Source organism: Rhea pennata, chromosome 2 (genome assembly GCF_028389875.1).
Source record: "Rhea pennata isolate bPtePen1 chromosome 2, bPtePen1.pri, whole genome shotgun sequence".
In the NCBI taxonomy this organism is placed as follows: domain Eukaryota; kingdom Metazoa; phylum Chordata; class Aves; order Rheiformes; family Rheidae; genus Rhea; species Rhea pennata.
In genome coordinates, this window is record NC_084664.1 from 156,197,609 (window position 1) to 156,269,697 (window position 72,089).

Below are 72,089 nucleotides of genomic sequence, written 5' to 3' on the forward strand. Positions count from 1 at the left end.
AGATCTATGTACACCCCAGCTATAGCCAAGGTAGGGTCCAGGGGCTAAGCATGCTGGGTGCACATGCCATCAGCCAGCTCAATCTCCTTTCCACCATCAGGAAGATGCAGAGCAGGGGTGGCCTGACCAGCTGGCTGAGCAATGAGCAGTCCTAGTGAATTAGCTAGACCTTCCTCCTGCCTCAAGGTTGCTGCAGATTGGATTTCAGCCAACCTGGAGCACTTTTCCATGGCTTCCTAGTCCAGGAGGGGCATTGGCCACTGCACTAGTTGTGCCAGAACATTTCAGTCCTCCCTCAACTCACACAGACAGCCAAGAGCTACAAAACCCCTCAGGCCAGTGGAAGCTCTTGCCATGTTTCCAAGACCCTTGGGCAGCCCCATGGCATGGCACACTGAGCTGCCCTCCCTCCTCCTATGCAAAGCCCTTCCCCGCCCCCAGCCTCTCCATGTGCTGACCTTGACCTGAATACCATAATCCACTCCAGCCGTAAGCAATCACAGAGCATGGTGGGTCACCTGGGGATATACATATATATATATATATATATATATATGTGTGTGTGCGTGTGTGTGTGGGTGTGTGTGTGTATCCATTATGCTGAAATCACTGTAATGAGGCCGATTGCTCTAGGGGTTGTTTGAGAAGGAAGAGCTGCCTGCTAGTTCCTCTTCCAGCCCTGGAGATATGCAGTCACATCCCCATCCAGTGTCTGATGGGGCTCTTACATCCATGAGCTTCAGTGCTAGAGAGATGCAGGGCTTTTTGCATCAAGCGATGCTCCTCTGGCCACCAGGAGGTGCTGGCTGAGCGAGCTGATCCAACGCTGGCTTGCGAGGAACAGACATCGAGCTGTTTGGCTGTTGCAGTCAAAAGCCTTTTTTTTTTTTTTTTTTTTTTTTTTTTTCCTTTTCTTTTCTTTTTTGCCTACACTGTTCAGCATCTGTGTTGTTTATAAAATGAATGCAGCCCTTAACGAAGCAAGAGCTAGAAACAGTGAGAGGCTGTGTTTGTCTGCTTCAAGGGGGCAAGGGGGAAGGGTTGGTCTCTTAAAATACCCTGACATCCTTTCTCTCTTGGTTATTTAAACGTTAGATATCACAGTTATCAGCTCGCAACATAAAGCCTATACGCGGTTCAGTGGGAGAACTAAATCCACACACTGGAACAGCTGTTCATGTATACAGGCCTGCAGAGAGAGACTTTCTGTTCCACTAAATACAGAAGAGTGGGGATAAAAAGGGAAAAAGCAGCTTGCATATAAGAAGGGGGAGAGTGGACCAAGTTATAAGCAGGGCTTGCGAGACACTGCTGAAAGAGTTGCTGTGCTGAGAACAACCAAATGAGTTAGCAGCACACCAAGGATTGTGGTACGCTCTGCCTAAGAAGTAAAAACAAGTAGGAAGAGGATTTTCAGCACTGGAGAGAAGAATAAGCAGCTTTGCTATAAACTGTTTTCGCTCCAGCTTAGGCCATTGCTTGCAACACGTGACATTAATCACAAATGCCCAAAACATCTGGGTTAAAGTTTCCAGCTGTTAAGTCTCCAGAGACTTTTAAAGAGGAAATCAGCATCCTTCAGCACAAAAGTCCTGTTACATCAGCATGGTGTTGTCACATCCTCTTCCAGTCCAACTCTGCAAGGACAAGGAGGGGGAAAAGCTATACTGAAATCTAGCCATTTTTTGGCATAGTACATGTTGAGGCCCAGGCAGAGGTGTAAATAATTCAGATTTCACTAGTTACATTCTTTATACTAGTGGGTTTGAAGAGTATCACTGCAGCAAAGATGAGCTGCATCAGTGCAGTGAGGAAGCCTGTTGGTCCTTGAAACGCCATTCACCTGCCCACCCTTCGAAAGCCTGGTTGGGGAGAGCCGTTGCTTTTCTGGTAACTTCCTGTTGTCGTCTCAGACTTGCCTCTATGCAACAGGGGCATCTTGCTCTGTGGTGGATATTCATGCTTTGAGAAAAAGGTGAAATGTCACCTCATCTTTTCTGATTTGGTTACCTTGCAGTATCCAGGCTAACTCTATCTTCAAGAATAATGCAGAACTCAACGGCTGAAAACTCTAGAATGATCTTCTGTAAAAATTTCTGAGATCTGCAAGCCTCCCACTCTGAAGCTCTATCTTCAGATAAAGTGCAAGCAAAGGATGCAAGCTGTATCCTGCAGCTAAGGAGGAGCCATGCCTCCTTTTAAAAGTAGACCATCACTCCTCTGCACTGTCTGCCAGGCTTTCTGTACAGGTACACACTGTTCCTCACCAAATGAATGTTTTTTGTTTCAAAGCTGACATTTACACTGGTCCTAGCAACTGAGAGCTGCCCAGAAGTGCTAGCAGATCTCTTTGTGCTGTAAGAAGGATTGGATGCATTCCTCCTTGTTAAACAAAAATTAACTGCTTAAGTCTGACAGGCGCACCATGGTGTCTTGCGGAAGGAACGATTAGCCATTCCCAGAACAGCTCAGGCAAGAACATAACCTTGCCTTTCTTTTGTGAGATGAGTTGGCATCCATTCCTCCAGTTTTCACTGGCAATGGCACTGGCTATGGTTAACAAGAAAAAAAAAAGAAAAAGAAAAAAAAAAGAAAAAAAAAAGAAAAAGAAAAAAAAGAAAAAGAAGAAAAGCTTTTTGCATCCAATTGTCCATTCACTGCTGCTGAATAAGCACATTCAGCAGAACCTGGTTCAGTCATGCCAAATATTTACTTTTGCCTCTTCAAATCAGTTTTGAATACAGGAAGAAGCAGCCCAAAATAGTCACAGCAAAGCCACAAACCCACTTATCCCTGAAATCTCCAGCACAATAAAGTAGCCACAAGGGAAGAGCACCACATCCTTACCAAGGTCTCCATCCAGAAAGCAGAGCTGAGACACTTTGGTGGCTAGACTGTTTCCTATCCCGGCCCCCATGCTGAGCTGCTGCTTCCCTGGAGAAGGTAGCCTTCCCCAGCTTCCCTGCAACCCATAGAAAGGACCTTCCCAAACCTCACAGCGGGGATGCTCCTCAATCAAGGGAAGCTTATATCCAAGGAAACAAGAGACAATCTTTTAACAGGAAGTCATCGATGTAAATAACCCTCGAGGTGAGCAGAATGGTCTACCAGCACTCAGATTGACATTAGAAGGGAGAACTGCACTTTCGTGTACAATAAAACAAAACAGTGGCTTGATTCTTTCCTGCATCTGTAGATTCCATGTCCCCTCATATTTTGGGAGTCCTTTCAAGGTTTATTTGAGAAAAATCATTGTTATCCCTTCACATCTCTGAAGGCAGCAGTTTGATTCTCAGAAGAGGTCATCATAGACCAGCCTTTAGAAATGCAGAGCAGTAACTGCAATGTGGTCAAGAGGCCCAAAGCCTCCATCTTACGGCATGGACACATCACACCAAGATGTTTATAGATCATATTGGGAACGGAAAGGGTTCAGCAAGCATGACACTGACACCTGCGAGAAAGTCAGAGTACAGACTAGGTCTATGTGCCATACAGTAGCATATGTAGGGAGACAAAAAAAGCCCTTCAGTATAGAGTACTACTTATTTGCAGTTTGAAGCTCAAATTTTTAATAAAGTTGCTAGAGTAAAATTATCCTTTCGTAGTTCAATAGTAAGTGTTACTGGCTACCTGCTGCTGTCAGTGTACGACAGGAGCGGAAAACAAGCTCACAGCATAAAAATAGGAGAGATCAGATATAGGAAAAAGGAGGGGAAAAAAAAATCACTGCTACAAAGGGTGACAAATACATTCCTGTTGAGAGAGAACACTGTACTCCTAGCAAGATTAACACACAAGGCATTGCAAAGTTACAAATTTATTTGTTTTGAAATAAATACAAATACTTCATTAAGAAACTTTTCTTGATAGACTTTACACAATAGCTTTATTCTTTCTCAAAATTGTCTGTTCTTCCCACAAGCCATTATGGATATTCTACACGAGAGCCGAAGTTAGTCAATATAAAGTAATGCAGACTGTTCTTCTGAATAAGCAATCCCAAAGTATTAACATTTGCTATTTAACTGCTCAGCTTTGAGTTTCCATGTTTACATGAGGACTGCAATGCCGCAAGTACGCGCTGGAGCGCGTGACAACCTGTCCCGCTACGTACGGAAAGACAAACCGAAGAACACCCAGCTGTGAAAAATCTCACTGGCAGAAAAGTACCAAGCCACGAGCATCCAAAAAAAGTAGCCCAGGATAGCAAGGGGCCACAAAGATGCAGAACCAGCAGCTCACGGCACTTAGGCAGCCATTAAACACCATATTTCTCAGTTACAGCGTTGCTGGCGCTGCTGCTTTGTGGCTCAGCACCAGCGAGTTCTAATCAGAGTTTCCAATCTGGTAATTAGTGGCAGTTGAATGTACAGTATCTAATTACATGCCATCCTACAGTTATTCATCTCTCTTGACAAAGAACAGCTGGATCTGGCTTCGCTTACTGAATTCTGAATTTATGATTACAATTGTGCTGGACACAAAAACTTGAGCTGCAAAGATAAGAAGCTGTCTGAAGTAGAAATCAAGCTACTTCTGTTTTGCTGGCACGTACAGCTACTCTACTTGTTAAAACTATGCCAATGTTTGTAACTCTTTGGCCCAAGATCCCAAAGAGGAAATGCTACCTCGCTTACAAAACTTAAATCTTGTCCTCGTTTGTCTAAGCAGGTTTTCAGTTCTGGGTGGGGTGGGGGAAAGGAAGATTTGAACTAAATCTCAAAGAAGTGAAATAAAAAAGCATAAAGATTTAGTTCATCTCAAAGTCACATTAAAATTGTCTATTTTAGTATTATATTATTGTACATAGGAAAACAGGCTTGAATACTAATGAATTAGAAGGCCTATAAATGCACGATACATTGACTTCTCTATCATTTGAAGTCAAGCTATATACAATGAATTCAACTCCAGCTTCAGCATGAGGCCATAACACATTTGTTTTGTCTCCTTTTTAAAAATGCCATCTGTAATAATGAGTTTTAGAGGCAGAGGAAAATCACTTCAAATTGTGCCAGTTTACTTAAAGAGAATAAGAGATAAAGGGGCATGTAACGGTTTTGATTTTAAAGGAGGATATCAAGCGAGTCTGCTTGGACTCTGAAGTGTGTACAGCCACATCAGCTTTTGGCAAGTATCCTTTAGAATTTGGCATCCATTGAAGGAGGCTACAATAGCAGCAACCGTCTGAGTTAGGAGAATAAAGACAGAGCAAATGAGATGCTTCTTTTCTTTGGTCCCTGTCAGACCCTGGTTCAGAGTTCATCCTACAGAAAGAGCTCGAGATTAACACCAGTTATGCTTTGTGAAACTCAGGGGGCATCCATTAATATTTCCAAGTGCAACCAGTTTAAACCACCCGCGCGCTTTTAACACGAGACTTCCATGGACTTGGGGCTTGATTGTTCGGCATTGCTTGCGGAGTTTGGCGTCAGCTCGATGCGTGTGTCCGTGTGCGAGCGGTTCCTGGCACCGTCTCCAGTGTGGGACCGGCTCCTCGTGCCTTCCCCAGTGTGAGACCGACTCCTTGTGCCTTCCCCAGTGTGAGACCGACTCCTCTGTCCTTCCAAAGAAGTTACGCTGGAGCCAGATGCTGTACGGGACCTCATCAGCCTGGTCATGCTGGCAGAGGGGACTGAAAGAAAGGTCTTTTATTAATGCTTTGCTTCATGAGCTTGAAAGGAAGCCCTACCATTGCTTCCAACCCTAGCCATCCTTGGAGAAGCCTTTGGGGTAAAATATAGACTTTTCAGGCTCGCTTCACATGTAGAAGTACTGCTGTTCCAGGCATAGGCTCAAGGAGGCCTAATCAGTTTGGCCAAACTGGTGGCCAGCAGACAGAGCTGTGGTATGTCACCATGGCTGTAACAAGCCAGAGGAAGACTGAACAACTCATTAGTCTACCTTACTTTCAGGGGCTTAGTCTTTGCTGGCAGTCCAGGCAGGAGCGCACCCATGTAATAGCAGTCGTCAAACACACACATAGTACAAACAGCTACAGATTAAAGATGTCTCTGAACTAATCAGGTCTGTTTGTGCAGTGCATGGATCTCTCACGATGCAATAAGGAAACACTATTACAAATATCCACTCTAGAAGTATCAAGACAAAGCAATGCAGGTATTTGTGGGCATAGGACAATACGCATGGTTTTCATCATGTATAAAAAACACACAAGCTCCTGGCTTTTATTAGAGGCCAGGCTGGTTAGCAAGCAAGTCTGGCACCGAAAGAGACTGTTATTTCTAGATTCAGCTTGTAAGTGGTGATCATTGTGCAATATTAACTTCCAAAGCCTACAGTGCAAAATGGAAGATGCCAAAAAGGGGACATACGGCAGCTCAGCAGTAATGCAGTATTACCATCCATGTAGCAGGCTCAAATCAAACTACAAGCCTAGAGACAGATATTCTGTGGCTTTGAGTTTGCCTGCCGCAATCTTTGAAAGGAAGCTTTGTTTAAGGACGTCTTTGTCTTCTTTGAGGCACAGGTGCATCCCTTTCCATGGTCATTAAAGAATTTACAGACTGGTATATATTATGTGCATCAGAAAACACAAGTTTAACTAAGTGCCTTAGAATCACCAAAAAAAAAAAAAAAAAAAAAAAAAAAAAAAAAAAAAAGAGAGAGAGAGAGAGAGATAGCAAAGGAAATTCACCCTTACACTGGAAAATTACTTGGTGATACAAGACTATCCACAAAGTACTCCACTATTTAATAACACAGTCTGGTCTGCAAATCCTTCCCCCAGACATTACAGGTATTTTCTCTTCTTGCAACTACATAGTCAATGGGGGAAAAAAGAAAACATGTCCGGGATCAGAAGACTCTCTGGATGCTTAGATTCACAAAAAATTGACAGCCATATGAAAAATTAAATCAAACTGATACTTACTGTATCCCATTCCCTGAACAAAATACTTGAAGGCTTCTGCAAGTTTTGCAGGCTGCAAAAGAAAAGTATTTTTTAATATGTAGCGCTCACTGAGTTACATCGCCTTGTAATAAACCATAGATGCCCTATGCCATCTTAAATAGTCCCTGGATTCTACTTAATGCATAAAAATTTATTTACACACAAGTAAATTCCACCAAATCAGACTCATCTGCTCCCTAATCTGTTCCCTCACCCCACTATTTTAATCAAACACACACATGCTTTGGAGAATAAGGCTAGTTGGAGAAACACCTGCAAGTGGTCTAAGCCTGGCCCAAGCTTTGCTAACACGGTCACTGAGGCAGAAGAGCCAAAGTAAAACAACCAGCCTCACAAAATATACAAGGCAGCTTTTACAGCAATTCCTAATCAGGAGAGAACGAATTCAGCTATTTGGAGCTGATAGGTTTACAGGGCAAAAAAAGCTACGCAGTAGTATGAGAGCACAATTACGTGACTGATATTTTTGAAATAAAGCACTCTCTTCACTGCTACTGTCACAGTGGTCAAGTAAGCCTCAACCTCAACTACTGAGCTTGCAAACAGCGCTTATGTTCTGCTATAATTTTATATGAATCATTGCAAGGAATGAACTCTCTAAAGCAGAGGTGCAACGCAGATTCTTCTGTGATCTTTAGGAAAGCCTTCCCTCCCTCGCCCCACCGCTGTGAAAACACAACTTCCTAAACTAGCAAACTGCTAGCCCAGGCACTTCTCAGTTCCAGGGATTTACAAATTCGTGTTTTTCCTTGAGTGTTAGAATCCCTGCTCTACTGCTTAGAAGTCAGTTTATAAAACACTATATAAAGTTAATTTACTTGTCAGATGTTTCAGTGAAGAAACACTAAAGCACAGGTAAACTTTTAACTTCCCTGGACTGTTTTTGCTAGCAGGCTTGGAATTTACAGTTAAACATATTTCAGAAGCTCACGTTCATTCTCAGTTGAGCAAGGTCAGCTCATGCAAGAACATAATGTAGTTATTTCCTGCCTCCCACTTTCCTGATCTACCCTAAAAACAGCCCAAATAAGAATGTTTTTAAAATGCTAGTACACAACCTTAATTCATGTTAATTTAGTAGATAAGCATAAAATACCTGCATATTCCCACCTCAGACCTTTATTCAGTTAAAGCTTAATTAGTGGAAATTATATCCCTTTCTAATCTAAATTTTGTGCTTCATTGGGTTTCAAAGCGAAAGAGCTCACATGACCAACTGACATCATTATTCATGAAATCATAACTATCCTTTTGGCTGACTTTTGGGAACAGCAAGTACCCTACAGGAAAACATCCATTTGCTGCAGGCTGACATGCTGCAGAACAGGATCAGGAGGATTTCTGTCAACCGAATCATACCTGGGAAACTTGAGGGAGCCCACCACAGTCAGCCATCTGAATTAGGAATAAGAACAGCAGGTTAGTGCAATGCCAGAGAAACTCTTGAGAGAAGCTCAAGATATATTAAAATGACCTTGCTTGAAATCTGGCACAAAAATATTTCCTTTAGTTGTCTGAGCAACATACACATAGATGAGATAGCACCAAAACAAGTAGATAGAGGTCTGAAAAAAGCTAGGAGTACATCCCAGGAACGTCTTGACCCTCAAGTAAAGCCATCAGCCAGAGCTACAGATAAATGCTTTTGTTAGGAAGTGATTACCAGTTTCCTAGAAACTAGGCTATTAGTCCTGGCTAGGGGTTTGATTCTGAATTACAATAATGTGACAAGTATTGAACAGACTGGCAAACCAGGGAGAGAATAAACAACTAAAGCTGGAGGTGAGAGCAGAAAAAAGATTTGCTGAGATTGTGGATGGCAAGTAACAGTTGGAGGTGCCAAGGGAAGCAGGAGAAGCCAAATTAGAAAAGCCAGCTTGAGTGCATGCAATATTTTTGGAGCACTTCACTTTTCCTGCCACTCCACCCTCAAAGTCAACCCAACAAAAACAGTACTGTTCCAAGGGACACCACAAGCTGAAAACAGTTGACTTGTGAATTACAGGAAACCCCAAATCCTATCTAGGATTAGCTAGCAGCAAAACAGGCCTGTAGCAAGGTCTGGCATCGGTCATATCCTCAGACTGAGCAAAAGCTAGCCATCGAGAGAGCATTTGAGACAGAAATGGCAGACTCACCACATGAAAAAAAATCTGACCTGTTGTAGGTAACTCCTCAGTGTCAGGAGCACAAAAGCATTAAAAAACCCTACTGCTTACTAGCACTGAGCAGTTCAATATGTCAATCCTACAGAGATACACATTAGACATTTCCAGCAGAAGCATGAGCAAACTAGTTTCACCATTTGCGTGCCATCACACTCATTACATCTTGCTTCATCAGTAATGAGCTGAAGATGGAACCCTGGATGCCAAGTACCAGCCAAAGCCTTTCCAGGATGTTTTGTTGTTTGGAAGTCCATTTTATCAACTTTGGAGGAAATACTTAACTTGTTCTGGACTGTATTCCTGTCAGAGACAGGATGATAAAACCATGGCTGGTATATTAGCTATCTATTCATCCTACCCTCTTGTTGAAAGGCAGGCATGGAAACAGAATGATTTGGTTTGCATTTCCAGTCTGCTGAAGGCTTTTTCAAGCCTTTCCAAATACCTTGAGATCAACTTTGCCAGCTCTAGTCAAATTCGTTATGGGTATGTGAAATACTGAGCATTTCACGTCTCACTTCTAGTGTTTTGGAATACAGGAGCTGGAAAATTCCCTGCTGTTAACCATGTCAAGAAGCCCTCAGATCAGTTAATCCTACTAAAATACTCTTACCCTAAAGGAACTGCCCTTGCAAATCACAATAATTAGGACTAACTCACACACCTCCCTTAGTAAGTGACCTCTGATTTCTCACCAGTTTACCAGTACTATGACATTGGTCTGCTTCTGCTCTTTTGGTTATTCTGATTTTAAAATGAAGGGAACATTTCATTGCAAAAAAATAAAATAAAAAATAAAAAATAAAAAAACCCAGCTTTTTTATTACCTTCAAAAGTGTAGTCTTTGTGGGGTCCAGCTTTGAGTTACACTCAACCTGTATTGAAGAACAGCAGCATGAGGCATCATATACAAAGATTATATTTATGAGCTCCTGGATTAAAATGAAGTAACTTAGTTCATACAAAATCAGAAAATAAATTGTGTAAGTTGGCTTCCTTGATAAAGACTCTCTTTATGTATACATATATACAGCTGCAAACCTAAGATCAGATTTTTGACCATATTCTTTTCCATGTGCAAACCGGTCATCTGGCAACAAGTGTTGTTTATCTCATGATTTGGGGTCATCTGGTAGAGTCCCAAGTGGTTAGCAGCCATATGGCCAATAGCCAGGAGACTGGCCTTACCCGTTAAGGCACAACATCTGAAGTCATCCCATGATCTAAGGCTAGTTATAATGGTCAAAAAGAAGCTCTTCACTTCTACAGCGACCCAGGGCAGAACTCCAACACCACAAAACAAGTTAAAATGCCAGCAACAGATTCCTCTCTAAAGGAAAATATTTGCGGTTCACTGGGACTGCTGTGGCAATTGTTCCTAACACAGTAGCTATTAAATAATGATGCACAGACAGAGGGTACAAACAGCTAAGAATAACAGCAGCTCTCCCGCGGTCCGAGAAAGCAGAGCCATCTGGGCTGAATCAACAGCCAGCAAACTTGCTGCGCGGGGTGACAGGTCTGCCAGGCTCACGCAGCCTCTTGGTTTGCACGCCGATTAAACGCGACAGCAAAGAGCACGCTGCTACGGATTTCTCAGTGTACGCACCACAGCATCCACGGCGGGGGAGCTGTCACCGACCACCAGGAGCACAGGGCACCTGCAAGGAAGCACATAAAGCGCATGTTATTTCTGTGACCCAGCCTAAACCTCCCCTAACCTTCATTTTGTGTTCTTGGAAGGGTAAGACACTTAAGACTGTAAAAAAGATTAGTGTACTCTAGATATCTTAGACACACTGTATTAGCTATCTATTGGCATGATCCTACACCCTGTGTAAGGAATTGTTCTTTTCCTGAGCTTTTAGCAATCAGCTCTTCCTCATGCCTGCATACCTTGTTTCATAAGGAAAGATGTGGGTATCAGTATCAAAGTCTTCTCCCCCAACTACCTCTAACTTTTGGAGCTGTCAGACAATTTGAATCAGTTTGACAGAAGAGCAGAGTCTCAGTATCTCCTGGGTGTAAACACAGGCAGCAGAACAGAGAAGGGCTTGAAAACTGGTTTATTGTGCAAGTTGCATCATAAATAAAGTTATTGGACACCAGAAAACCTGATAATCATTCCCATATCTGCTTCATCTGCATGAAGTTTGGGGGGATTTTCTATAGTATATATTGGGGATTTTTGGTTAAGTTTTCTTGGTTGTATAGATATGGCTTATATGCATTCAAAGCTATCATTTGCATTAAATAGGCCAGATCTCCAGGTTAAGCTAAGTATATCTACTCTTCAAGTAGTTTAAGTTCTCTAAATCTGAATTTGTAAACATGCAGGGACAGGAACTACTTGACTTCATATTCTAGTTAATATGACACTGAAGTCTGCAGAGGGAAAGGTCTTCCTAATGGAGTCGCTGACTTGCAGGAAGCTTTTTATCTCCTAGACTAGGTTTCAAGAGCTTTTGCTAGCACATAAGCACAGCAATTCAGGTACAGCTCTGGAGTGCGTGTGCAATGCATCCACAGATCGCGCCTCTTAGCTCACATTGCATACAGGTGAACTGGCAGGAAACATGGTACTTACTGCAAGGTGACCACATTTATTCCAGGAACAGGCCGCTCAATCTCTAGATCTCGACGACTGAAAAGAAAAAAAAAATAGAGAAGAAAATGTTTTTCATACACTGAGTTTTTACAGATTCTCCCATATTCATCCATTTTAGAGAAAACAAACATCCACACGTTAATTTAATCTATGTAGCCTCAACAGCTGATAGAGAATCACTTTTAGACTGAAACTAATCAGTGTCTTAGTTCAGCCCAAGTCTACTTCTTCCCCCACACCGAATAAGGACCTTCTCTCATAAGCAAATCATCTGAGTTTCCTAAGATACTGTCAGGCCAAACTTTATGCTGGGGGAAAACATAATTCCATCACAAGCAATATTGATTCAAGGATCTGGACAGCATCTCAAACAGTTTTCAGTTAGGAATCAGGTAAATGTATTTACCTGTTGTAAGAGTTGACAAAGAGATGAAGGTTGGTTTGATTCATATCGTTAATAATATGTTGACGGTAAGTATGGATCAGGTCATGGTTGCTGTGAATCTCTTCCTACAGTGGAGACAGAATCATTCAGAATAGGGGCTATTTTCTGCAATGATCTGAAGACATAGCACAGCAGTTGTCTATCAGACTCATATCTATGCAACAGGAGTGTATCTTTAGGGAGCGGACAACTTCTTGCACTCAGTGGCATTCACCCAGAATTAACTTTGCCCCCAATTTCCATACTGCATTTTTTGGCTCATGGCTTCAGTATGTTGTAACATCAAGACCTTACAATTGCAAAACACGTAGTTGTAGTGCAGATGTCTACATTCAAACAAGTGTGAGGTTTTAAAAGCAGAAAAGATTCAGAGTGAGAAGTTCAGTACATGTTTTTAGGATTAAGCAGATGTTTAAAGCTTATGAACACAGGTGAACTTAGTTTCATGTTAGTAAATAACTAAGCTTCAAGGACTTAAATCACTGACATTTTCAAGCAGTTTGGTACTACAGCCTTTACAGATTAGTTCCTTGTTCTGTTGGAGCGTTGTTTTCCATTGCATTCACTAACAATTTCAAGCAGAGTAATGTAGTCTTAACATTAGAGCATTTTCCATTAAAATAGGCTTACGCTAAAAAGCATCATTTATACTAGTAAATAGTTATCCCAGAGTTACAAGTACATTACAGTACAAAAACTGGTGGGTATATTCTGCCTAGAACCTGAGAACATATCATGTTTACTGATGCTTAAGTATCAGCCATCTACACAGGTAGTTATCTCTACCAGGGTGGTCATGACTGAGGTACACAGGAGTCTTCTGGACACAGCAGGCCTTACAGTGGCATACCAGCTCTGAAGTGCTGTGAACACTACTGCTAACCCAATGTTGAAGTCTAATTTTGTATTTTGTTAAAGTGAAGCTATCTTCCCTCCTCTCAACTCCAGAAGGTAAATATAGATGACAAAATATGCAAGAGGAACATTTTGAATGTGCTTACCTTTCCAAAAAGATGTGAAATGACCATGTCTGGTAAAGCATTTGTCCAACCTGAAATCTGAACAGCAAAAAAAAAAAAAAAAAAAAAAAAAAGTATGTTATGAAAACAATCCTTGAGCAACTGAAGACTTTTACTACCTATAATTAAACTGATGTTTCACTACAGTCCTTATGTTCTCCTTATGTTCTATAAACTGGATTGATATTTTCCTCCCCAATCCAGCTATAACATTAGGCATTGCTTGTGTTTGAGTTCTCACAGGATGTATTTACTACTGCAGCTATGTAGGGAACACACTACTAGTGGTATATGTATAAATGGCATTTCTCTTACAAGAGCACTAAATAACCCAAACAGATGCATATAATTTAATCTAAAATGCCCAGTCTCCTCCCTAACAATGCATATGGACAACATTTTGGAGGCAGTAACTAAGGGACATGGAGCTCATGTCCCAACACACATGTATCTTTCTGTTCTTAAAAGCATGTACAACTGGTGCCTTGTTCATCTAAGGTTGGCAGTGCCTAGCAGAGAAGAAAGGCAGAGGCAGAGATATGGAAGAATTCATGTAAAGTGAGATGTTGGGCGAGATACCCAAAATAGGTCTATTTGCACATCGAATTGGAGAAGATCTACTAAACATAGTTCTGGACCAATTAAACTTACCAAAATAAACTGATATGTAAGCTCTGGAAAGTTTCTCCCAGTATTATGAGGCTTTCATAATAAATATCTCCCTAGACACTTTCAGTAGGTTTCCTCTGTGTATGGTTAAAAAAAATGATTTTTGGTACTTCTCAGGTTGTTTATAACAACTGCATTCTCTTGGACATAAGCCTAAACATTACAAAGCATCTTCCATCAGCTGATCCTGACATATCTAGCCTCTCAAAACATTTAAGTAACAGGTAATGTATTAAAATATTTAGGTGACAGGTAATGTAACACTTATTGACACATAATTTCCAAAGATCTTTTTGAAATCACATCTCACCACCTGTTTTATCATATTGAAATCTTACAACTGCAAATGGATACACTTAACAGGGCTTTTTTGTATATGAGCTTTCACTTAAAAGTCTAGACAGTCTGTTCATAGTTACTGTAGCCAATGCCCTTTTGAGTCTTTTTAGCATCTAGGACTCAGCTGGATCATTAAAACATGGAGTATTTTGTTTTGAACATTTTTCAGTGCTTTAGTTCACATTTTGGACTGTGCTGGTAAATAAAGTCACGGAAAAGAAATGAATACTGGATGTTCCACTAAGCTTGAAGTTCACTTGAAAAAGTTATTTCCAAATCTATATCATGCTCTGGGTTAAAAGAGGTTTCCCCCCAAAGCTACCATCTCTTGAAAATTTTAGCCATACCCACTAGCTTCATTGTACCAGAGGTATCCATTTTCCTGGAACTACTTATTTCTTTAATTGCTAGCCCTACAGGAGGTAGGTTTGTAAACGGAAGAATAAACTCAAAAGGAATTAGCAATGTTTTCCATCTGCAGCCATTCCTTATTATACACACTTGCTCAGGCTTCTCATGCTCAACAGGCTCACGATATGATTGATTTTTCTAACTAAAAAGTGTTTACCTTAGTTGCTGCCCAGTCCATCCAGCCTTCAGCACAAGGGTTTACGTTAATGAGAACTAGTCCTTCCACCATATCTGAGTGATTTAACTGGGGGAAGGGAAGAGAAAGAGTTAGACTCATCACATATCCTCTGCAAGCTGCCAGTCAGCATAAAATGTAAGTTAGCAAATCTGCTCCTAGGAAGAGAGGTGGCAGGTCTAGTTTTATCTTGCATAAAACAAGCATATGTATGGAAAAAAAAAATTCTCTTCATTAAAGCAATTCAACCGAGCAGCTGGAGTACATTAAGATTTAACTTCTCCACCCTCCGTTTAAATAGAGAACACCCATTAAAAAAACCTTCCGCAAATGAACTGGGTAGAGCCCAGGCCTTAAAATGGAAAGTCTGGGTCTTCTGGATGAGCTCTCCCGCAGCTCATGGTATTTCACTCACAATCCAAACTGCACAGCAGAGCTGGAATTGCCTGCACGAGCTGCAGGGGCTGCAACACGTCCAGTAAGTGAAGTCTTTAAGAAAGCTCAAGGAAACTTACAGCAAACCTAGTTAAGATGTAGGCACCAGCTCCTGTTCCCATTCCAATAATGCTCTTCAGCCTACGTGGAAATAAAGAGGAAGAGAAAAATTAGCAAGAGCACTGAAAACAAATCCCCTGCCATCAACCGCCTTCCCCTTTTAAGTCAATCTTTTAACATGCCACTTCGCTTCAGTGGCTTCATGGGGCACTGGTCCTCATGCATTGCCACGCAGCAGCAATTCTAGCTTATCTTTCCATAAATACACTGAGCAACTCTAACTGGAAGAAAAAGACTGCTGTGTGTGCCAGGAAAACATAAGAGACTTGCAAAATCTCTACTGTAAATACAGAGTCCCCCGTTCCCAGCCTGTCCCTAGCTCCGTGTTGCAGCTACCAAACTGTGTCACCGATCCCTCTCTAACGGGGAGAGCTGGCATGGAAACCTCTTGCCCCATCCAGCCACTGTGCTGAGTAAGTTTCAACTTCATAACTAAACAGGGCAGAGACAAACCAAATATTTGCATTAACTGAGACTGGTTTTAAAGCATCAGCTTCAAGGCCTTAGAAAATAAACAGACTAGAGAAAACTGCTTAGAAAGAGAACAGGTTATTTTCCTAAAAGCACTGCAGATTTCATTCTCATTAACAGTATTAAATCTGGGCTTTGTAAGTCCCCTCCAGTTAAACTGATTTTGAAGGTACCGACATTGTTCATATGTTCTTTTTCCAAGCAAGAAAAGAATTGGTAATATTGAGCCTTACATTAAGCATTGGGAAAAATGTTTTAAGAAGGTAGTGTAAGCAGAGAGGTAAACCAGTCCAGAGTGCTTCAACAGCTGATTTGTATGCTGACCAGTTTAGAGCTGGGATACAGTATATCTAGATCTGGCCTGAACTGAGATGCTAGCCTGAGACTAAAACCAGAGCCAACAAGCCTATCTAGGCTGTCTTGCCTTGAATTCCAAGTTTTCTCTGCTTAATCTGAAAACTCCTCAGGTACCTATCTACAGGCAGCAATACCTATTGGGAGCACTTATTCCAGGAGAGATGGGCACCTTTCTCACGTATCGTTCTTGCTCAAGCTAAGCTTTAAAGTAGGACATGCACCTTTCTGCAGGTGCACAAAAGAGGATCCTGACACCTTCAACACCGAAGCACACCACAATCTGGCATCTGCTGTTGGGTCCTTTTGCTTCAGGAGGCAGGACTGACCTCAGAGGACACTCAAGCCCCAGAAACAAAATACTGGGTGTCTTCAGACGAGACTACTTTTCTCTGCTCATCATACAGGAAAACGCATGCTGCTAAAATAGGAAGAACAGATTGCTGGTGCCCTGCCCCATTCACAGCTACATATAAATATGGAGGAAGCCCCTAAATTAGGCACGTGGGATTTCATCCTAATTTGCTTCCTGTTTAAAAATAAACAATCATCCACAAGAAAGCCAAAAAATTAAACCCTATTGGAAACATAGGCAAAAGCAATCAAACCATAACGGAGAAGCTGCAAAAGCAGCAGTAACTAATTCTATTGAACTAAATGCCAGAGAGCCAGACTAAAACTGCAGGAGCAGTATGCATGAGTACCCGCTCTTCTCTAATCTCTCTCTCTCTTTTTTTTTTTTTTTTTTTTGGGGGGGGGGTGCACCACAGTTTAAAAACTGCATCAAGACAAAAAAAAAAAAAAAAAAAAAAAAAAAAAAAAAAAAAAGAAAGAAAGAAAAAGAAAAAGAAAAAGAAAGTAGGAATTCTATGCTCACCCAAACTGTTTCAGGATTCCAGGAAGCATTTCAGCCAGTTGATCCATGGAGGGATATACGTACCTACAAATACATATTTGTAGAGTTTACTATACCACTTTCAGTAGACTAGTACAGTTAGGGACACAGTAGTCACCCTGGATTTAATACTGAATGTACTTATTACCAGATCAGTAACAGTTCAGTTCATACTGAATTCAAATCAGGAGCAAGTACTAGTGAATAATTTAGCAGAAATACAACTGTATTCAATACAGTACTTCATGTGCATTACAGGATGGCAGATGTCTGTTCCAGCTGAGAGCAAAATAGGCTATCATGAACCTCTTCCATGAACCTCTTCCAAGAAAATTTAACCCTTCATAACTTATGAACAAGTTTGAACTTCAGAGATGAAGTCTCAGCACCATGCACTGCATTTGCACTTTTAGTCCACCATAGAAAAAAGAAGTTTAATCATGTTGCAGAATGACAAACTTCAAAGAAATTTGGTAAATAATTTGCATGCATGTTTTCAGGGACAGACAAGGTCCTATAGCTATAAAATGAGGATAGGATTCTTTTAGTATGGATGGAGAAAAATTAAGTCATAGGGAGGGCTATGAAGCTGTTCAAGTTCTACAAAAACAGCCATAAATCAACGTCTCCTCTTTCCTGTGCAGCAGAAACAAAATTTTTATGAGAGGAAATTTTGAACAAAATCCTGATGGAGCAGCATGGGGAAAAAGAAAATCCCAAAGTAGTTGGAAAACACTTGTTTAGGAGGTATCCAAATCTGTTTCACATCAGGACTCGGATAGAAGCAGTCCATTTCCCTATAGCTAGTTAAGCACCCTAGTCACTAGCCTTAAGCTTTCAGTGTGGGCAAGTGTTTTCACAACATTCATGTCTTGAGCAAAAACTGGAAGTTCAGAAGAGAAACCAGCTCTGAGAAGCTTTGGAGTTAGTTCTTTGCAGGGAACCAAATCCAAAACAGTGACTAAACAAGAGTGTCAAGAAGTGACGCTAGCTTCACAAGCATCTTTATCTTTCACTCTTCTCTTGCAGGATTGATTTCCTACCACCTTTGACAATCCTCAATCAGGAAAAAAAATTAAATAAATTAAATAAATAAAAAAGAGGTATAGCTGAAGGAAAAGGAGACCGAAAGTAGACTACACCTAAAGATTCTCTGTACACTTTCCAAGAAACAGTGCTAAATTATTTTAAGCTCTTTTCATAGGGTTTGCTGTTGGGAAACTAAACTTTGTCATGAGAAAAGCACAGGTAGCAGTGAGAACTGTGTCAGCCACACTCGTAGCACAGAGGCTGGCTGGTCTCATCTGGGGGCTCAGAGACAGCACAACTCCTCATGATGCCATTATGATGGCCATTAAGTGCCTAGCATAGACCATGATAGCTGACCTATGCATTTGGTAATATAGAAGTGTTAATCCTCACATCCTGAACAGGCATCAAGATGCTTAAAAGCTCATAATTTGAGCAAAAAAAAACGCAAGGGCAGTGACTGAAATAGCCCTGCTGGTAGAAAAAATGGGCCAAGAACCTGGCCCATGGTGACCTCTGCAGCATCAGATCAGCTTAAAAATTAAGAAGGAGAATAGACTAGCTCATGCAACAGGAGTACATATAAGCTCCTTAAGAAGTAGTTCTTAAAGAACAACTGTTCTTTCCCTCAGCTTGTTGACTGCTCCCTTCCTCAGGAGAGATGAGCCTATCTAAGGGTCATCTTACAGCAAACCTGTTCATTTGACTAAACGGGGCAAGCATTTTGGCCAGGACCATGATCATGGCACAGGAAATTTCCAAGATGTAACATCATACATTATACACATTCAGGAGCATGCATTTACGATATATATGCAGGAACATCACTTTGCTATGATTAGGCAACTTGGATTTCCCATGTAGCTTATCAACTTTATTCCTAAACATCTTCCACACTGCCAGTTCATAAAAATCACTGACTTACAAAAGACACTATATAGTGGCTAATGCCTGCCTTGCTTATTGTGTCAATTTAATTCTGTATTTGCACTCAGAAATAAGTCATTAAAACAAGGTGACCTTATTTAAATTTGCACCTATCAAGCAATTGTTTTTCAAGTAATCTAGCTAGAGATTAAACACCAAATTATAGCCCCAAAGTCTACTATGAACTGCCAAAACACAACAGGGCTCCAGTAACTTAGAGATGCCGTCTCAGGATTTAAGTGTAGGTGCCAACCTACATTTTCTTGCAAGTGCTTTTTAACTAAACTGCAGATCAAGACTCTTCTTCCAACTACAGGAACAGGACAGTTGTGAAAGCAGAGACCATTTCCCTGACAACTCACCCAGCTGGGAAGGATGCTGCTCCATCCTGCTGACCAGGCGCATCCACATGGCAAACTGCAAAATGCTGGGTGATCTCCTGCATATCCTCAAAATTGAAGAGCGGATTGAAGCAAGTTTTATCTTGAAAAGGAAAAGGAAAAACAAACTAGGAACAATTAAGCTCTTTCCTCATGGCCAGCTAACCTTTACTCATTAGTTGTTCTGGTACTTCCCAGAAGTATTTGCACGGCACATCAAAATCCCAAGCAATTCTTCTTTGTTCAGAGGTAAAATAGCAATAAAGCCCAGTCAAAAGCATTCAGGTTTTGGCTTAGGTAAATTTTTCTGTTGACTCATCTAGCCATTTTTCTTTGGATCACGTCAAAACAGACGGAAAGTATTCAGCTCTGAGATGGAGACTTGTCCTTTTGCCCAAATATTATAAGATAAATATTACATTAGCAGCTGTTGCAGGCAATTCAAGACAAAAATGTTCAGCTGTGATATTTAAGGCTTCAGCCCCAAAACTTTGAGATGATTTGATTTCTGATGTTTAAGGAATATTAATGTGGGGAGAAGGTTAGAATATTTTCCTCACATGGAAAACATGAGCTTTGGAGCACTTTCTTTCGGAGGCTTAAAAAAAACCTGTTCAATATTCAGTCTGTGTTCCTGAATTGTCTCATGCTACACAATATACAAGAAAAATATTACTAGGGAATAGAAAACATTTTTAGCTGAAATCCAACACTAGGGGAATGTGCAAATTACAGAAGTTTCTCCCCGTATTAAAGGGGAAGAACTTATATTCACCATACAGATGGGCTTTGTAACTCTAAAAAGAAAAAGAAAAGTCTTAATCAAAGATTCTAGATTAAGCCCTACCCTAATCCACTGAAAATCAAAAATGAAGTAAAGCAGTTCCATTAAAAAATAGGCAAGAAAACACATTCTGTCTTATGAATAATATCTTTTTTCTCCAGTAACAAGACTTCAGAGATCTACAGGTGTTTTTAAATGCAAGTGTTAACTGATTAAGTTGAACAGTAAGTTGTGTGAATCAAACAATACTGGTGAAAAGATCAAATTGAAGTAGATTTGGATATTGGGTCATTACTTTCTTGGATAACACAGATAAGAACATTTTTCTGAATAGTGACTGAGAATGCAATGCCAACATTTATTTAGTCTTTCTGATCTACATGAGACACGTGATGCACGTGAACCCCTAGCAGCACAAGACAGTTATCGGAGAACTACAAGCCAAGCACCAACAACAAGCTCAGTCCTGCTGGAAACAGCCTGTCATCTCCTGTAGGTATTTTTTACAGCATTTTTACAAAGACCAGGGATTCCTTTGCATCTTGAAGTGAAATATTCTAACTAATTACTTGGAGGAGGAAAAGGAACAAAAAAAATCTGAGACTTCAACCAGCTCTAAAAGAAGGATTAGCTTAGGCACATCTCCATACAAAGGACAGTACTACCTGATAGGTTGCAGTGCACATTACATGAACAAGGATCTGGGAAAATTTTTAACCATTGTTGCTTCCATACCTTTGATTACTGCAGTAGTACATGGTTATAAATACCTAAATAAAAATGAAAATCTATGAAGACCTAAACAGAAGGTCTACTTACGATTCAGCCCGATGTCATGGTATGTGAGGATGGCAGGTCTGTTGCCTTTGGGAGTCCCACACATAGTGACATGGACAGAACCATGCACAGTTTCCACATCTTGCTCCTGAAAAAGAGTGAGAGAAACCTGTCAGCTTCTGGCACAAGTGCTCTACTCAGCCCCCACTGCGTCAGACCTTTTATCTTTGCTATTGCTCACAGTGAGTATTAGAGCACAGCTCAAAGGAGGAAAATAAATTCAGAAAACACTCAGCTGCTGCAGCAATTCGGATAGGTTTTCCACTGGGTAGCACAGTGCTGGAGTGTTTAAAGATGTACTGGAGAGTCTGAGCAAAAAGAATTGGAGGATCACACCAACGAGCTCAGCTCAACACGCTCCTTACTCCTGTCCCCACCAGCCATCCCCGTGATGCCAGAGTCAACCCAGAGTCTTCTCGCAGTCTGAGGGACCTTTACAATTCCTCTCTGAATGCACTTCATTCTGCCACGGTGTGGGCTCTCTATACCCCTTCCTCGATAACCTCCCCACCCTAATGCCCAATGCTCTTTTATTTTTCCAGGATACCGACACCTTTAAAGTGCTCTGTGAAGCATTTTACGTGTGGCTCTGATCTACTCCAGTCTCCTGACAGCTACAAAAGTACTTCAGCTACTCGCTCTAATCAAATGCAGAAGAAATAGTTTTAACTCCTGGTAAAAGTCAGAATAAGAAAGACCATCTCTGTGTATTAAAGCCTAAAACAAGGACAGCTGAGGACTATGGCATCTGGCACCTGCAAAGGTAGAAGTTGCTTGCCAACAGAAAAGGCTTCAGTTTTCCAGTAAAAGCCTTAACTTAGCAAATAACTACTCCTCCCCCTAAAGAAACCACTATTAAATAGCTCGTATTCATCACAGAGTAACCACGCTGTGGGGCCTTGTGATCATGGTAGCCTTCTCCAACAGACAAGACAGCCAAGCGCTAGCTTGTGTGGAGCCAAGTGCAAACAAGTAGTATGACCAGTGTTGTTGTGATGACTGAAACAACCTTTAAAAGCCTCCAGCTATCATTTGACATAATTGAAGCTTGTACCATTTAATGGATGTAAAAGTATGAACATCTGCATTACAAAAGCAAAGACCCCCAGCTTTTATTTGTTAGATATTTAAGTAAGGCAAATGTGACCCAGATGATACTAAAATCCAGGGCATACAAAACAGTTCTCATTTCTTTTGCATTTGCAACTTAAGGTGGATATAAGCAGCCTGCTGGATTGTGTAAATCCTTCACAGGTGTAAAGGGAATCACAATGCAACAGATGTGCAAGACACTTATCCACCCTACTGTTCCACATTCACATGCAGTCAACCCAACAGTCAAAGCAATAGAGTTAAGCAGTATTGGCACTTCATGAGAACAGTTAATTTCCACGCATGTCAATAAGTACAGCATACTCTCTGCTACTGCTACATTTCATGCAGTAACATCCAGAGGGAAAGTCTAGGTCAACTCCAAATCTCTTACACATTATTCTGCAAAAACCATGAGCATATAACTCTGAACACCTTTACAGAGAAAAGCCAGAAGCCCTTCTGAGCTCTGAAGCAAAGCGTTAACTTGATCCAGCTCTCAGCTCAGTGATTTGATACTTAATACACCGCTCATTTTGTTGAAAATAAGGATGTTAGGCAACATCATTCCACAAGGCACCTATTTTTCTTGCAATCACACATTTACATCTGTTTTAAGGTACAATCACACCCATGCATGAAGATTCCAACATCAGGCAGGTTTGAATATCATTATCTGAACTCTATTATGCCAGAACAGTAATGTTCAGCTCTTAAATCTCTTCAGAGATTGCCCTTGGCATACTTACTGCATTGCTTAACAGGTAAGCTGTATCTTCCATATCCAACACCATCTTTAAGCAAAACAGCGTGATAAATCCAAAAAGTCAGCCAGAGGAGCAAGTAGCACGTTTTCTACTTCACCAAAGCAAGGAACTGGGTTATATAGACAAGCTGCTGTTCTGCATAGGCTTATGACTCCCATAATGCCCAGCTCGAAAAATCAAACCAGACTAACTCAGGACGTCATTCTTAAATAGGATTTGAGTCAGGTTTGACCAGGAGAAGTGCTTATTTAATAGAGCTCAGACATCAAAGATGAACCATGTCCCTACCACGCAGTATGAGAAGTGTCAATCTTTAAGCCTGGGAATTAGTTACTCCTGTTCCATTAGGTTTTGTTTAGTTTAGCTTTGTTTCAGGTCTTGTTATCACAAATGCTAAAGTACCCAAAGCTGATTCTAAATTAAATTAGAAGCAAATTCATTTCCAAAAGCCAGGAGTAAAGATTACAGTAAGTACGCAAAAGACAAATTAGTTTTTCTAAGTCACAATAACAGAAAAGGAAATTTTACTTGAACTCTACTTTAACAGATTCCACAGTAAATAAACCAGCATTTAGTCTGATGTCTTCTTGCTCCAGGCACTGATGTTACTGTAGGTTTGATTTCTGGCAGGCAATAAGCTATTGTAGGATTATTAGTTATACAATACACCAAAAGAGATTTGCAATAGTTCCAGAATAACTGATATGTTTTCTGCCTTATATGTTCTTTCTATATTTACACAGTTTTCAACACAAGGCATAAGACACAGCAGCAACAGGTCAGCAAACCTTAACAACAGTAATGAGTAATCTATTTAATGCTTCTCCTGATAAGTGCTGAATACAGAAATAATTTCCTCTTTAAAGACTGATAAGCCTTTTGTATCATACTTCTGCTGTGAATGTTAGATCTTTTCAGTAATGGCCCTGAAAAAAAAAATGGAATACTTTCTTAGAAGAGATCACCTTTCAAGATGGCAAGAAGGAGAATTTTATTCTTTTATGTATGAAAAAGATCTGTTCAGGTTAGACCAAGCCAGACACTTGAACCTGCACATCCCACTGACCTCCAGAACTAATTTTCCTGGAACAAGCAGCCTGGGTCTAGTTCACACTCATTATCAACTAAAAATAGGAGTGTCTCTGAACTAATGACTGGTATAAATAACAGTCATTAAAAGCCAATTTAAATCTTCATCTTTACAATGAGACTCACATATTTCAAGTGGGTTGGGCTATTTTCCATTAGCATAAATGATTAACTACAAATAACAAGAATATTCTTCTAAAAAAAACCTACCAATTCAAACCAGTTTCTCTAGTGGTGTCAAACCAATGTCTCCCCTGATCCCATCAAAGATCAGGAGATTTGGCTACGTGATGTGTGGACGAATGTTTTCAAAATGTAGAGCACTGAAAACAGATGGTAGCACATCCCAATCAACGTCAACATTACAGTAAGAGGCTCTTCAACTGATTTGTATTAAAACACTATCTTAGAAAAAAAAAATCCAAGATACACTAATCCGATAGAAGGATAAAGACAAACGCGCCATCTGTTCACATCTCTCACTTTAAGGGAGGTACAATCTTTTCTCAGTGCCCTAAAAAACACAGAGAGAAATGCTTTTGATACATGCAATTTAAGAGAGGCTATCTTAGTTTGGAAGAAGCTGATCCCCTTTAAAGTAGTTTAGTTAGTGTTTTTTGTGGGGAGAGGTTTTGGTCAAGTGATGTTTTCTACCATTTTGTCATGAGATTAGAAGGGTGAAGCAATCTGTAAGTGGATACCATAGTAAAGCTCATTTATTCTCTTCCTTCTGTCACAGCTAAGGAATATATGAATTGTGGAACATGTTTACAAACATGTTTAAAATGTCTAAAATATTTTGATAGCAAAATGCGCAATGCATTTGGGATATGCAAAATATTCCATATTTTATATTTTAACTCAAAACTCTGCATTCCATCAAGCTTATTTTTCAAATACATTTAATCCTCAAAGCCCACTTCATGCTTTTATTTAATTTATATTATGCCTGTTAAATACATTTCCCTTCTCTTGCTCAGAACTGAGGGAAAAGCTTCAGAGCTCTTAGAAAAATTGCTAGGAGACCATGTATTTTAAGTTTATATTACTATGAATACTTTGGCTCAATTCAAATGAGAAGTTTAATTTATTAACTACCCACTTATGCTGTTTTTTTCTTCCCCTCCTCCCCAAATCTTGAAGATTTAAAATATTGAGCTTTTATTATAAACATTGCAATGGTGAGTACCAAATCCCTCTTACCCTAGAGTTATTTAACATTATCTCCTCTAGCTTTTTCTACCCTAAAATGGTTCATTTCAATTCATCTTGGATTTTACTAAAGGAACAAGTATTGAAGATGCAGCCAAGTACCCAATGCCAGAAGGAAACCCATCTGCTCCATCACACCATGAGGAAGGGCTGAGTTGTCTCCCGTTGCAAGGTGGCTGGCCCACTCTTGCCCCCCTCGAAGGCAGGAGCAGGAGGAGGAGGAGGAGGAAGGCAGGAGGAGCACTGGTGTGCTGGTGGCTGTAGATGGCCAAGCGCCACGTGTTGCGGGGGACCAGCTCAGCTCTGCCACCTACAGCTGCTACGTGGCTCAAAAAGCTTTGCCTTTCCAGGGACAAAGCAGTTTCACGCACTGCCTGCTTCCAAAATACAAAGTTAAGGGCAAATATACACATCACCTCCAACACTACCAAATTAGAGAGCTGATAAATATATTAAAACACAAATTACAACTAACATGTTTCCACTCAGACAGTATGAAGTAGGGCATGCTGTCCTGCAGCTGTTTCCTTAATTGTGCCAAAACAGGTATGTTTGGGTGGGAATATTCCCCTTATTGGGTGGCCAAGTAACTTGAAGCCTGAAAATTCACTTAATTTTTCAGGTAGGTGCCACAGATCTAGACTTGCAGCACCAACAGCAGAAGCTGTCGGTTCTTACGCTCATCACTTGTCTTGCCCCCCCCCCCCAATAACTCCATGAAAGCTTTCCCTTAAAAAAAATAGCTATAATCACGTCTTGTAGTGTGAACTTTCAGGAAGAGGAAGATCTGCTATATAGTGGATAATTTAAAACAAAAACAGAAAAAAAAAAAAAAAAAAGAAAAGAAAATCCACCCCATTTCACTCAAGTCTATCTAAAATAGCATGTGAAACAAGACTATTTCTTTCCAAATCTGAATACCTAGAGAAAGTTAATCTTGGAATAAAAACACCTCAGAGGCAGTCCTTAGTTTTCACCAGCAGCAGAAAATAAGTTACTCAGTCTAACATGCCCCTAAACAGGTTGAGCAAGCTGCAAGCTATATGGTGGACATCCATGTCCATACAGAGGCACTAAAACAGCTCCATCCTCCTGAATACTGAACATCTACTTTCTCAACCAGGTTTACCCTGTCCTAAGTGGGTAGCACATGGGTCAGGTTGTTTAACACACACAACCCTCACTGACAAGAACCTCCTGAGCCACACATGACCTTCTAGACTTCAGTAACCAAGGCTCTCACAACAGCTTCAAGCCATGTTCTTCATAAGTCAACTGAAGAAAAACTTCAAGATGCATAGGGAGGTTACACATAAACATCCTTTCCAGTAGTATTTCTGAATATAGCAGGTTGAGATTGTTTTTCCACATTTTTCCTCCTTGAACTAGAACAAGGAAGGATTAAATTCTAAGAAAGATCATTAAAAAAAGAGCCAGCACAACAAGGCTAAGTGACAAGAACCACCGGTCTGGATTAGCAACCGTTAATCCAAAACATGAAAAAAAAAAAAAAAAAAAAAAAAAAAAAAAAAAAAAAAGCTAAAGATTTAGAGAATTTGATCTTGCAAGTTAAAAATCTCTATATACACACTGTTTACAAACCAAGCAAATTTACTCCAAGAATAGAAATGAAATACAGGTCACTGCTAGTCAAATTTAATCAAAATACTGTAGTATTCCCTTTAGCAAACTTAATCTGGGATTCAGATTAATTTAGAACAAGTGATCAGTCTGGACCCAGACCAAAATCTCACATGCTGTGCAGTCTTGCAGGAAGCCACATAGTGACAATTTTGAACTTACATTTATCACGACTTCAAGTAGTAGATTTCATCATTAGAAAAATGAGGGGGGAGATGTAGATTAATCCTACGTTTTTGCTGTAAAAGTAAAGCCACTGAAAGATTCCCAATGAAGTGTCTGAATTAACCATCTCCCCTGTTTTCCAGCAAAAAGGATGCTTAGTTTGTGCTATGTTTTATCACCAATTTGCACAGTACCAAATTGGAAGCGTGTAAAGGTTCAAATAAAGTGCAATCTGTCAGAGTTTACAAAAAAGTTATTTTCTTCAAGTACACCCATCTGCAGATACAAGAACTAAGAAGAATATAATAGCTTTCCCTATTCTTGCAAGCTCTATCTCCCTCTTTACACTTCCCTGATAACTTCCTTTTATCCAGCAAGCCTCTTTTCCCCAACGCGCACATCCTATCCTCAGGGAGGTGAATTCACCGTGCACTTTTTGTCGAGGCAGGTGCAAGCTACTTGCTCTCTCCAAGTTCAGTTCAGCACATCTCAGAGCTCGAGTTGCATCTTAAGAACCAGAGAAGACAAACTGCTCAGCCAAAAGCCTAACACAGCAAGAAAATACAAGAGGAGAGCTAAAAGACTAAGTCAGCTCTTCAAAAGATGACAAATGGGTATGGTGGGATACCACCATCTGATCCGTCTGTATATTTTATGAACTAGTGTTCTGTCTAGGAGTAAACATACAGAAGCTACTGCCCTGGACAAAACTGATTGCTTAGTGTCGCCACGGCTCCACAGGCTTCACTATTCATTGGTAAACTTTAATGGGATACAGTAAGAGGGACATTTCCTTAGAGGAAATGCACACCCACCACTAACGAAAGAAAATTAATTGGGGAAAGTGAGTGCATGTGTGCAGGCAGAGAAGGATATTTTGCTTTCACTAACACCGCAGAAGAATCTCATGCAGCAAGAATAGAGCTGTTCACAATCCTTTCACCTCTTTTGGATGAAACTTTCTCAGCTTCAGTTTGAAAAGACCTCCCGCAGTGAAGTCCCCTTCACTTCATTATGTAAGAACTCCATCCAGAGCCCTGTCCCACAATAACAGCATTTCTGACGAGTAGTCTCTCATTTCTTATCACCTTTATTTAAATAAAAATTCAGCTTCTCTTTTACCCAAAGAAAGAAGAGGAGCTTTACTTGCCTGAACATCAAAGTCTGGAAGGAGGCGAGTGATAGCCTGCGAAGAGATTAAGACATTAATGTAAGTAACTTTTGCAGCTACAGAAATCTGCTTTTACTTAAGCACTCAGACTTGTGTGCTCTAAGCCACAAATGTAAAAATTCACCATAGAGCTTTCACCCATTTATCTTCACAGCAAATGTCAAAGCAATAAAATATTGGCTTACAGACCAGCAAAATAAGGCACAAAACCCAGAATATCTTAAGTTATCGCTACAGTCACTGGACAAGTCAGAAGAGTAAAACACAGAACTTTTCCATTGCTTATTCCAGTCACAAGAAAGCTGACAGCCCACTTTAGTCCTTCCTAGGATGGAAGGTCTCTTTGTTAGGACATGCAATGGGCACTTGAAACTCACTTACGCAGCTGTTACTGGAATTTGGTTATGCAATGTGGAAGGTGGGAAGGATTTTATCCTGGGCAAAAACAGGCTTTGTTATGTTAGGGAAGCTGGCCAGACACGGAGGGGTCTGTTCCAACCTGTGACTGGCCATCAGTATTACTGACAACCTCCTGCCACTGTCCAGTATCCCTGCCAAGAAGGGAATAGGGCAATATCCTCCCCATCTCTGATGGTCTAAGATGTTTCACAACCTCAAAGAGAGAAACTCCTTAAAGCAACCCTTAGCTACTAAGCAGCACCAAATGTTAACTGTATTTCCATTAGGATGATCAAATACAGAGGGAAGAACAGCTTTGCAAAGCCTACACTTGTTATACTGCAGAGTGCAACAGGGAAGCCAAAGCCTGAAAGAGAAATACAGAGATAAAAAAGCCTAGGATCCTGTCAAGAAAGTCATGTAGCCCCAGAAGCCCAGGTAAATTAAGGACAGAAGACATCAGATGTACAACTGCTGTCTTGCATGATGAACTCCCAGCACCGCAGTACAACTTGCAGTTGTGAGCTGTGATCTTCATGTAAGTAGGCAGTGTCTTGTATATGAAGACAGGATATCTAAAGAGGTGACTGAGCTTGTGCAAGTCAGTTTGCACAGTCTTAGCAGAAGATGAGCATTCACTCTGTGTACGCCACATTTTTAACCTTGAGCAATTTGCTGGGTTGGTCTCTAGCTGTAAGAAATAAGCTATACTTAAATATTATAGTGTTCCAGTATAGTCTAAAATTCAAAGGAATATAAGTGGATATGGAATTCATCTAGACCTCCTATGACTGTAAGGTTGCATGACTGTTTAGAAGCAAAGACTCAACTATACAAGAAAACCTGTGTACAGTACAGCCAAAACATGTCTTTAGGTTGCATCACCCACTCAACGCCAATTCCTTCTGTTAGTTTTGTTACGTGCCAAGTGTCCTTCATGGCGATCATTTTTTCCACTTTTTAAAAATACATTAAACAATTTCATTTACTCCATGTTGAAAACGGCCACAGAGGAAATCAGTGCAGAGGAACTGTGTGCCAGTTTGTGCATAGAGAAAATTTAAGGTAGCATCATGAATAAAAGCATATAGATGAGAAGCTGTATCTTGACAACAAACTCTACATGAGATAGAAACCCCCAAAGTTCTTCAATGTTAAGACATTTATTTGAAGAACTTTGAAACATAGATATTCCAGTAACTATGACACTTCTGCTCAAAATCTGCTTCACTTTGCTATTCCTGAACAATATTAGCATTAAAAAGGGGATCTTAGTTTCTGAAAAGTTTGAGTGCTGCTTTCACTGGTAGCCAAACAGGCTCTGCTTTCATGCAATGTCCTTGGCAAAGGAGCTCTGTTTAAAGTTTCCCCAGCCATTTCACTGCAGTCTTAAGTGGAAACGATTTTCTGAAGTGTTTATGCAACAGAGGTAGGGGACAAAAAAGAAAGTAGCAGATAGAGCAATGAATAGTTCTAGTAAAGAAAAAGAAGAAAATAGATTCATTATCATCAATAATTATGATCATTGTGAACAGAAGAAAAAAATATTATTTCTGAATCAAGGGAAAAGCTGACAGGTTCATTCATACATTGCAGTTAAGTATTTGCCAAGAACATACCGAAGCACAGAGCACTATTATCATAGAACAAGGTCAGACAGGCACTGAACTCAGACACTGTGGGTGGAGAATTACTGAAAAATAGTGGAAGAAAAGAAAGGAAAAAGGAAAGAAACACAGCACAGTTAGGTAAAAAGGCTTAAGATATGCCGCAGCCCACAAGGTATGCTTACAGCTTGTGTACATACAGCTGGCCACAGTCCTGAGAGCAGCTTGGCTGCAGCAAGGCAGAGCTCAGTGCAGCCTGAGAGGACAGGATGGGGCACGGTCATACTTCAGCACAGACACGTACGTGGCTCTCCACATAGTTGTGCCTCTTTAAAAGGATACTGGTAAAACAGTCTGTACCCCTACATTTATTAGTCTACAGATATAGATGGATCTATATAGGAGTTCCAACTGGAACCATCTAAAATAGTTATAACTGTCATTATTCAAAAAAAAAGTCACCATCAGAGGAGCACTCAAAGAACAAAACCAAAGACAGAAAGAAAAATAACTAAGGCTAAATTTTGCCTTATTTTCAAAATTGTCCTCCTGCTGTCTCCATCTTTCCATCTTCTCACACAATTTGCTAGAATTAATGTACTAGTAACTGTAGTTCCAATAATAACTCTGAAATACAATATCTGAGCTCTAAAAAGGTTTAAAGACTTACCTCCTCCTTCTCTACGAGAGGTTTCACCTCTGCAAGGTGAGCATCCTGGAACTCTGCTGACATGGTCAGTAGCTGATATCTGCAAAAATGATAAGATTTGTTCTTGACTTGTATCAAAGATTAAGTACAGAAGCAAATAAAGATCCCCTTCAGTGACCTGCTACCTCAGGTTACAGTTTAGAAGATCTTTACAAGAACATTATGAATCTCTTGGAGGAATCTATTCATTTATATGGAGTGCTGTAGTCAGACGCAAGACATTCAGTTTATTTTGGACATGGAAATCTTTTGGCTTAAGAGCACTTACAGCTCCAGCACAGCTGCACAATGCTGAGTGCACAGACCCCTGGTTCTAACCTGAACATCTAATTCGGGCAGACGATGTTTATTTGACCTTAACATTAAAGCTTGTTAAACTCAACTGGTGTTATGAACAGTTTATGAAGGTCTATATTAACTTAAGCACTTCAGCAATTTTCTGCCAAAGCACAGAAACACTTGCTAGATCCCCAGTACCAGTCTGTTGCCAAGACAAATTGAGCAGCAGACCCCTCTGCAGATGCAGTGTGATTTCTGCATGTTGAGCAGGACTTAGTTCACTTCAGTGAAGAGTTTGCTCCAAATTAGGAGCTGCAGGACAACAGCATGTTTTTGTTCTCACAGCAGAGGATAAGGCGCAGGAGGTAGAGGGCTGCTCCATGCGAAGCTCGGCAGAATGAGCAGAAACACCTCTTTAAGGAGCTACTGAACCCATTTCAATGGCAAGATGAGGAACACAAAAGTCAAAGCAGGTTGAACAATCTCCTGCTAGAGAAATGCATGTCATTTTCATGCATTTGGGGGCAAAACTGGAATTCACTGAATACACAATGATAAAATATATCAGTTCAGTTATTTCTTGAGAAAACTGTAGAATTAACTCTGAAGCATACTCAAAATGCAAAACAAAAGGCTGTAACATGTTGAGGACTTAAGTGCAATTGCAAACAAACATTTTAATCATTAGCAGTTTTCCCAAAGAGGGAAAACAAGATTCAAATCAATTCTTTAAACCATAGTTTCCTGCCTCCTTATTTGAATCAATAAGCCCAGCCTACCATCAACGACCTCATGCTCAAGAAGCGCTGTGAAGCCCGCAGTGGCAGTCAGGGGCAGGAATATCTTTGGAATTCAGCCCCATGGGTTAACTCAAGACACTTTTCCCAGGCCAAAAGTGTTCAGGTGAGAAAGTTTGCAAGACAGCTGAATGCTGCAGAAAGCTGTGAAGTGGTAGGCACTGATTAAGAAAGCTAGTGCCAAACATCCGCTACGGCAGCGATGTGTGCAACCAGTTTCAGAATTTAGGAATCCTTGCTGTAAGCTATGGAACTAGATGGATTTTTTTTCCCCCACAAATATTTACACTAGGGATTTTAAGCTTAGAGAAACTCTTCATGAATATTTAACCCACCACTTGAGGCACAAAGTAGTAACAAAACTGTCCTTATTCCAAATCATTGTAATCCAAATTTACAACAGGGCACCAGAGCTATTTAAATATAGTTAGAAAAGTCAAGACACAGTTAATTCCCCAGCAGTCATTCTGATTCACTCTTTTACTTCAAGTTTTCCAGAAAGTTTAGCCTACTTAAGATTTTTGATTGTAAAGAACAAGCTAGAACAAGCTAACTGAAGCTGAGTGGCATTTTAGAAACAGTGTAACATAGTCTCACAATTACAGCTATCTCTGTAATCTGCTGTTCTGCACAGTGAGCTATTGTATATGGCAGAAAGGGGGAAAAAAATGAATGCTGCAGCAATATTTTGAAGTTGAAAATATTTATATGCAGATGCAGCTAACAAGAGACTTTTTGCACAGCAGCAAGTTCTGTCAATATAGAAAAAGCACTTTAACGTTTCCCTGCGTTCTGCAACAGGGGCTAGAAGTAGACAAGGTTTTTCCATGTTTTGTCTATACAGGAGGCAAGTAAGAAGCCAGACTCCCCACAGTCTTCCAGTAAGAAGCGGCTGGTGGAACAATGCCACAGCTTGTGCTTGTGAAAGAAAGCTGTTTACATGGGACAGTTTCAGATTTTCAGGGGGCCAGATCATTGATTACAAATGACAAATAAAACAGCGCCAAAGAGAACTGCACCGATGCCTTTCCTAGCCTTAAAAAAAGGAACATTACTGTTTTCATAATAGTTCAAAGTTGTTGCTCGATGTTTCCGAAAGCATCAACGCTGGGAAGTACTGACAAGCAGATCACACTACTTCCATAAAGGTTTACTGAACAAAAGCTTAATGTGCAACAAGTCAATGTGCTCACTTCTGGAACCAAACCAGATCTTTAAACTGCAGTATATTTTCATGGCAGGCATTTCCAAGTTCTGGGTTTTCCTTCTCTCCATCAGCAACACCTGAAACTTTCCCATCAAGAGAGAACCCTGATCACCCAGCGGGACAACCTGCCATTTGCCAAAAGTGGCAAACAAAGTCCTGGTGTCTGACCTCGTTGTAAAAAACCATCCTACTTTCAGAGGAGAAAGTTGTTGTGGGAAGTGGTTTTGTATCATCTGTGCTCAGTACAAGTTTTATATTATGTAAATGGATGCTTCTGTGCTCCCTTTGACATGGTACAGTAGCTTAAAGCCAATGCAACTGCAGGACTGTCCTAAACAGATAACTATAAAGCATTGCTTTATATACAAGTCTCAAAACCCTTGCCTTACCTAAGTGTTCAAAATTCAAAGTTCACTTATATCTGCAAGCATTTGTGCAAACTTGTCAGCTCTAAGAAAAACATTCCCCCCCCCCTTTCACTCCAGTTTGCCCAGTGCTGCGTGCTCAGAGGTCACAGGTTCTCTCCTCCAGGACCAGCTGCCACGTCCGAGCGGGCTGCCACCAACCTGTGCCCACTTATGAGCCAAACCGTCTGGAACCACAGCTTGAAAGTTCATGTTTCAAAACAGTCATGCCTGTAGCTGAGACTAATTAAAGATTTAAGGCACCTTTGCTGCTGGTAAAGTCCTTTAAAAGTGATCACACGTGTGTTTTGCCAAGTAGCAGGAAAAGCAGCAAGGCAGCTTAGAGGGAGCAGAGGGGCATGGGCAGGGTAAAGCAGTCTGTGCAACACATCACTAATGTCCTTCAAAAAGGCTTTTCTGAACCGAGCCCAGTCCAAACCCACTACTCCCAAATCACCAAAGTTTCCTAAACAAGACTAGTGCTCAGGAATCATTTCCTTGGCCCTGGTTATTCAGCTTTTATCAATTCAGAATATATCCCAGAATATTCCTTGTAGGAATACAGGTAAGCAGAAGGGTGACACTTTGACTTTATTCTGCAGTTGATCAAAGCACTATTGAAACAAGCAGGTTTGGGCAAGGAGGGAGAGAATTTATAAAATACCACCAGAGCTTTGCCAAAGTTGATTAGCAACGATTGCCATCGGTCGCAGCTCTGAATCAGGTATACACCACTAGAGAGCAAATCATCACGCAGCTCAGACCTCTGACAGTAAACCCAAGAAAGCTACTGCGACGCTCGAGCATCGCTTGCAGCTTCACCAACAGCCAACTAGGCCCTTCCTACTGATTAACAGCAAGCACTGAACTAGTGTCCAACCCGCCCTCCCCCCAAAGAAGTTTATGGCCACTGTAAATTGGAGAGGAGCTTGAAAAAAAACCTATCTCACGTAAAACAAAATGAGCAGAGTTCAACTAAAGACACTGGTGCATGGTTATGCCAAGACATCGTAGCTATACTCCACAACACACTCTCATTAGGTGCAGTTCACAGTTCAGATAGTTCATAATAAACAGCACAAATCTAGCCTTCCTATTTATGATTCATTTGAAAATTATTCATTTTGCAATTCATGCATAAGTACCTGCCTATACTATTCCCCATTTAAGCTATTCTCTGCTGCAGATATTGATGTCGTGATCTCCATGGAGCACCATCCAAGTTACTGACATAGTTCCACAAAATAAATCAAGAGGTTTTAATAACAGTGATTCTTCCACAGTTCTTCCTCTCCCTTAAAAAAGAGAAAGTCTCCCTTTTGACAGTTAAGTAGCATCAAATGAACAGTTTGAACAGTAAGTGCCAAAAGCTGGAGATGCTGAACTACTTAGGACTTGTTTCCCTGAGTTGCTGGTAATTCCATGATAATCTCAATTTGCAATTAAAAGTTAATAACCTGAAACCAAGGAAGCAAGCTTGGAATAGTAAGCCCTAAATCACCTAAAGTCTCAAATCAAAAAGATAAAGAACCAAAGTGTATTTCTAAATTAAAAAAAGCCTTGGGGAACTGAAACAGTTATGCAGCCTGATGGCGTTGAATGTTTGGGGCTAGCAATACTGTGAGCCTCAGAACAACAGTAAATTTTGATCCACAGATGGTCTGTGAATCGCTGTCACCCAGCCCTCTTAAAGCCCAGAACACCACAGGCACTCGTTTTAATTTTTGCTATTTCTAACCAATTGGCTTTTATTTCTTCTTAAATTCCTTTGTGAGCTACCCCACAGTCAGCACACTTTAACGAGTGCTATAGTTGAAAAAGAGCACTCAGGCTGCTGCCTGCCTCACCCACTGGTTTTACTGGCTTAACAGCAATGCTCAAAGCCAAAAAACCAAGAAGGGCTTAAAGTTTTAGCCATTTTTAAGGTTAGATTTATGCAATGGGCTAATCGAGCTGATTATCAAACTGAAAGGTTTTGGCCAAGATCTTGAGTCCTGTGCCAAACAGTCAAATTAAGCCACAAGGAGACGACTGTATGACTGAGCTAGCAGCTGATCTGCCACCGGGCTCCAGCTCACGGTGCGTGGATACTTCACTGCAGCGTTTCTCACAGCTATGCTTGCCTCTGCTTTCATCACATCCTCATGGCCAGAAAGCCAAGATCTCCAGGCTCTTCTCCAGTCCTTTTGTGATAGCTGTTTCACTTGTACCATCGGTACAAATGCCTGTAAACGCACAGAGTCATTCAGCTGCAATCACTTGGGGTTCAGACACAGCCTTTAACCTGCAAAGTGGTCAGACCAGGGACTAGTTATTCCCCATGTGCATGATATATTCTGGCAGCTGTAAGTTAATAGTAGTGTTAAAACAAGCTGAACTGAAGTAACCCCTCTATTCCACAGATGGTAGGAAACACTTAAGAAAACTGTTGCAATACAGTTTGCACAATACTTTCACTGAGGGATGAGCTGAAGAATGTTCCTTGGAAAGTTTGGGTTCCTTCTCTGTTTCACAGGAGCAAAAAATCTGGCTCACACACACTTGTCCTCTCCACAGTGGTGTAAGTTAGTATATTCCTAATTTGCAGGGAAATGAAGAACTTGCAACAGTCTTAGCTGGGTTTCTGCTTCAGCAGCTGCCAATATTGCCTAGACTACAATACCACAGCTTCAGGAAGAAGAGATTACAAACCCTGATGAAGTTCTGAAATTGAGGTTTGTTTAACATCTGGCATCTAAAACTGCTTCCAGTCACACTTCTGTGAAACTAAAGTCTCCAACAGTAAGTAGTTTCTTTAAAGAACTTAAATACCAGTGCTTGCACAGGACTTTCTAGCTATGACAGTAGCTATCATCCCAACATGCTTCCTCAAACAGCAGTTTTCAGCCGACACAACTGCGAGTTGTTCTTCCTCAGGGCAACGGCCTGGTACGGCGTGTGGGGAAGGGAAACCAACTGCTTGCATGGGAAGATGCCAACATCTCATTGGCAGTCTAAATTTATTTAGAAATGTGTTCTGCCCATTTGTTCTGATGCCAGTATTGTCCTTCAGCTTTAAAGGATTCCACGCTGTGGGTGGCAAGCACCACAGAGAGAAAAAGAGCAAAGAGCTATCAGATGTCTTCCCAGGCTTCGTTTTGTTGCCCAACCAAGCCGGTCCGTCTCCTTTCCCTTCCCAAACATCCTCCTCACCCTTCTCCGCATCTGTCTCACTCTCCCAATTTGACTGCACAATTAAAGGTCTCAAGCAAAGATTAAAGGCAACGCGTTGCTATGAATACTCACACCTCCTCTGCACCTGGGTGTGTGGCTGGACTTTGGGAGCAGAATAAATGAATACTGCAAAGATGCACTAGGCATTTCATAACATGGAAGAGACTGCTTTTGCCACAAAGACTGCAGTCTAAGCAGACAAGAAACAAGCTATTGTTCCTGCAGCTCAGTGTCAGGCCATGCTTCCCACCCCCTCCTATTTTCAATCTGCCATGGCTTAGTAGTTCATAGCTTCTGCCCAGCTGCAACTACTTCAAAAAGTGGGTGGTTCCTGCAAGTTAGAGGCAAAAAACATACTGAGATCATTCCAGAAGGAACAGGCTTGTAGTATACTCAGAGATGAAGAATGTTATTTGGCTCTAGGTTGCACCCCTGCAAGCACATAGTGGTTTCTTTTTGTGCGTTTTGCATTTTCATGTTGATATTGCAAAGCTAAGCACTCAAATTGCAAAGTGTCACAGTTAAGGCTGACAGTGCATCTTAAATTAATTTATTAGGTCATATACAGATTATGGCTTCTGAGTTCAAACACTACTTGTCCTGCCACCCATTAAAATTGCTTGCTCATTGCTGCTTTAAGTTTTCTTTAGAAACCCTTGTCGATGTGTCTGAGCTAACATTTTCTGTGACAAGTGCCTAAGTTTTTGTCCAATTTTTAAAAAGGAGAGTAGAATTTATGGATATTAATTTGCTCCTGCAAGCTCAACAACCCTATTAAACTATCTTTGGGTCACAGACTTCTCTTGCCGGTGCATCTCAGCACCTGGAGGCACGTTATGATCTTCACAAGGGCTGAGCACACTCTGGCCTACAGCACAGCAGCAAAGACCGGTGAGTGTGTGTCTGAGTTAACACTAGGGCCAGAATATTCCTTGCTTCTCAAAATAAAGCTTTCAGATTCCTTCAGGATGGACAACAAGCAGTTCTGCATCCTTGCATGACTATTTTCAAAACATTATCCACCCATTCTCCAGGTTAGCGTGCACTATAGCAGGCAGAAAACCATTTGAGAATTTCAAGTTTTTTCCAGACTTCACTTACAAGAGGGGTTGAAGTTATCCATGCCCATATCACTATTTTAAATCAGGATTGTATATATAACTTTGTAAAATGCAGTATGTTTTACCTGGGGGGGGGGGGAGGAGGAGATGCTTTTAAATTATATTATCTAAGAAAAAAAAATATTTTGAATTTGCCAAAATATAAAAGGTCATTATAAAACTGCAACGCCTCTGTTTCTTAAAATAAGGATGTAACATAGTATGATGTAACTTCATTCAAGGATACAAACACATCCTAAAATCTAGCAGAAGCAAGATCTTTAGAGCACCCTACAACTGTAGCAGCAGGAAAATGACATCAGTCTGGCAATACACATGGGAGCATCCTGAAGGAAGCAAACTAGCGACCTGCAGCAAGAGCAATCCTTCCTTCCTTCCTCCTGCATTTCCCTCCTGCATTTCCCGTCTGGACGGCTGCGTACCCTGCTGATGCAGAAATTCTCCTTTATCAACCTTCTAACTCTTCTGTTATACCTTATGCCTGCTATTAAATACCTCCATCTGTTTAGGAAGACAACTCCCTTGAGTTGAACACCAGTGCCTCCACCTACAGGATCTCCTTCAGAGGCATCACAGATTATGATCCTTATCATTTAGATTTTCCTTCCCCAAAATTAGGATTTCTGTTAAGGGATAAAAGTTCATCATGTAAGAGTAGTGAAATAACACAGACAGAACAACAACAAAAAGGAGGATGAAAGCACATAAAGAATGTATTTGAAAGGTAGGTTTTTTGCTGTACTAGATTATGCTCTTTCCATTAATTTTTGGATCATCCATATGGTGCCAGCAGACTACTCATACACATCCATGGTAGAAAAGCAGCTAAAAGAGCTACACTTTTGAAGTTATACTTAGTTCAGACAGGAAGTAGCCAGTGCAAAGTTTGGAAAAGTACTGGAGATCCAATTTTAAAACTGAACTCCAAAAGGAAGATCCGCATTGACCGAATTCCAGCTTGTAAAGAAGAAAAAACCTGACTGACAGATGAAAGAGACATTAGAACTGCGGCAATTAACTGAAAGGAAGTAGCACAAACCCCAAAAGAAACATAGGAAACACCATTGGTCACGTAAAGTAAGAGCAGTAAAAAATCAACATACATCCTGCTTTGTACGAACAGATGCAGCTGTGAAAAAATTCATTGGCAGGGACGGTGCAGCTGCGCAGCAGCGAGCACAGTGCGGTGCTCCCCTGCACGGGGACCGTCCCGTTTGACTCCGTACCGCCGGGCATCACCCAAAGACAACACTCTCGAGCCAGGTACGAAACTAAACAGGCCTGATCCTGCACCAGGCTCTCAGTGAAAACCAAATTCATCTCCCTCATTCCGAAACACAAGAGCTGGTGCATTTGGGTCTGCAACGTGGATGATTGCCATCTCAACCCTCCGAGCACCTGCTACGCCTAATTAAATGGTAAATAACAGTACCAATTCTTAGGGACTCTCAGGATTGAGTTAAATTATGCCATCATCACACTTCAATGATACACCATCACCACGTTCAGGAGAGGCTTTGAATGGTTTCTTACTGCTACCCTAACTCCGCAGCCAAAGGGAATTAACAGTGGGGATTACCTCCTGCTGGCCAGGCCTGCTGAAGTTACCCCAGGCTCTGGGAGCAACAGAGACAGGAAAGAAACATCATTTGAGAGAAACATCAAGTTCAATAGCCATTATATTCATAGCCATTGATTTCCAAGAGGCCTAACCCAGATTTCAGTCATCTGTAGCAACACACAATACAAAATCTGAAAACTGTGTTGCTTCTTTTAAGAGTCCAGTAAAGTTAGTGTATTTCCCATGACTTCCAAGTGTTAAAAATTACTTTATTTGTAACTTTTGAGACAGAGCTTTTGACAGATAGTCCAGAGATACCCCGATCTGCCAAAAGCTGGAGATACCCTCGCCACTCCAACCACTAGGAAGTTCTTCAGCAAGAAGGCTGAAGGGACCTTTGAGCATTAGGTAAGTTTAAAAGTATATACCTAGAAACTGAAGGTCTTATACACAATGTCACCTTACTTGGTGAAACAGAGGTACTGACAGGAGAGGGTAAGCTCTTCTACACTTCCTAAATTTTTTTTTAGGCGCTGTGGCACAACGTGAAAGTTAAATGTAAACAAGCTGCTGATCAGAAGCAGTCTTCAGTCCTAAGAATCAGCAGTTAATCACTATCAGGATCAAGTGGTTGCTGCATTAATAAACATCTCCTGGTTTCTGCAGTTCGCTTTTTACTTGCCAAACCTGACCAACTAGAGAAACTCACTGGTGCTGCATACAGCTCAGTCCTAGAGCTGAACTGATCTAGGCCACTAGTTCCCTGGGTTGTGCTCCCCCCCCCCGCTAGCAAAAGAGCTTGTGTTGCTTTAAGCTTCCAGCTGTATGCGTAATGTAAACAAAGCTGATCCACCATAATTAGAATTCTCATTTCTGAGAGTTTCAGCTTCTGGTCGTCATCTTTCTGAAGGACTTCAAGCCAGTTCTGTATCTTTTCTTTCATTCTTGTCTATTCAGGCAATAAAAGCAGAAAATGTCTTATTACATACTTGTTTAGCATTTAGCACAACAGGTTCCCAGGCTCTAATGAGATTAAGTGTAAAAACTGTATTTTCTGCCTTATAACTATTTTTGGAGACCAGCTCCCATGCTATACTGTATGTGAAGATGCACTGTGATTTCTCATTTAACTGGCATAATGCAACAAGGAATGTTCAAAGAACAGAATATTTCCCACTGGAATAAAGAGAATTGGGAAATCCTGTTGCTTTTACTAATCATTCTTTTAAATGTAATCTACCCAAGTCATCTGTCACAGTTCTAGCATTCCTTTTGCTTTTGGCAGGAACAAAAAAAGCCATTGTCCAGCACAGAAACAGCAGCACTGGAGGAGTCTGCTGGAGGAGCCTATTTGTCGGTGGGGTTGGTGCCTGCTCCCACGAGGTGGCTCTCCCTCAGCAGGGGCACACACAGGACTTTGGCTACTGTCAAATCCTGCAGGACCTCGACACTTCTAACATCTCTATCCTGTGGTCACCTTGGGTGAAGTGGCGAGTGGATGAAAGGATGGCAATCACTACATAAATGCTTTTTCCTAAAGGAATCAAGTGAAAAACCACAGCTTCTAGACCCCCTTCCACCAGTTTGGTTTGAGGACAGCCACTTTGTAGTGCTCTCAAGGGAATGATTTCATCTTTCAGTTGACATATTTCTTGGAGGAATTTTGGGTCAAAGTTGTCAGAGTCCAGCCTGCTGAGGTATCTGCTGTACTGCACTGCAAGGAACTCAGACAAAGAGGCTGTGGCCTCCAACTCCCCAGACCCTCATTCCATGCAATCTGCTCTGTTCATCCTGCAAAACACCACGTACACAAAACACCACATACACAAACCATATACATCCTCTGTACTCTCTCATTACAGCATTAAGAATGGTTTCATTACATCAGTATTTTCCAGAAATCTCTGTATGTCAGAATACATGCCAAGTCCTCCTGACCAAAAATTATTTTTTGAAGGCAGAGAGCTTATTAGGACTCCAGGGACTGTACAAACTTTTAAGAAACACTGTTTTTGCTGCACAGGCTCCTCAGTTTTACCATATCATCTGCAGTCATGAAATGCTTCCTCTTGCTTTAGCCACGTTAGACTATAGTAAGTTGAAAGTGCACAAGATTTTAAAAAAACTGCTCCTATCACCAAGATCAACATGCCATCAATTTAATGCCACTCACTGAAGTTTTCCTCCAAGTTATGTCCATAACAAGCCTATAACTGCCAGGCTAAAAAAAACCAAGACAGGCTTTTCCCATGTTTACTTGAAGCAGCAGACAGCTCCTGTTTACAGAATATCTCCAGTGCTTGCCCTGGATAGTCAAATTTTTCTGCAGTTGTTTACTTTTGACACTTACATCTCCCTGCCCTCTCCCTTAAGGAAGGAAAAAAAAATAAAAAAAAAAAGATCAAAATCCACAGGAAGTCAAACAGTGCAACAACTAGCAGCCACACTGTTCCATGCCCCTATTACCAATTTTCTAGGTTCAAAATACAGCACCTATTTAAAGAGACAACTCAGGAGATAAAGAGACTGAGTAATATATTTGATAACTGTCTCTGTCTGGGACCTGAAAGGACCCTTCTGCTGGGGATGAGGTGCAAAAGCAAGCAAGGTGGGCTTCCTAATGCAGTAGGTAACGCCAATGGGAATGCTAGTTTGCAAGTGTTTCATAGGCAAACAGTAATACAACGGAAACGCTAACCAAAACATCCTCAGTGCCAGAAGTCAAATGACACGTTATGTCATCAGCTCCGGTCCCCGGACGGCACTCGCTCTGCAAACACTACCCTGAAGTGCTCCACAGCAGAGCCTGCGGGTGCTCAGCAGGAAACTGCATCTGTCTCCACGCATGACCACCACAACCCCGCGGGCACTCATCACACCACTCATCTGCAGCAAACGCCACGCAGAGCTGCGAAAGCAGGACGCCAGGAGCCCACTGCCATCAGGAAAGCCTCAGCGCTGGTTTCAGAGCTTATTTTCTCCCAGCTCGGTGCTGCAACAGGCGAGAGTGACGCGCAGCACCGCTCCCCCAGTGCGCAGCCCCCGGCTTCCCACCGCCTCCCCGGGCGGCTCGGACCGAGAGGAAGGAAAGGGGCTTATTAATAAAAAATAAAGAAAGAAAGAAAGGAAAGGAAAAGGACGAGAAGTGATGCTCAGGGGCCCATTCCCGCCCCCTCGCGGGGCGGTGGGGCCCGAGGCACGGAGGGACCCCGCCAGCGCGGCTCCTGCCTTACCCGCCGCCGCGGGAGCCGCTCTCCGTGCGCCGCCTCCGCCGCGCTCCTGCCGCCGCCGCCCGCGGCCGCGGGGCGGATTTATAGCCCGCGCCCCGCCCGCCGGGCGGTGCCGCCCGCCGCCACCGCCCCGCTGCCGCCACCCGCTCCGCGCTCCGGCCGCCCCGCCGGCTCCGCCACCCGCTCCGCGCTCCGGCCGCCCCCGCCGGCCCCGCTGCCCCGCGCCGCCTCCCGCTCCGCGCAGATCACCGGGCATCGCCCGCTGCCGGGTCGTGCGGCCAGGCCGGCGGCTCGCCCCGGCATCGCCCTCCCGAGCAGGCTTCGGCCGCAGCGCGGGACTCGGCCCCCGAGCGGTGAAGGCCGCGGGAAGAAGAGTTTTCGCACTCTTAGGCAAGAAGGAGCGAATGTGGGCAAGAGGTTTGCCGAAGGGCCCTGCGAGCAGCAGTGGTGGGGAACGCCCAGGGAAGGGTCCAGCCACAGGTGGTCAGAATCGTTGGGGGGCGAGGGGTGCTACTATGTAAAATTACGTCTGTTTACCAGATCCTGAACTGCAATATCCTCTGCTCGTATTGTAATGTGACCTCTAGAAACAGACTCCAATTTCAGCAGAAGCAAACTAATGCCTTCATGAATTTCTGGTGAAGTGCAGAGGGTTCAGTGGGTGCTGCAAATGCTGTGCGAGTTTCCCAGAGAATAGCTTCTTTGGCAGGAGGCACAGCTAATCGTTTATTGCAAAAAGGGGCTGGAGCCTACTGGCTAAAGAATACCTCAAAATACACGCTTCTGGGTGTAACTGCCGACAAAGGGGGTGCGGTAAATGGTGACAGCCTGAACTGCTCCTTCTGTGTTTTCTCTAAGGCGCACTTACCCCATGCCTATGATTTCTATTACCAGCCTCACTATTAGGACAGGTTATGGTGGCCCGAATCGCTGAACCCCACAGCACGCTCTCACACTCCCTCATGCAGTGGCTTGAAAAGGAAATCGGAAGTTCCCGAAACTCTGCAGCTGTCTCAGTTAAATCCTCTGTCTCTGTTTCCTAAACTATACAATAAACTTATTAAATTCAGTCCGTAATACCTTGGTGCTGTTCAAATGCATACTAGCTTCTGTACTCCCAAACCAATTCCTGTACTTAAGTCGGAAGTGTTGCCTCAGGAAAAAGCACTGGAAATCTCGTTCTTTTTCCACCAGGAAATAGTGGAGATTGTGTTGTGCTGCATTGACTCTGAAATATTAGTAAGTCTAGAAAAAAGCAAAATTTTTATCATGTTTTCTTATCGTTGATTAAGTTATGCCTACAAGGATGAGAAGTATTTCTAAAACAACGAAAGACAAGCATTTGTCATTCTAAGGTACAGACAGCTCTGCTTTTTGTATGTTTTCTTTGTTTTTGGACATAAAAGATCTAACCATATTTATATTCATTTTAATCTCTGAGTCCAGGAAACCAATGAGACCAACAAATGTATTTTCAGTTATAACTGAACTGATTTTGGAGTCAAATTTTCAAGATTAAGTCATCAACTCACTGGCCTGCTATGTTTGTTATGGAAGTTCTGTCTAGCTCAGTGGTTCCTAAAGTTATGGAACGAGTACAAATACTGGAACAAGAAGATGGGCTTGACTAATTTTCCAGGGAATTAATCCTCCCTTCTGGTATCTGATCATGAAACAAAATTCTAGCTCAGAAACATTCAGTCCTTCAGAAAACAGGTCTGGGTCAGTGTCTGAACTGTGTGGTTTGGCCCCTCCTCAAGCAGCTTCTCAGTCTGCTATGCTTGGCTGCTTCTTGGGGAAGGGGCCTGCAGCTCTGGAGATGCAGATGGAATGAACTGGGAGTCAGACTTCTGCAGTGAAAACAGAGAATTGTTCCGAGTCGGGAGTGAACTTAGTAATTCTTTTTCCTTTGGCCTTTGCGGTTTGTTTCTTATTTAGATCATATGTAGTGTTCGGACCCCCACAAATAGTTGCGACAAATGGGCAGACAGGAGTGCCCAGAAGTCAGTAGTTTCTAGATCACATGGACAGGAAAGCCTGGGAACCTGCATCTGAGCTGAGCCCTCATTAGCTCAAGCGCTCTTCCCAGCTATTTTGCTAGTTATAAAGCTGAGAATAATACAGCAATTTACAGTGCCCTTTGAGACTGGATGGTGGATTGCAAAAGAAAACAAAGTCATTCCAAAAATCCAAGTTAGGAAGTATTTTACTATGTGAAGATGTAATAGCTAAAGTTTGTACTCAGCCAAATTTTGCCTTATGCCAGAAAGAAGTACAGCTGAAAACTTAGGGAGCATCTTTCCGCTCTGCTTCAAAAAGTCTCCTTAGAAAACAGGTTGGGAGAGCCGGGATGTCCACACTGAATTTGCTGGAGTGACGCCACTGATGATGTGAGAGCAGCTGTCGCAGGGAGCTCTGGCTCCGTGTGGGGTTGCACGCACTCCCGTTCCAGCCGAGTGGCTCAACGTGCCAGTAGCAGGATGCGTACGCATGTGTGCCGTTTAGGAACCACTGTGCTACAGAGATGGGCAAGCTGCTACCCACACGGGCCCTCTGAAAAACTGATGAATATTTCTACTATACTCATTATAATTTAAAGCCATTAACTCTTCAATGCTTACAATGCTCCAGGGGAAAGAGGATGGTGGAAATGAGGAACCAACAGACTAAAAACCTGATCTAGAGTCCACTGAAGGGCAACAAGTCCATCTATCTCAATGCTATGGAAACAGATTTTCATCATGAGATTATTCTTCTTTCCTTTGACATTGTATTTCTTGCCATGCCAACATTAATGTGGGACATATAAGTGTTAGTGCTGCAACAGAAAGAAGGAAAAAGACCTGAATAAAGTACAGCACAGCATTATTTTTTTAAAAAATGACATGCATTTCATTAGAATGATCTCTGCACAGTGTTTACATTTAAACAGTGGTAATATTATTAGTCACTGCAAGAGTAACTGGGTGTTCCCTTGTTCTCATTAACAATACATCAGGGATAATTTTGGATTAAGCTACATATTTTGTGAAAAATATACTTGATGTTTGCTGGCTCATGTCAAAAGAATTCCCTGTGTGACCCATAAAATATCACACCCCGTCCGTTGGGAATTTCATTCTACTACAGCCTTTTATTGTTGTCTTTGGATCCCATGATGATGCTGACATGTAGCCACATGGATGGGTTGTCCTTCCAAAAATTATCCAATACAGCTTTGAACCAAGGGCACTGACCTCAATAAAAAATAAAAATAAATAACACTACAGATTGCAGATTCACATGCCCTTGTCAGAGATTTGCCTGATGTTATTCATATCCCCACATAAGTACTTATTTCCAGTCTGGAAACTGCTTTTGGCAGCTTTATCTGGTTCAGTAAGAATATCGATGCGGGGTGAGTCATCCTAGTTGGTCTTGCAGTATGAACTTCCTCTCATTCCTCTCATCTGCAAATGAAATGAGATTTTTTATACATTTTTTAGAAGTCTGAGGTCTGTCTATATGTTCATTCAATGAACTTTTTCTCTTTTTCTTTCTTTTCTTTTTTTTCCTTTTTTTTTGAATAGGTATGTCCCATCAGATGCTTCTTGGTGGAGCATTTTACCAAGAGGAACGTTTTGCAGGAAGTTCTGTTAATTAGGGAATCTGTGATGTAAGTTCACAGCAGGACTTCGATGCTGAGTGGTAAAGCTGCCTGGTCCTGAGCAAGAGACTCACACTTCCAGTCCAACACATGCAGACAGTTAAGTGCCTAAGAATTGGGTTTCAGAGTTCTCAACATGCTGAGTGGGAAATACTAAAACTAGCCAAGAGAAAATACCAAGAGAAACAAGGTCTAAAATAGATTTTGTATTTGTTTCCACGAAAGGTTTTCAGCTCCTTATTCTCTCCTAGAGATAAATGACTATGGTCAATCAATGCTTTCTCCCATACTACCTCACAGTCCATAATCCGTGGAAAATACGGGTATCTGGGAGACTGATTTCTAATATTTTTCTCATTCAGTTGAGTTTGGGCAGCTCTCCTACTTACCAGAAAAAGATTTAAACCACCAGTCTACTAGGTGGTTATGTTCCAATTACACAACATTTTGTTTGCAAGCTCTCTCACTGAAGCTCCTGTGTTTTGTACAAATAATTAAAATTCATCGAGGCAGACAGGAAAAAAAGAAGAATTTGATTCTGTAGCTTACAGAAGTCATTTGCAACGGGGAGGAGATAGTTTCATATCCTTGCTATAGTTAGAAAGGGAATTGGGACTTTTCTCATAACAGTCTGAGACTTCCACCTCTCCTCTAAATAGTAAGGTTTCACGTTACAGTATCTAGATTTTAATCTGCTGAGGTTTTACAAAATACCTAGAACTCATGAAGAAAATCTCTATTTTCAAAGCTATCTTTTGTGCAAAGATTAGGCCATTAGGCACTCTGAAAACTTGCACTGGGTTAAGACAAAGGAAGGAGATGCCAGCTGGGGGGTTTGGGTTTGGATCTAGAACAACTCATTTTCCTAGAATTACGGTGGCTTAACACACATTAAGTGGTAGATACAAATACTTCCTGGATTTGGTGGCATCCCAGTGGGGTTTTTAGACATTTCAGTAGTATCAGCATTTTGGACTTAGAAGATTCGGTTAAACTCAGTTGTCCTGCTCACCACAATCACAGTGCAATGCAGCACTAACGTGCCTGCTGTCTTGCCCGCTTCAGTCACAGATTTTCTGCTGAGACTGGTCCTTTGTTTTACTCCTCCTTGTCTCCTGGTTGCCTCTGGGAAGCACCACGGGCTGTGTGACACCAAATATGCGCTGATGGCCCTGGCAAGACGTATGTGGTGTCCAGCTACTCATCTACTCTCTTGTGTTAGCTCAGTGGTCTGAGAGCTATTTTGGGGCTGCTGGGAGGTCAAAGAATTTGTTTAATGGGTACCTGCTAGCCCTGTTCACAAGGTTATTTAGGCCTGCTGAAGGAATACTGTGCTCCAGATCTGTCCCCATCTGTTAAACACACATATACGCACCTGTAAGTACAATTGTATAAAGCTTGTTTCTTTAGGGATCTAGGCTAAATATACGGGTAAACCCAGTAAGGTCCCTTAGAGGTGTGCCTTTGCTGAGCTGGCATGGCATATTATTATTATTTTTTTTATTCATCTTGATTCTTTCAGTGCCAACTATGAGAAGGCAGGTACAGAGGCCTGAACTAAAAACAGTGAAGTAACCCTACAGAGAAGCCAGATGTTGGAGAAATGAAACACTACAAGGTTAAAAATGAGGGGGATTTTTTCTTAATTCTCTCAGAGGTAAGTGGCCTTCTCCATCCCATTCCCATCAAGAAACTTTGTATTAATCAAAAAATGTTCACTCTGGCTAAAGGAATCCACTCAGAAAGTATTGCTTTCCATATTAACAACTTCCCTGTCCCATCTCTCCTGCTTGCAGTGGCACTTTTCTTCCCAAAATGACTTCCAAGAAGACAAGCTGCACAGGTCATTAATTCTGTTTCAGGTATTGGATGAGTAGAGAGCTCAACTGATGCCCACAGTTACCTGCCTACAGCATGTCACAGCTATAATCCTCCCTCAATCTGCTTGCCCAAAGCCTTGGGATGGGACCGCCCCATAACCACTCACTGAGTGGGGAGAATTTAGCCGTCAGTTGAGACTGTTGTCCTCTTAAATTCAATGCTAAGTTTAAAGATGTACTTCTAAGTTGCACATGTCTTTTCCTCAAAGCTGCTTTCATATACTAGAAGATAGTGATTCCATATGCTTGAGCATTAAGAGGAAAATGCTGAGCCAGGCTACCCCTGAGGCACGGCACTGGGGATGTTCAAGCTGAACTCGTTTAGGGGCTGCACAAGCAGCACGTGGCAAGCCTGAAGTCTTCCATCCATTATGTAAAACAAAATTTGCAAAAAACTCTTCTTCTGCAGAGATGTGTGACTGGGAAGGTGCTGTGCATGAGTATGTGCTCTGGTAGGTTAGCCCACTCAGAGCAAGAGATGATAGAACTTGTAAGCCATCAAAGAACCTCCTGATTCCAAATACTTTGATGCTGGTAGCATCAGCCTGCATAACTGATCAGTTGTGTCCTGCAACCCTTGAGCCAGGTAGAAGGCGCCAAATGCCATTCGATACCATTTTGATTCCCTGTGGTCAGAATTTGACCTACCAAAATTGCTTCAAAACTTCAGTACAAGTGCTCCCGTTTCCCTTTAGCCATCACCTCTCTTTTTTTTAACCTTGAAAAATATTTCTCTACCAGCTAGAAATCTGGAAGATAATTCTCACATCTCCCTCTCACCCAGTCTTGCCAAAGCAGTACAGCATACACAGATATACATGCACAAAAATGTGCATGTGTACCAAAATGCTTCTCACTCCCCACTTCACAGCTTCTCTAAAGTAGTATCCAAATCACACCTTGACTGAACTTTTGAACCTACCAGGGCTGAGATGGCCTGAAATCAAGCAAAACAGGCTGGCCTGTGCCTATGGTTTTAAGGAGCATCTAAGTAAGTACAAGTTAAATTCTGTTCTCACTAAGATCTGATAAGGAAGAGCTGGTAAAAGGACAAGATTGCTGTTTAATCTTCCTAAGGTAGTCACAGCATGTGCCCTCTGCCTGAAAATACACTTAAAAGTAAATGTCCTTTTGGCCTGAGCACACATTTACATAGCAATAGCACAATTAAACAATTAACTGAAATGAAAGTCTGGTTTTGCAAGACTCCATTCTAAATGACAGGTAGCAGTTCTAGCAATTAGTTAGATAACTACAGCTGTTTTCTCATTTTTTTTGTTTATAAATGCTGCTCTCGCAGCTCTGAACACACGCTGGAGCAGGCACAAGACAGTGGCAGTGAGTACTCAAGAGCTGAGGATGCCAGCAGGCCTGGGACCATGTGCTTTATGCTGGAAACAGATTCATGCATCTAGATGGAAAATACAAACAGCCACAAAACAAATACTCAGAATTTCTTCTCTGTCCTGTATTCAGGCAGAGAAGATGGTGGCTATCTCACTTCTTATAGGAGAGAGACCTTGTTTGAAAGAAGAGGCTGCTACAGAGGAGGTGGGACACAAAGAACAATTTTCTATTGCTGGCAGTACAGAGTGTAAGGACTTTGACTTGAGACAACCAAAGCCAGAGGCAGTTAGAGTCAACCCGCTGGGTAGGGGGCCTGCTAGGCATCGTTTGACAAAGACTGAGTGTGCAGTCCTAAGAGGAAATAATCAAGGGAGTAGGGATGGGAGAAGAGGGGAATAGACTGGCTGATTGCAACTTCTGCAGGAAAACCAGACCTGCCCTTTTCGCCAGCCATTTCAAGACAGTTGATCAGAATTAAACAGCTCTAAAACAGCAATTCATTCATTTAATGGCTTTAAAGGCTGTTCCTTATTAAACAAGACATGGCAAATCTGTTTCAGATTAGCAAATCAAATGACTCACAAAAATAAAAATTCTCACTTTGGTATTAGGTTTTGGCCTTTAAGAGCTGTATGCCGAACAGATGCTATGTCCATACTGCTAAACAGAAAAGGGCCAAAATCCAGTCTCTGGCTGTGAGACTGAGTGGCGCAGATTGGCTCAGACTAGCCCTCTCAGAAGCAGCCCTCTGCAGCAGACCAACCATATACACATTGCATGGCGCTTGGCCCTGGCTCTCCTCTGCGCTGCAAGTGGAGTCACAACAGCCCTAAGACATGATCATTATTTGTATGTGTTTCTGAGTTCAAAGGAGCTGAAATAATTTGGGGGCAGTGTTGCAACCCATGAGAGTGACATTTTTATAGAATGAAATTGAAAGGATGTGTTGCATATGCTAGGGTGTGCATAAGGACATTTTGGCATGTGGGAAGGTGCAGAACCTGATGGGACAACCCTGGGGGACTGCGTAGGTTGGAGTGCAGTCTTGTCCATTCTGTCTCCTCAAAGGACCCGGGTAGAGTCCTGACCAGAGCAGGGAGCAAAATGCCAATTAAGGGATGTGGACAATGAAGGGTCTGTGGTTCAATCTCACACCCACCCCCTTTTAGCTTAGACATATACAGAGGAACTGAGCAGACTCCTCTGTAGGTCTTACCATCACATGTATCCAGCTGGAATTAAACAGTAAACAGAACATCTGAATCACAGAGTAGTTCTCAAATGCTTCTCACTAATAAAGAATTGCCAGGAAAATATCCAAAATTGAAGAAGGCATCAGAAAAAAGTATCACCACAGCTAACAAACTCTAGATATGTGGAAGACAACAGGAAATTTCAGCAGTACTTTACTCTCTATCTGCCTGAAATCAAGTGCAAAAAGGAAGACAGTAGCTCAAGAACTGATGCTCTTGGTGTGTAAAACAGATTTACATTAACTCAAGAGTAACTCTGAAATGCTATTTAAGAAATATGTAGGTACTACCCAAAAAGAAAAACTTAAGTATTATAATTTTAACAGAAAATATAGAAATTAAATGAAAGAGTTCTCAAGAGATAGAATAGAGTTGAGGGAGAGCAACTGCAATTCAAATCACACTCTTGAGAAAGTTTTCTTCAGCCTAAGGCAAAAGGAGGTAGAGAGTCTCTTTGCTCTAGGAATCATCCAGCTAGTGAAACCAGCAGAGATGTGTGATTTCAAGGTCGCTGTCCATCATCTGCAAAATATCATGTCAATCAGTGGAAGTTCCTGACAATTGGATTTGGGCTGATGATGAGAAGACTATGTGAATGAGGGAGAGTGATGGATATGATATGCCTTGACTTTGGTGAGGCTCACACCTTAGTCCACAGTATTCTCCTGTGCAAGTTGAGATATTATGGGATGGATGAATGGGCTTTTAAGTCAGCTGGTAAGTGACCATACTGCCAGGATTAAAGTGGATAGTAATTAGTGACTTACTGTCCCACTGAAAGCAAGTACACGTGAAATGCCACAGTAGTCCACAGTACCTTTATCAATGATTTAGATGGTCAGACAGAGTGCAGCTTGCAGCAAATTTGAGAATAACCCCATGCATGAGCACAGAGTGGAAACCTGAATGGCTGAGCCTTGGTGAAGGGAGACCTGGGGGTTGTGGTGGATGCCAGGATGAATTAAAGCCACTCTGTATTCGTTGCGGATAAGACAAGTTTCCCACTGGGGTACATCAGGAGAAGTGTGCCCAGCAGATTGGGGGAAATGGTTGCCTTCTATTACCCATCTCTGGTTAGACCAGTTTTGAATGTACCGGTTCAAAAAGGATGTCAAGAAATTTGAGCTGCAAAGATACTCAGGGACCTAGGGCACGTGACTTGAAAGGAGAAGGTGAGGGAGCTGGGATTTTTTAGGTTTTAAAATAGGAGACTAAGGAGTGGTCTAATAGCTTGAATGGAAACTGCAAGGACAATCAAGTGAGACTTTTCAGCAGGGACAGAGAATATAATGGGGCAGCTGCTACAGGTTGTGGTTTGGGGGGTTTGGACTGGACTTAATTTTAGGAAACTAATTCAAAGCTAAGAAAACAAAAATAAGTTCTACTCAATGGAAATAGCAGGCCCAAAGGAAAGCTGTCATGGGAAAGTAAAGGCTAGATCATAGCAAGGTTGAGACTATCACATAAAGCCAAGATTGAACGATGAGGGATACCAAGACTGCTGAGAAAGGCTAACTCTAGAGACTTCATCTAGCCATCCAAAATAACCAGCAACCAGTCAGTGGCCTGAAATGCTGAAGTGCAGCATGTCCTGTGGATATGGGATGCAGGCCAAGTGTTCTAAAAAAATGAAATCAGAAATTAAAGAGGCAGTAGGTCTGAGATACTGTAGTATGACAATTAGCAGTAAACGGAGTTATCCCGTGCCTGAAAGGCAAATTGACTTACTGCTCTTCTGAAAATAGGTCAAAGATGTATCTTGTAAGCACAGATAGAGTTTTGGTGGTAAAAATGATTTGGCTTTAGCGCTGGATGTGGAAAATTTCAGGATTTTGTCTACAGGAAACAAGTACTTGCAGTGTTTATTGTCATTGGTAAACTGAACAAACAAGCCCCCAATCAAAGCAATGCAGAGAATAATTTTTAGAATTAGAAATTGAAGACAACGCAGACCAATGTCTGCATGGGTCATTGCAGACACAGGTCTTGAAGATCAGAAGAAGTATCTAGTAGAGCAAATGCCTCAGGTTTAGTATGAATAGGCCAAACTCATTGTTTCTTGATTTGAACAAAGTGGGAATCAACACAGCAGAGCTATAGCTAAGGATGAGCTTTACACTGAAAAACTCTGATTAAGGTTATTGATAGTGGGTGATGGCATAGCCCCAGCTGTAGCTGGAAAGGGAAGAACTCATTTGTTGAATACCACTTCATTTAGAGGCACCAAACTGAGGAGAACTAGTTGGAGCAGGAGAGAATTCAGATAAATGTGCTAAAAAAGACAGGGAAAATGACACAAGCATTGAAGACTCTCGGGGCTGTTTTGGGGAGCATCCAGTGAGCAGTGATAGCAAAAGGCCTAAGGCTTGTCACATTTAAAAAAAGTATAGGCCAATCAGATCAAAAAGAAACAACTAAAACCCCTGGAGGCAGTAACATTGGAAAAAAACTGCCTCCTAAAGGCCCAGTAGGACTAGTTGTGTTTATTGGCAAGAAAACATAAACACATCTAGTTTATATCCTAACATTACCTTGGTAGAAGATACAGCAGTGAGGAATATCAGATTTCTGTTTGCTGCGTGGCATACCACACAGCTGGTGGGGTCCAGCGGCAATCACAGCTCTGTGAGCATGAGCTCCTGATGTTTGCAGTGAAATACATGTACAGACGGGTTTCTGCCAGTTCCCATGTCCTCAGTTCGGTGAGTTGTTCACCAGCAACATCAAACTGAGAAGGCAGCTGTTTGAAAAGGCTGGGCAGCAAGGCTGTAAGTTCTTACAACTCTGTAAGTTCTTGCCAGTATAACTGATGATCTCATTTTAGCTTTTCATCACCCAGCACTGAGATACAACATCTGCGAGGAGAGGCTACAGGTGTTTAACAGCAGGTAGCAAAGCTATGCAAAAGTAGCTAATTGTTATTCATCAACATCACACTGCTGGGTAGAGGTCCCAGCTAAGGTGAGGAACTCTGCATTGCTCTGCTGTGCTATAAATTGATCTCCAGAGATGGTTCCTGACAAAAATGCTCGGTGTTGAAATAACGAGGACATTCCCTGTCATTTTCTAAATGGGGGACTGAGGCTAGATATTCCAAGGTTATTAGCAATTACAAGTATTAGAGGTAAAAGAAACATTAGTTTGCAGGATGAGTAGACTTTGACTGTGTGCAGTTTCACTTTGTGAAAGGGCCTGATTTCCATGCCCATTGAAGAACTTGATCCTCAAAAATATCCCACACAGAACACCTCAAAATAGAGATTCTCCAAATTATTAATCTGAAATGAATGACAAGCTGAGCCTCAATCTCCTCAACTCACCTTCAATGATGAACACATTTCAGTCCTAAGATCAGAATTTCTAGCCCGATGATTAACAGAGACTTCACACTGGGAGAGTAGCATGAATGTACTGAAACAAAATGTTTTGAGCTTTAAGGCCACATATCTAAAAAGATTGCCTGTACAACACAGTGTGCCTTCAGCTCAGAAAGACCCTGAGCAAACTGATAAGGAATGACATGAAGAACGTTTGTTACTGAATGTAAGATTTCCTGCTTAGCGTGCTTTCCCTGTTGGAATGCATTCAGCGCTTTGTTTGTCCTGTGCATCATAGGTTATTTTCATCTTAGAGGAAACTCAGAATAGAAGAGGGGACAAAAATCTGTTATAGTTTTTATGATCCATCTTCAAACACAATGTTTGTAGTCATATTTGGACAGAATTTCAAAGCTATTTTTGTTTGAATGTTAGCTAAAGTGCTGAAAGAATTCTTAAAATGGAACAGGAGACATAGCCATAACTTGTTAACCCATTTGGAAAAGCATGAAGCTCTATTTACAGTTACATTTTAAACTGAGTGAATTACAATCCATTTTGGAACATTTTGTAAAAAATAATATTATCTATAACATCATGTAGCACGTTTACCAGATTCTTTGTCTACAAAACCATTGACATATCTGATTCTTCCTACTGGGTTATCACTGTGATTACTTTCAAGATACAAAAGCCCATAGGGGCCAAATTCAGTCTCAGATTCTAGCAAGGATATTTGGTGCAGGCTTGCAGAGGTTGTAAGAAGGGACAGATCTTTACCCCCCGGCAACTGCGGAGCTGCTTTACAGCTGTTTGTGTTCAGTGGTGAAAGGAGTCTTCCTAGGTCCTTTTTTTCTCTGTATTACAAACAGCAGATAAAAGTTGAAAGTAGTCATGAGCTGATTGAAGCCCATTATTTATTTGTCCTTTGTCATGTCAGTGTTTTAAACTTAACCCTGGACTTGGTCAAGCAGAAAGCTGCTTATTCAGACATGAAAGGCAACCCTCAGCCCTTCCTTCCATGGGTGCAGTGATTTTCCCGGAGTGGTCCCTTGGGCTACTTGCAGTAACTCTTCATGAGCGCAGGAGAGGCCTTGTGTTACAATAAATTCGTGTACTGACAGGCATCGGGAGAGTCTGGTGGATTCTCCCCTGCAGAGAGGAGAACCTCCTCTGCTGAAGAGCAGCCTCACAGAAAGGTTTAAACCCTTCCTACCCTTGCTAGGTAGGACAATCCAGAGTCTTGACTTGGACTCTTACTTGTGCAGATTGATGGGTCCAGCTTATCGGAACTGCCGTTCCAGGGAACCTGTTGCAGGTGATAGATCCTCACATAATATCCAAGCAGCTGTAAAGGAGTGTCTGGAACTGTCCTATCAATATGGCCTGGTAATTTGTACTCCGTACCCTTTCACGCACAGATGATCACACAGAGCTGGCAGCAGGCTAAAAGCCCCAGGGAAAAACAGTGGCTCATAATAACTGCTGGTACCAAAAGTGTCCTGGGTTTAGCAGCTGCTGGCGCATGTTCTTAGAAGGCTGTCAGAACAGAACTTTCTTCACCAAAAAGGGAAATGTCCCCTTTCCAGCAGCTGCAGAGCACTGAATTAGACATTTTTTAGAGCCACATCCTCTACATGCCCATTGCCAAAAATTGGCAGTTACGTACTGAAGAGTTTTCGAATATCCCTGAAATAATCTTAAAGGGACTCAGTCATTAATGTTCCCTGGTGGTACAGAAACACTGGCCAGGCCACAGAGGTGTGATACTGAATGTGACCTGGCAAATATGTAAGATTAGGATTAATCATTGCATCAAAACACCTTTATCTGATAAACAAATCTCTCTCATACTCTGACACCCCAAATCCTTCCCAGAGTTAAATAACAATAACCATACATTATTGTTAGTAATGCATATATTCATATAGAGGGTTTGTTCATAAAAGTGGAAAGGGAAAAGCACACGAATTCTAGCCTGAATTCATTTTAAGCCTGAAGATTTTAAGTTTAGTGAGGAGGGAAAAACTGAAGATTTTATCAGATATTTTGGCACAATCCTCCTCCCCCCCCCCCTTTTTTTTTTTTTTTTTTTTTTTGGATGGGGGACAGATATTATCCCATTTTCCTGATCTTAAGAGGGATTTAGTAGCAGGAACAAAACAAAAACAAACAAACAAACAAAAGACTGATCTAGCCCTTGACGTAAAGGGTCACCTTTTTGCTCAGACTGTTTTTTACTTAGAGGATAAATGATAAGGGACAGCTGTTGCTTTTAAGAAAGTTTAGCTGCATTTAAGACAGTTTCAAGTCAGGAAACTCCACTGAGGAAGCAGGTAGCCAAGATGACAACTTTGGGCTTGAGATAGTACAAAGCAAAAACACAAACCCAGTAACTGGCATCTGAACTATGTTTGTTTTTCTGTTCATTGCTTTGTGCATCATCTATTGATGATGTAGATATTTGGAGAAGAAAAGCAGCTTAAGCCTCACAGAAGTATGCAGAGAAAGGAGTCTCAGACATTCTGGAAATGGAGTATGTGCCCCTCCAAAAAGACTAGCAAAAAAAGAGGTTTTGAGCCAATTTCCTTCTGAAAGAGGATTAGTGCTGTGAACAGAAGCTCAGGCAGTTTCTGGTATTTGTAACCACTTAAAGAGCAAAAGACTTTGCAGTGTTATACCTAAAGCACCATTGTATAAAAGGGGATTCAAAAAAGATATTAGATGAAAGTATAACTGAAAGTATAGGCTTACAGTATGCTTTTGCAAAACAAACAAAACAAAACAAAACAAAACAAAAACAGACTAATGGCCTCTAGATTTTAAGTAAGAATCAAAGTTTTACTCTATTGACAGGAAACTTGAGCTGGAAAGAAATTCCTTGCATTTTCCAATCATTGCTTTTTTTTTCTTTTCTTTTTTTTTTTTTTTTTTTTTTTTTCTTTTTTCCTTAAAGCAAGAAGGCTGCCAAGCAGTTTCTAGAGGAAAGAAGAGAACCTATATTTTCGTATCAGCTCATAGCAGATCAGTGTTGAAGGGAACTCCAGGTGGGACTTTCTGTTCTGAAAAAGGATCAGGTAAACCTGGACGTCCCTCATCCAGTTGTTTAAACCTTTTTTAAAATCTTCCATCAACAGAGCTCAGTGCTTCTCTAAGCTGTGTCTTCTGAGACGTGAATACTATTGTAATAAGAAATTGTTTTATGTTTTTTCTTTTTGCTAGTTATTTCTTATCGTAGACTCAGGGCAGGTAGGGAGTCAGGTAGTCACAATTTTCATTCTAACTGTAACAATCTTGATAACATTTTCTTGTACAGGAGGGCGAGTTTGTGGACCTTCCTTCTCAGTTTCTGTGGTGTTTGTGTTTGTTGTCCTCCCCTTTCAGTGTTTTAAAAACAAAACAAAGCTTATTTTTAAAACTTTTCCTCACACATCATGTTTCCTAAAGTGCTTGTCTGGTTCACAGTTCTCCTCTCAAGTCTCTCCCTGTTTTTTTTTTACATCTTTTTTAGCATACAGTGTCCAAAACTGGCACTAAACTCTGGAAGTCAGAAGCTCTGGAGGATCTCTGTATAGATTTGCTAGTCAAAGGGGCTAGATGAATTGCAAAATTTACATCCTGTGTGTGACTCACAGCACTTCTGCTAATGTGTCCCAGGATGGCATTTGCTCAGTTGCGCAGTATCACATTTTTTTCATATTCAGTTGGTAGATCCTTTTCTCTACTCTTGCAGTCTGGTTAGCTTTTCCTATTTGGGACGTGATTTCTTATTTCCAAGTTTACAATAAATTAATTAATTTAGGCCATTTCTTCTGTTTAATGAGATCATTGCCAACAGCGCGTTGCGAGTTTGATTTCTATTTTATAGTGGTATAAGTCACTGCAAAGGGCTATTTGATGCATCATCCCTGTTGAGTAACAATTTTGTGGTGACTTTATGGCAATTTCGTCTAGTCTCTATAGCCCCGCTTTCCTTATGGGGTTGTTATACGGAAGTCATATCCAAAGTTTTATTACAACTGCAGTAAGTCATGCCAATTGCTTCCATCTCATCAGCTATGTGGATTATCATGTTAGAGAAGAAACTGAATTCCTCTGACGTTGTTTATTCTTCACAGAACCATACTGGACATTTCTTAGCATTTCTTATCTTCCAAGTGCTTACAGGCTGTTTCATAATTTGTTCCAGTAGCTTGCCAAGTTCTGCCAGATTCCTCGAGTTTGTTGCTCTTCCTTGCTTCCACCTTCTGAAACGCAGATACTATGTTGACCCTTCGCAAGTCCTCGGAGCTCACCTCCCTGCTGTTTACTTTTAAAGGCTCTCTCTTTTAAGAGGATTTTTCTAACAAAAACAGTTAAACACATTTCATGGCACACTGGAATGGTTCCAACTGCCCATCTCTGTGTTCCTCTGTCTTCCTGCATTTTTTGTCTGTTTGTTTTATATGAGTGGTCTCTTTCTCCAGTCTAAATCTATTTGGTATTTTCTATTCTATGTGTGGTTTCTGCACAAGGAGTCGGAGGTTTGGACATGCTCTTGGTTGACTTTTAATAACACAGTTCCTACTTTAACAATCTGCCATTTGTCATAACCACGCAGTTAGCAAAAAGAAGTCTCTGTTTAGCATTTAATTCCAAACACAATCCCAGCAGTCGTTACTGATGTACAGAGAAGAAGCCTTAGGAAAACAAGAGAAAAAAATTTCTGGAGTTCTTGTCTAGTTTCTGTATAAACACAGCTGGATGTTTTATTGTCTTTAACACTGGAGGCTTTGCTTTTGGTAATAGAAATCATAACTCTCCTAATAAGTGGGAATATTTCATTTAATAAAATAAAAATTGCAAATCACATATCTTTTCTTTAACTCTCTGGTAAGATCCTTGGTTTTAAAAGAACCTGGCAGTGACCTAGAACAGTTCCTTCTGACAAGAACCAATTCTAATAATCCTATTAATTAGAATTAACTTTTGTTACTTTGAAGAAACTTTTGTTACAATAGTGACACTTCCCTGTTGCTTTACAGAGCAGAATAATACTATGCTGCAGCCCAGATTCATCTGCTCTCCTTTTTCTTACATACTGGCCCTGGCATTTTTCATAAAGTCAATATAAAGAAACTTCATTCATACACATTTCTTATTTCGTTTGGTACATATTGCAGTCTAAATCTAGAAAATAGTCACCACTGGTTTCCCAAAGAAAATCATCTTTTGGAAAAGTGGAAAAATATTAAGGGTGTTTTGGACTACTCTGACGAAGTACTTTAAGGCTGCAGCATGCCTGGTAAGTGTAGTACTCATAACTTAAATGTAGCAGAAAATAAAATCCTTAAAGCTAAGGTAAAGCTAACAATACAGTTCTTAAAAATAGCGAAGTGTGGAAGTGTTTAACATAAAACCTCATTGAAGGGGAACTAGCAGCAGTAAATGGTGCACAATCCTTAGCAGCATTTTGTGTTCATTTTTGTCTCACTGAATTGTGTAAGCAAGGAAAGATTCCCTGTTTTCAGCAACTGATGGTCACCTATACTGTCCAAGACAAAGAAAAATCTCTTTCAGGATGGTATTATTCATTAATCAAGACTTGTTTAAAGTAATTCTTCTCTTCCCAAGGGGAAAAGATTTGGGTGACCTCTTTAGGGCATCACATTGAAATGCGCTTTGTTTGCTGAGCACTTTTGAAACTACTTGGACAAAATTGCACTTTTACTTAATAAAATATAACTGGACCAGTTCCATTACCCTCCCACTTGCTGAAGCCCACAAGATTAAATGGGTGTAACAAAAAGAAGAATTTGGCTATCTGCTTGCAAGTCCAGTGACTCATACTGGGTCACATAAAATTGGCTCCCTGCTGTAGGGAGTAGCGCTGCTGCTAATGTTCAGCTTTCCGGCTGCCACACAGCATGAAGGAGGCTTCCTAGGAAGGGGAATTTCCAGCGGATTCCCTGCAGAATTGAGGGAGAGATGAGAGACAGATTGGCCTGGAGAAAAGAAAGGCAGTGTCATATTGTCAACTGACATTTCTGCCAAGCCCAATATTCAGGCAGCAAAATTTACTTCCATATTTTTTTCCCCATGACAGAGTCCCTGACTAGGGGACTGGAAAGCCCATGGGAGTTTTGGCCAGAGGATCTCCAGGCTCCATATTGACTGGGTTGATATCAGATTAATGGGTCGCTCAGATCCCCATCTTTACAGGTGTTCACCCCAATGCAAAGAAGTACAGAAAAATTCCCGTGGAGCACTTGTTCCAGAAAACCTGGCGATTTTGCACCTCTGACCTCACTGGTCCCACAGGACCCTGAATCTCCAGCTTCTACAGATGAGCAGTTATGGGAGAGAAGGGGAAGACGGGGGGTGCATCTAATGAGTAATCTGTCCATGTATTTATCTGTTTGGATTTTTGGTATCATTCTCACCTCCATGTTTGCTTTTCACATCCCCTCAGCTGGGATCCACGGAAGCACAGCCCTTTTCCATTCATAAAAGGGAGAATATAGTATGACTCCATGCATTTAATTTTAGGGTATCAGGGTTACATTACATATGAGGATTGCCTAATTCAACTCATCAGCCAGCCAAACTAGCCAATGATATTACCGCAGGGCTTTTGTTATTGTTGTTATTGTTGTTTCTTTTTCTTTTTTTTTCCTCAACCAAGGAGCTAAGTGCTCGCTCTGCCTGGAAAAAGTATCAAGAAGTATTATTTCAGAGAAAATGCTTTGGACGCATCCTTCCAAGTGGGAATTAGATTTGTTTTAACTAGGGTAATCTGGAATTGAAAAGCTGCAGATGCTTTCAAGAATGGCTGGTGAGATGCGACAGCGTGTAGGTGAGACTGACTCGTAAAAGTGCACTTGGGGACATTTTACAACAGTAATTCATAATGTATCTGGTCCAAAACAAAGCAGGATTTGCTTGCCCTCGGGGATCACTGTGTACATACAGAGGAAACAAAGGGCTTACATCTTTCAACACAAAATATTTCAGTATAAATAGCTCACAGAAATGCAGCTAATCTCTACGGCCTTCTGTCAACCAGCTGCAGAAGGGTGAGGAAGAGAGAAGCTTTTGGTGAAGGACATCTTTAACATTTAAAGTGGGCTTTTGTTGGAGCCTAAAAGCTCCACATCTGGCACTTGGTTTTGGCATCTGAAAAAGATGAGAGGTGAATTCCTCTAAGCAGAACAGCCTCTTTCAAAAACCAAGGGCTATGTCTTTTCTGTCCCTGAGAGAGAGGACTATGGAGAAGGTTATGTGCAGTGGGACTCTCCTCTGGGCTCTGGCAGTATGTCTATTGTCTACCCTATTAGATAAAAGTCATCCAGGGAAGAAACTGAGGCAATGAACCCCTGACTGTCCATAATACAAAACTGTTGTTTCTTTCCTTGGATTTGTTTTGGAGTGATCTGACTGGTTCTGCCCAAGACAAACCTCCCGTATGGTGTGGCTGACAGTCCCCCCCAGGTGGCCTTCCCCGTGGGCAGTGAGAGTGAGATGGAGCGAGATTAGACTTCTTCTGCTTTACATTGCCTTCGCCATCATCCCCACGGGCTTTGAGCCCTCAGGCTCTCCTGCCTTCCCCTGGGAACGTGGTGTATGCTCTCAGGGTCATCCTCTAAAATCACCACCCCAATGAAGCTTGCCCTAGGAGTCAGGGATCACATCCTAGATGACATGAATATTTAGCAGTCTGAGTACAGCCCTGTGAGTCCACATTGCTGGTGCCTCAGGTACCTTTCAGTGAAACTGCAGTTTTTAAGGGCAGAAAGATATCTCCTATCAAGCTGTTGTCACACAAAGTAATAGGACCCTTCGAGCTTGAGACCAACTTGTCTGCTTGATACCAGCTACACAAGGTTGTGTAAAAGAGAGATAGCCAAGCCATGGCAGGCAAGTGGTGTAGGCTTTCTGTATACATCTGATAAGAACAGCCTAAAACTTCCCTCTGAGCATAAACTCAAACTTATGGAAAGCATCTAAGCACAAACTTGGGGTTTAACCTCATAAAGGCCTTTCTTGTGCACTAAATTAACAAAGTCAGCAGAGTGAGTGTTAGCTCCTCCTTTTACCCAAACCAGGTGACCTCAAAACCTCAGATGACTGACCTTTTGATTTCCAAATGTTTACCAGAAAACTAATAAAAATCAGGGACACATTTCCAAAGACACAGGGGAGAAGGTAGAACAGAGTGGAATTTGTTTGCTTATTTGCTAGATACACATGCAGAACATATATGTATATATATTTTTTTTCCTCAGCTTTACTTCAGGATGGTTTAACTGGCAATATATTAGCCTGAGAAGGAAGAATAGTTGATGGAGGGTCTAAAAACATCCTTTCCCATGTGAACCTGCACCACCAGTGGTGTAGGTACTGAGTATGTAAGTAATGCAACTGCACAATGCCCGACAGGCCTATGGGCTCAAAGTTATAAAGAGAAGATTGGGGCTACCACTGGTGATAACTGGATCTGTGGTTGCAGCTCTTTCTTTCCACGAGGCCTAACATTAATCCATGCCATACTAGGGAGCTAAGCACATTTTCAACGTGGACAGAAATGGAAGAATGGGCTGTTCTCCTTCAGCTCCTTTAGCAACCCCAGTTGCATGACTGGATCCGATGGTGGTTGCAAGCAAGCAGAATTGCTCAGGAGAGTTGTGAAATTGTGAAGGGCAGTTTCTACCAGTCTAGTATCTCTCTTTCTGCTTGCATGCACTCCACCACTACAAAGAGGATAATTCAGCCATACGGGCAGGGGCCTGGCCTACGTACTGGTCCGTTCCCTAGCAGGGAGCAGAGGAACTTCTCGAACAATAGTTACCTGCTGAGAGAGTTTGTGGGCAATCGTGCCTATGTGTAAGTAAAGACCATGAGTGGCTCATCAGCTTTTTAATATTTCAGCTGCACAGGGACAAAGATTGCTCTATCCACAGCAGAAATAATACGGAAAGTAACTGACTAATCATCCACTGAGACATGCTGTACTTTCAGTTGAATCCTCATGTTTTCACCAGCTAAAACATGACAGTCTATGGTAGGACCAACATCTGAAACCTCCAGTGGTTTCAGAAGGCAGTAAACAGAAGGCTGTAAAACTGCATTTCGTTGTGCACGGAGAGATAATCCTGTAACAAAACAAACTGATCTCAGAGGATCTGTGGCCAGACTTTGGCCAGATCTCAAGAACTCCAGCCCCAAGGGTTTACATCCACAGTCGTCAGAATGAAATGTAGAGATAAGATTTCCTAAATAGTGCATAAATATGGTCTAAAGATGCAGAACAAGAACTGCCTAGAGCTATGCAACAGGAAAAATTAGGCCCTAATGTTTGCTGAACTACCATCCTGCTCTGGAATTACATGCCTGAATCAGAAAAGAAATGGAGTTATCACAGTCTACTAGGGAGTAAGAGCTTTCTCCTGAGTACCAGATGACTACTTTGTACACCAGTGCTTCTGGGTCCATGTACCTTCCACTCTTGGCTATACAACGACTCAACTTCCAGTGGAGAAGTGGAGCAGGGACCCATGCAGAAGTGTCTGTCACTTATTTTTGGACACTCTCCTGAGATGTAGGGGATGTGTTTTACAAAAGGTGTTTTCACATAAAGGATGCATGCCACTATTCATAATGCCTCAATACTGCTGTTTCAAGCAAGAAGAACTGTGCAGAAGAGTTTTGAAATTATAAGAGACAGTTTGTGCCTGCATATCCCATCTTTCTCTCCATAGTGGCCCAAGTGGAACTTGAGTGGTCCTCTACCTAGCTAGTTTCTGGATGCTAGCACTTACTAGGCATCTGTCTCCTCTCACTAAGCAATTCTAAAAAGGCACAAAATTCACAGCTCGGGGCACCAGACTCTGGTAGATACAGTTGCTGGATGAAATGGGGAAATATAAGGCTTTGGTTGGTGGCTTGACATCTTCTTGAGATCTTGCTACATCCTACTGTCTCCACTTTCCTTGCTGTGGTATTTTGGCTGTCACACACTTTGCTGACAAGGCAATTTTTGGGAGCACTCTTTGATCAGCTGCTGATGAAAATCAGCTCAGATCAACAAATGAAAATGATCCAGCTGATTTTGCATGAAGAAAATAAAGAACAGCTCCACAAGTGGCACATTCAGCAGACAGCAGTGACAAGCAGGTGGAGCAGGTAATTCCTGACACAAGTGCATCTCAGGAGAGTTTTTGGCCAGGTGGACACCTGAGTTCTGTTTGGGTCCCTAAGTCTTTTCCTTAGATTTGGGTCATGACCAAAATTTACCCGTTTTAATTTTTACCGCTGCCTGGTTATTTTGTATGCACGGCTCACCTCTATTCTTTCACTGTTAACCTTTTCTCTGTCTACAAGGAAGCGTTTCCAGAGGCATAAAAATCTGAAAAAAACCCAAACAAACAAAAAAACAAAAAAACCCCACTCCTTTTTGCTTTAGATATCCAAACCCACTTTAAAAAGAGACCTATTTGAGTCAAGAGTTGTTTGATTTGCCTGTCCAGGGCAGGTCTCCAGAGAGCTTTACTCTGTGTGTTGAGATTAATTGTCTCCTGATTGCTCTCATGCCATTACACTTACTTAGGAAACTGATCCATAAACATCCCAGCTCCTGGGCGGTTGACAGACATTTCTTTTCAGTTCCCATTTAAATACGCACATATGTTCTTCTCCTTGGAATGTGCACAAAGCTCTGCATTGTGCACTGCACTGGATACTAAAACCAGCAGAGTTGGCTTAAACTTGCCTTTTTCAAAGACTTTTTTTTCCTCTCTTTCTCTGGAGCAGAACAAAGCCTTTTGTATCCTTTTGGCCAAAATGATTTGAGAAGGGGAACCACAAGGAATAAAGAGCCCCCAAGTCTCCTCCCACTGCAATTTGGAGGCCATTTCCAGGCCCAGGATGAACATAAGAGACAATCCTATGGCACTAGCCTGTATAATTTGCTTTTCCAAAGCATTCCTGAGGGAGTGTCTGTGAACAGAGATGAATGCTTATGCCATTTTCTCTGCAAGTTTTTAGAGCTGGTAGCATTGAAGATTTCCTTCCCCCTCATGATAAAATATTTTGTAACATCAACATTGTGTTTTGTTTTTCCCTCTGAAGCTCTAGCATGTCCGTGATTTACATGATAACTTCTGGCAGTTAACAAGGTGAACACACCAGTACTACAGAGGTACCTTTTAATTCAAGATGCAAGTAGTTGCATTTCTCTGGTAGTGTAACAATAGAGGTTTGGGAAGGGAGAGGATGACAGGAGGCATAAAATAAAATGAATAAATAAATAAGGCATAGGTAAAAGAGAATCTGAGTGGCCTCGAAGCTGTATCAAATGCAGACACAAGCAGATGTGTGTAGTAGCAATATTTAGCTTCCTGAATCAGTCTGACCGCAGAACTTGTTCAGTGACTGACGCTTGCGAAATACCAGCAAAACATAGAGGCTCTAAATAACGAATCCCATATCAGCACTGAAGGGATATCAACAACAACACTCGCACTGTGTTGGGAAAACCCGAGAGTGGCAGTGGCAAGCAGTGAAGGTTGAACATGAACATATAAGGAAAGTTCTTATCACAATATTGAGCAAGAAAGCACATGAGGGTTGAGTTGTGCCCTCTTAGACACCTGGCAGCTTGTTCTGAAGTTGCTCCTTCCAACCTGCCCAGGCTCCCAACCAAACTCAAAGGCAGCTCCATTCACATGGAGGTCTTTCAGTATTGAAAGCCACTTGCACAGTGCCCCCTCCCCTCTGTACCATGAGATGACATGCCCCACTGACCACTGCAGTCAGCACAGGGCTGAGTACTGCAATAAAGACAACTGCACAAAGTCAAGGGCTGATATCACTGTGGGAGCAAAGATACTGTGTGTAACAAGAACTCCTCAAGGGGCACGAAAGGTAATCCTTACTTGAGTTCTGGAAAGAGGTATTTCTCCAAAATTTGGGTTAAAGTCTTCCCCTACTCTCTCTCTCTCTGGGAATGCTTGTAACATCACAGTGTTGCACAGTGAGGTGTGGAGGATGCTAACTAACCATGTCCCTCAGGGCAAGTTACGGGGAGAGGAGGTAAGGCAGAGCCCAAGAATTTAATTTCTGCTGGTCTTATGAGGCTGGGCTTTGTGCCAGTGCTTAAAAAAAAAAAAAAAAAAAAAAAAAAAAAAAAAAAAGTTGTTGCAGAGAGCCGGCAGCAAGTGCCTGAGAGGCAGTGGAGCTGTGGGGGCAGCCGCAGGAACTTGCTGGCCCAGAACTGCTGCCCATCTCCTTGCAAAGTTGCCTCCATGCTGTTGCTGTCGCAGCCACCCGTGGCTCCACTGCCTCCCCGGGGCAGCTTCACCAGGGCAGTGCCCCTTTCTGCCTGTGGGGCAGAGGGACTCAGCAGCACTGCGTGTTTGGGATATGGGTGTCAGAGGGGGTCAGGGAAGATCTGAAAGAGAGGTCTGGCCTAAATAACAGTTGGGAACCTGTGGGCTAAGCTAAAACTCTCCCTTATGCAGAAGCAAACAGACAGGTTTGCTATTGAACTCCTGGAATTATCCTGTTGGCAGGAATTCTCCAAAGCTCAATGACTTTTAATGCTAGCTGATAAATATAGGGCAAAGTTACATTTGTCTGCAGAAACTGGCTTCAGCTAGGCTGGGCCATTCAGTTACTCTCCTGTAGATGAGGCTCAAAAAGGTATAATTTACTGAAGAAGCTGACAACCAATTGTTTCCTCTACAGATTCTTGTACCAAGTCATATATTCAAATGCAAATTGTAGGATTTTTTTAAAATCCATTCTGTATTTGGCCTCCAGGTAGAGATATTGTAACTGAGGGCTAAATTTCCCTCACTGTTCCATTAAAGTCATGTTCTATAACTTGAAGAAAACAAATTCGCTATAATGCGATGACTAAAATACTCTTCTCAAAACTGTTTGCCATATTTGTACATATCTGTTTTTCTCAGAAAAATTCACCTGTTTCATAGTTAGATAACCTGGGGTTCAGGACTATAAAGGCACCAGTCCACTCTGAACAAACTAGAATGGGAACGGAAACACTGCAGCCTTGTAATACAGCCTAATTTACCCTAATTAGCCAGTGACAAACTCTCTGGTGCTTTGATTAAATTGCTTCTTGCATCAGAGATTTCTTTCTGTTCATGTTAAGTGTAGTATAGACATTCATTTTCAGTGAATCAGTGACAGAACTGTAAGTCATCCAAGACTACTGACTCACAGTCCCATGATTTTTAGCAATAAACGTACTGGATGGTTTTAAATATGTAGTAACACCATTTCACTGAAATCAACCTTTTGGAAAAAAGCAGAGAAACTCCTCAGAGACACTCTACACATCAGTGTAGAATCTAATGAAGAATAGGATCTAATATCCCAAAGCATTTGCTGAATCAACTGATTGAGAGCTCAGCTATAAACATCCTTAAGTCAGCTAAACAAGTTCACCCTAGAGTCTTTGCTTGAAATACCTTTAAAACGCCAGGTACAATTCCTACTAGACAATCCTGGGAGAAAGTAAACACGCTATGAATGATTAGCTAACCTGACCTCAGATTTCAAATGTAGCAATGTCTTTTATATGGAAAGTTGGTGAATACCAATGAAAACTGATGTGTGACTGCAATTAACATTGCTGATTACTGTTGCTGTTTTGCCATCCACATTCTTTAAGAGGCCACTAGAACATGTTCTCTTTTCAAAGCTCATTTAGCAATGCTGTCACATGACATGCACAGGTCATGATTTGCACAGTAACACAGCACATTGGAGTTTCATTTTTGTGCAGTATTTGGTGCCCAGGTTGGTCTTCTCCTCTCCTCTCCTCTCCTCTCCTCTCCTCTCCTCTCCTCTCCTCTCCTCTCCTCTCCTCTCCTCTCCTCTCCTCTCTTCTCCTCTCCTCTCTTCTCCTTTTTTCTCCTCTTCTCTTCTCTTCTCTTCTCTTCTCTTCTCTTCTCTTCTCTTCTCTTCTCTTCTCTTCTCTTCTCTTCTCTTCCATTTGTGCCTGAGCATGCTGGAGTTACAGTTACTCTTGATTTACTCTGGTGAGAGGAGATTTATCCCCTTTGTGACAAACAATTTTACAGAGTGAAAAGTTGTCTGCAGCTACCAGTTGTCAAACTGGCTGTTAGGGGATGTTGGTGGGAACTTGAAAATGGAGCCTACATGCCATAGTGTTGATTAGTGTCCTACACCATGGATCTTCCCATGAGAAGGATCTTAGAGCAGTGAGACAGTGGAATTAGGAGCACCATGTGGGACTGGGAAAACAAGAAAGTAAATACGAACTGAGCAAGAGTGGAAATGGGAGAAAAGAGTTTTTCAAGGTCAGTGAACCAAGCAGGAACAAGAGCTTTGAGCACAGGGGCATGAGGAAAGTTTTAAAAAAGCACACATTTGGACTTTGTCATCTGGCATTATCTGAGGATGAGGGTCATTTGCCTGTGTACCCGGGACTGTGCTATTAGAGATATTTTATATGTGGAGGAATCTGGGCAGCTGATGTCCATGGGAAACATAGACACATGTTTTCTCTGCTGGCGGAAGAGGTATTAGTCTGTGAACTTTGAAAGGGCTGAGAGGAAGTGAACTCATGAACACTGATTTCAGAATGGATGGAGATGTGGCACACAAATAATGTTTAGATAAATAAATGCTTAAAATGCTTAGTCCTGCTAAAGCAGCAAGACTGCAGTGTAAGCAGAAGACAAGCAACTAAGTCTCCTGGGCAGGTGCAGTTTGTTCTGTAAAGAGCTGGACATTAAAGCAGGAACTTGTAAAACGAGGACCGTTTGAGCCATTCTAACAGAGCAGCTTCAGGAGTGACTGTGAGTACCTCACATCATCCCACTACCTCACTGTCCACAGGACTGACTGGATGGTTGCACAGTGTCCCCACTGAAGGCATCTGCCATTCCCAGAAGAGCTGTCAGACTCAGCTAGGCTGTGACCAGCATGAACTGGCCTGGAAAGATCCAACAATACAGCACTAAAAGCAAACACCAAGAGGCAGGAGGTAGACTCTTTGCCAGAAGAAAGTAAATGTTTAGCAGCAGAGCCCAGGGAATTCTTTAGTGATGGGAAGGTCCATATAAATGGGAAACAATCAAAGGCTTGTTAACAACTCTTTTTTTTCTCTCTTTTACAACTGGAAAGAGAGAAAATATCTGAAATTCTTCATTGTGAAGGACAAGGTTGAAGAGAGGTCATGGTTTAGAAAAATAGAAGTAGGCAGAAAAAGAGGTCCTCAGAGAAGTAAGCATGTGAATAAAGTAATTTCTCAGGCTGAAAACACTACATTTAATAATGAAAACAACTAGATAGTACACACCTTGCATAGTACCAATGAGATCTGTAGCAAAAAATAACAAGGCAAAGGTTCACCTTTAGTCATTCATGGAAACCAGGCACAGCTGCTCTTTACCATACAGAGGCTTTCTCAACTCCGCAAAGGAGGAGTGTTAGCTCACACCCTGCGTGGCCAAAAAGTTGCCAGCAAGATGTCTTTTAGTGTAACGTGCTTGTTGCTTAGCTGTTTCCAAACACTTAGCAATGAATAATTAATTAAAGGGAGATACCGTTGTTTGTTAGAGCTGATAAGTTGGAGACATGAGATCCAAAGTCTTTCCCCAGACCTGCCTTTGCCTTTTTCTGTAATTCTTGGCAAACAATTTAGTCTTTATGGGTTTCAGCTTCTCTATCAGTAAATAGAAATAATATCTATGTGTGAATACTATATTAAACAAGCTTAGTTCCTCCTTCTGTTCACAAACTACCTGTGAGCAACCTAATTCTATAAGTGACTAATCACTAGTCAATAGATTACACATACGCTGGTGACAAGCACAGTATTTAGTATCTAAAACTGAAGCTGTGAACTAGAACTACCTTGCTTCACTAGTCCAATTTCTTCTGTTGTTGAAGAATATAAAGCTAATTCTGTCTTGGCTACCCTAGGGGAAAAAAAAATGAAGACATATAAAAATTGAAAAGGAGAGTTTGCTGCACACAAATTATTTCATTGACAAGCTTCAATGTGTTATCTAAAAGTTTGCCAGTAGCATGTTTGCAATGGTTTGGCTTTGCTGAACACAAAATATGATAAAATCCAACTCCAGGGCTGCAGACGGGATAGTGCAACACCGCATGGCTCCATTCACTGCTCATGTCTAATGGCACTTAGCACGGGGCAGAGAGAAAGCAAGATGTTTCGAAGAGCAATTATTAAAATCCTAACAGAGAGCCAAATCTTGCCTTTTTATGTGAGGCAGTGCAGGGTGAATGGGGCCAAACAGATTCTGTTCATTCCTCCACACCAGCTGGGGACTTTCCAAATCTGGTGCTTAACAGAGTGGTAAACAGAACATCAATTAAATAGGACATGGACATAGTTGGTACACCATGACCGGGGGAGGTCGAGCTCCCAGCCGCCCGCTGCAGCTGAATCACTGCAGTGCGTCTTACAGCTCGCTCCGTGGGCAGTTCCCCTTTGCCGCCTCACTAAGCAAAACAAGGGCAAGTCCTGCCCATGCTTCTCTCCTTGTTTTTATGCTTGTGCTTCATATTGCTGGTCAGATTTAAGGGTAACTCATGCTGCAGCCTTATTGCGGTAGTGGCAAAAAAGAGATGGTAGAGCGTGTGTTTATTTTGTGTCTATGGGATAATAAATCAAATTAACTTTATTCCTTCTATAGATGGGAAATTTTCATCATAGGCTGTTAAAATCTCTTACATTGCCACAGATCAGATCTTGAAAGAGGATGTTTTTAAGGAAAATTGTAGAGCTTTATCAGCCTTAGCCCTGTACCTGTTCTGTTTTACTGCACCTCCTACAGATGTATCCGTATGAATTCGGATATTCGTGCAGATGCAGCTCAGACTATTAGTTTTAGATCAGAAGTGTCTTTTAGTAAAATGCCAAAATAACTGGGGTTCTGGTCTATTTATCTTAAACATCTAAAGGGTTCATTTCACCTCATTTTTAGTTGAGTGCCTTAGATATATATATCATTACGATAACCTTGTTAGGCTGAAAAATATTAGTATCTCCAATGTGCAGTTAAGGAAACTGAAGCAAAGGCAGCCTAAGAATAATACCCCAAAATAGCACCTGGCTCCCCAAAATAGAGCTTAGACAGAAACTGGGAACCCCTGAGCACTGCAGCCACAGCTACAAGCGCTTGAAACCACGTGGGATCCCCAAAAGCCTCCGTTTCGCACAACGCGATGTGTGCCAAGGGACAGGGACTTCACATCTCTTCCAGCCTCTCCTATGGGGAGGGTATACTCAAGGGAGGTGAGATTAAAGCTGGAGTCAAGGAGAACAAGGAAAGGAGGGGGGGGGGGAAACGTTCTCTCTTCTCCCCTTGAAGATATACTACCTAAAGTGCAAGATTCAGGGAACAGTAAGGAGTATGAGAGGGAGCAAGACACTCAGCCCCGTATGGAGACCTCTATTCCTGAGCAGGAAGACCAGCTTTCTGCTTTTAGGACTGTTCATGCCTTTTTTTTTTTTTTTTTTTTTTTCCCTTTTTCTTTCTTTCTTTCTTTCTTTTTTTAAGGAAAAAAGAGGAATTGGACAAAAGAAATTGTAGCAGTACGGACAGGAATTTCCAAGGAAAAAACTCATATTAACCTGGAGCACTGAGGAGAAAAAAGCTCAGTAGAATTTTATCATGGAAAGCATCAAACCTCCTAGTTTATTTTCAGCTGCAAAATATAGTGCAAAAAGGAGATGATATCCAAAAGTCCTGCCTCTGGAGCCTGTCTGGGTACTGCAGCAGGACTGTAGCCCACCCTGTGTCTGAAAGATTCAAGCTTTCCTTAGGTGTCTGGTGGCAGTGTCCCAAGCAAATGGGAGGCCTTCAAGTTCAAAACCAAACTAAACAATCCCTTCCTAAAGAGTTTCTTCCCTTCAAGGATTTTTGCGAGGATTCCAGCCTCTCCTGAGAGATTTGGCAATCAAAATGCAGAAAA

At 41.7% G+C, this 72,089-nt stretch overlaps 1 protein-coding gene and 1 long non-coding RNA gene across 2 annotated transcripts; one reads left to right on the plus strand and one right to left on the minus strand.

The window, feature by feature from the left end:
- Positions 1-3,804: 3,804 nt before the first annotated feature.
- On the minus strand, positions 3,805-42,750 carry NDRG1 (N-myc downstream regulated 1). Its single transcript, XM_062570645.1, has 16 exons — positions 42,674-42,750; positions 30,820-30,898; positions 28,123-28,158; positions 20,989-21,094; positions 19,368-19,488; positions 17,032-17,094; positions 15,290-15,350; positions 14,757-14,843; positions 13,163-13,219; positions 12,123-12,226; positions 11,696-11,752; positions 10,718-10,769; positions 9,936-9,983; positions 8,300-8,335; positions 6,899-6,950; positions 3,805-5,638 (listed from the first exon to the last, which is right to left on the minus strand). Exons 2-16 carry the CDS (start codon positions 30,880-30,882, stop codon positions 5,373-5,375), a joined length of 1,209 nt encoding a protein of 402 aa, XP_062426629.1. The 5' UTR covers positions 30,883-30,898; positions 42,674-42,750; the 3' UTR covers positions 3,805-5,372.
- A 3,551-nt stretch (positions 42,751-46,301) lies between these two features.
- On the plus strand, positions 46,302-57,242 carry LOC134136525 (uncharacterized). Its single transcript, XR_009957515.1, has 3 exons — positions 46,302-46,415; positions 47,839-47,973; positions 57,070-57,242. It is a non-coding gene; the product is annotated as an uncharacterized LOC134136525 (long non-coding RNA).
- The last annotated feature ends 14,847 nt before the right edge of the window (positions 57,243-72,089 follow it).

Coding starts and splice junctions, on each gene's coding strand:
- NDRG1 (XM_062570645.1), bottom strand. CDS start 30,882: ATGTCAGCAGAGTTCCAGGATGCTCACCTTGCAGAGGTGAAACCTCTC. Junction 13,220..14,756: donor TGGACTGGGCAGCAACTAAG/GTAAACACTTTT, acceptor TTTGCTGTTCAG/ATTTCAGGTTGGACAAATGC. Junction 5,639..6,898: donor TGTTCAGGGAATGGGATACA/GTAAGTATCAGT, acceptor CCTTTCTTTCAG/TCCCCTCTGCCAGCATGACC.